Raw genomic sequence first — 65,515 nt, forward strand, 5'->3', positions numbered from 1 at the left:
AGGAGGCCACGCTGACCTGGCCCCTGCCCGGCAGATAAAGAGGGGATTACGGCTCACGGCTTGTAATCTGGCTTAAGACCTGACACCGTCACCACGGTCAATTTGGGCTAAAAGAAGCATTTAATAAGCCCTGAGACATACCAGGAAAAGAAAAAAATCCTAATAAAGAACCAAAAACCCACCAAGCACCAGCGAGTGAAGTGCATGGAGCGAGGCAGCGCTCGCACGGTTCGGTGCAGGCAGGTCCCAGCACACGCTGCCCTCATGGTTCAGAACAGGACCATCACACGCTTGTTATCCTGCTCCGTTGGGGTTTAATCGTGGGAGGCAGAAAGGGAATTAATGCCCGTGTCTGTTTGTTTGGGGCTCCCAACAGGCCGGCAGCAAACGCTCCCTCCCGGCGCTCGGGGAGCTGCCTCGCCTGGGGACACCGAGAGCGGAGCCGCGGCGCTCGGCTGGCTGCTCGCGAGGGGAAGGCAGTCACGGACAAAGCAGACTCAAGTGGCAGGGCCGACTTGGCTTCCCTGGAAGGGTTTATTTAAAAACAATTATTATTAGAAATAGCCTGCTCAGGCACGAGTGACAAGGCAGTGACGCCGTTTGGCTTGAGACTTCAAGGGGAGGCGGCGAGACGCGGGGAAGTTTCTCTGTCACTTGCCACGGGGAAAGCGTGTGGCCGAGGCTCCTGCCACACGCACACCTCCCTCACCTGCCCGGGGCGATTCCCTCTGGCTGGAAGGAGCAGGAATCAGCACAGGAATTGCTGCCAGGCTGCGGAGGTGCGGGGCCAGCCCACAGCCTCGGCTGTTTTGAGTCACTTCAGGACCGCAGAGTGCGCTGTTACTGGAGAGCCTCGAGTGTCACCATCTGGGCTCACCCCCAGACCGGCCACCAGCCCCCCGGCACAAGCTCTGCACCCCCAGGTCCTGCCCAGGACCCGCTGGGGTCACCCCAGGATGGTACCGGGCAGACCAGTGCCGCGTTCCCATCCCTGCTGCTTTAGTGACCGATCAGCTGCAGCATCTCCTGAGGATCCACTATCTTCTCCCGGGGTTTGCCAGCAGCTTTTCCTCTCGCCACTTCAGCAGCGTCTATCTTCTCCCAGTCCGAGAAGGAAACAGGACGGACCCCTGGGGTGACGGCGAGAGAGAGGAGGGAGAAGTCAACCCAGCGCACAGGAGCACAGCCTCACCTCCCCGCTAGCAGGGAGCTGACATGCAAGCAGACCCTGCCCCTTTCCGACACGGCGTCAGACTTCGGCAGCGCACAGGAATAATAATTCCTAGCACCATGAGGAGAGAGATTGCGGGTTCCAGTCAAATCTGATTAGTCAGACCTTTGCAAGCCGTAACAGCGGCGAGCGCAGCACCACCTTAGGGGACAAAACACTTGCAGCTCCCTGTTCCAACTCAGACAGTGAAGAGGTAAACACACACTTTAATTGAATGCTTTTAAACACAAGCAGCAGCAAATGACTCTCTTGGGCATTTTAATCTTTTCCCCAATTTGCCTGGAAGGATTGCTAGGAAAACCATTCCAGAGCAATAGCTCGCTGTCTGTGCCACTGACAGTGACGTTTTACCCAGGTCCGTGCTGCTTTTAATGGCCCTTTCCCAGAAAGCGGTCATTAACCTTAGCAATGACACTGATTTTGAGAAAATTCAGGTCCTGCTCTCCCTGCATTTCGGAGCAGTGGAACAGCAGCACAACACATTTCCTTGGTTTGCTCCCAAAAGCAGCCCGTGGGACTCAGTGCCCCAGGACACGTTGCATCACACGTTGGGCCAGCTGCTACAGATGCCCACGCACATCCTCACTCACCTCGGCTGCTCAGGATGCTCCCCACAGCCCCAAAGCCTTCTCTGGAGACGGACACATCCAGCACGCCTCCCCGGAGATCCTCCAGCACAGACTGGGCAGTGTCAAAGCTGTCATTCATGGTGGTGATGATCACGCCTGTGGGGCCTCTCTTCACCCAGCCGCTGCAGTACAGACCTGCGTGGGCACACAGCAGCCAGGCTCAGTCCTGCACGTGGCCACAGACCCTCCTGGATGTAGGATCTCGCCCTGTCCCAGCTTTGGAGGTCACAGCAAGCTGCAGGCAGTGGAAGAATCTGCCCCTGCTTCAGGGACAGAGCCCTTTGATGGTGCTGTCAGGAATTTGCGTGCCTCCAGACCAGCACCGAGCAGCCAAATGGGCTGTGTCGCTTCAGTAACAAGGCTCCAAGGCCCAATAAAACAAACACGTCCTTCAGCGCTGTCTGCTGAAAACTTGATGTCCCTAATGCTAGCCGAGATTGGGACAGGTCTTAAAATCTGACAGAGGCAGCTGATTTCCCCAGTTCCCAGCAGTGGAGGAGCGTGACTGCCTTGTGTCAGTGCCCCCAGCGAGCAGAGTTTCCCCCCCCAAAGCCCCCAAAGCCCAACGCACACCCCAGAGGTGTCCCTGCAGATACAGACCCGGGGCACCTTCCACTCTGCCCATGCTGTTGGGGATAATGCCTCGCTGGCTGTCGAAGGGCACTGCTGGGTCCAGGGGCAGGCTCCGGTAGCCGATGCTGCTGAGCACCAGCCCACACTCCAGCTCCTCCACGTCTCCAGTGGGGACGGCTTTGGCAGACTCACCCCAGCCCTGAGAGAGAGAAGAAGAGGCTGCTAATTTCTATCCTTAATCCTCCGGGTACTAAAAGCCCTCCTGCAGCAGCAGCGTGGCCAGAGCTCCCTTTAGAAAGGGAAAGGCTCTTGGTGGCGGGCCTGGCAGGCTCTCGGGGAAGCTCTCGGCCTCTCCACGATGTCAGAGGACACAAAGCCACCTTATAGATAACTGCCAGCGGCCGCAGGGGATGCGACAGTGTCCTGCCCCAGCCCCAGCCCTGCTAGGGTCGTACCTCCAGGCGGGTCAGGGCCATGCGGACGCCCCTCGCCCGCGTCCCATCGGCGGTGGGCAGCACCTCCTGGGGGCTGCGCTGGAACTTCAGGCCCCACTGCCGGGGGGCTGCTGCCTGCGCTGCCATCTCCCCAGGCTTCTGCAGGGCTGTTTTGATCATCAGCTCCGTCAGGCGCTTCCTGGGCCTGGGGATGTCTAGGAAGAGAGAGAGCGTCAGGGCAGGACCGTCAGCGAAAGCCCCTCGGGGTATGGTGTGACATGGAGGCGGTTTTCGGTGCTACGTGAGTGTCTGCTTGGAGCCTGGCATGCAAAAGGGAGTCCAGCGCCTTTGAGATGACAAATGGAGTGACCAGGAGAGCTCCTGAGGTTTGAGGCCAGTGGGACACAGGAATCAAAGCCTGCAATTTAGCTGTCCTGCTGGCGCTCGGAGGCAGCAGCCTGTGGAGGACAGCCAGTCTCTGGACACCCCTGAACTCGGTGTTTTCCTTCTAGCTCTGCAGGAAGCTTTTAAATCAGCAGCCTTGGGATCTCTCCTGCAAGGCTCTCTCAGCCGTCCCAAACCTCCTGCCTCATCATTCAGACAGCAGTTACATCCCCAAGCAGCAGTGCGGCTGCACAGACAGAAACAGGCTGCTGCCTCCTCTCTGTGGCCTCCTGTCACCCTGAGGACAAGCCGCACCGCGGCCACCTGGCTTTGACACGCCAGGCACTAAGCACAGGGTTTCTCTGATGTGCCTTCTGAGCACCTGCAGAGCACTCCTGGGTGCTTGTCTGTCAAGGCGAGGCCCTGTCCAGAGGGGCACAACGCTTTCCTCACCTTTAACAGCATTTTCAAGGCCTGTGAAGTCGGCGGGGTTGAGGACAGGCTGGGTGCCAGGCAGGTTTATCATCTCCCGCAGCTCCTGGGAATTGCAGGCAGGAAGATGCAGGGAGACGTCACCTCCAGCACGGAGCTGCCACCCAACAGCCCCAGGCTGCCTTCCCCAAGCACGTTTGGACCAGGAGCAAACGGCTGCAGGAGCTAGGACAGCTAGGTTCACACAGCCGTGGACAGAGCGCCTCTCCCCGCAGGGCAAGGGCAGCCTGGGGTCTGGTGCTGGGAAAAACATCGCCCTCCAGCCTCACCTTGATGGTGAAAGCAACTTGGAGAGGTCCCCTTCTCCCAGCCAGCCACACGCGCTTCACCTTGCTGCAGGCAAGAGCTGCCAAGGAGCACTCAGTGATGTCTGTCTTCTGCAAGACACAGACACGCGACAGGAGTGGGATGAGGGCAGATCTGGAGGGACTGGGGGAAGGCACAGCCTCTGAAGGTGAAAAACAGCCGCAGAAAAGCAGGCTGCACATGCAGAGAGCCTGGGCAAGGGCAGAAAACACATCATCTGCCTTTGCACGGAGCTATTTGCACAGCTAGTCCCTCATCACTGGAAGTCCTATCTGAGGCCATACCGTGCTAGAGGTAAGGAGCCAACACCTCGTGAGATGGGTCCAGGCCATCTGCCCCAGGCAGGTCAGTCGTGGGGCAGACAGGGCAAAGCCTTCCAGTGCTCTTTATTTTGAGGTTGCCTGCAGATGTTTGGTCCTTTCCCTTCTCAGGATATAGAGGCACTTGGGTGGAACCCACTAGAAACCCACAGCTCAAGTCTCTGCCTGCTTGCCCCAAGCATGGCCACAAGTATTACTGCTGGTTGCCAGAGCCTCCAATTTTTATTTATTTTTTTTTTTTTTCATGTAGACGTTAATATCAGAAGTTGTCACACAGCTGTAACCAACCTCATGGCAGCTCTCCAGGAGGGAGAGCCCATGCTGCTGACATTTGGGGCAGCAGCTGCATGGAGCAGCTGGAGCACACCAGTCCCCAGCTGCCTACAGGGGACTAGGACAGCGGGAGGGGAGATCCACCAGCTTCTACCAACACAGAGCAACCAGAGTGCCCAGTGCTACCAGCAGGAGCCAGCCTGCTGTCCTCAGCTACAACAGGAAAAAAAAAATTAAATGGAGAAGCTTCTAGTCTGGAAAAGAGAGAGCAGCTCCTCCTTTGCCTCCCATAGGAGATGAAGGGATAAAGCTAAATTTTTTAGGTACCGGAATAGCCTCGTGGTTTTGTTCGTACCCTACAGACTGTGGGGCTTTCCCTGGTGAAGGAGCCCACAGACCAAGAGGGCCCAGAAAGCATACTCTCAGCAGAGGCAGATCTCCCTCCTCTCAGACTTTGCTGAGACCCGTGGAAGCCACCACCCACCCAGCAGGGAGCAATTCTGGGCTGCCCTCTGCCTTCACAGCACGGAGCCCTGACCCAGGACTCACCCTGAGGAGATCCAGCGGGGAAAGGAGGATGCGGGCGATGTCCAGCGCCACGTTGCCATGGCCCAGGATCAGTGCTGTCTCACAGCTCAGGTCGGGCTTCAGCTACAGGGAGAGAAAGGCCCATCCGTGAGCAAATTCACCCAGCACACAGATTCCACCCCCTTGGACCTGCACCTACCACCTCAACCCCCTTCTGCCTCTCTTTCTGCTGACAGAGGTGATGCAGACGGGGTAACTCCACACCAGCCTCCCCCCTGAGTGGACAAAACCACTTCGAGGTGCTGCAGTCAATGCCTGTCCCCCCTCTCCCAAGCACCATCCTTGTGAGCGGGGCAAATTTTGGCAGGTCAGCCAAAAATACTCCCCAGGCCCCCATCTGGCCCGGCCAAAATGTGCTGCCAACCCACGGAGCCAGCTAATCCGCTCTCACTGATGTGCAAATTGCTCACATTTCTACCATCTAAGAAGGATTTAACGTGGTCCCTGCTAATCTTTTCCAATTGCAGGCGTTTCAGGACTTAATCTGGAGCTGGATGTCAGCACTGGGAGGCAGGACGGGAAGGAAGGTCAGGGAAACGAAGGGTTGTACTCACGTCCTGGTTCTCCGGCAGCCCGTTGTACCAGCCCACGAAGGCTCGGGCTGAGTAAACCCCGGGGAGGTTCTCCCCTGGGATCCCCAGAGTCCGGTTGTCTTCAGCACCATAACTCTAGGAACAAGCAGACATAGTCAGAGAGGCTGTCACAGGCAGGGTCTGATGCTAAAAAACACAAATCTACGCAGCAGCCCACCCTTCCTAAGGGCTTGGATACTCAGTGGAGGGGTTGAACATGGCCCTGGAGCTTCCTCCTCCAGGTACCGAGCCCAGAACCAAACCTGACCTCCTCAGGCCTACGCAGGACATTACAAGCTGAGGCCACAGACGGGGACAGATCCATGCCAGGCTGAACCAGGCACGGCAGATGCTGGCTGTCACAGGAAAGGGGTTCCCCAAGAGCTGCCCGAGAGGCCCACCCCCGATGCCATGCCCCAGCACATGCTTTCTGCAAGCCTTTGGACAACTCTCGGAGCATTTGATGGCTACCAAGCCATCCTAAGGCTGAGCAGACCTTGGAAATAACACCCAGAAACACCTCACCGAGGCAAAGACCCTTCCCAAGATCCCGGGGGGAAGAACCGAGCATCCCTTCCCCACGGTGTATGGAACCAGCCCCCACAGCCGGGCGCCCCCACGCACCAGCACCACGGCGTGGTAGGCCTGCTGCAGCTCCGCCACCGTCACGTCCCTGCCCACGGTGACGTTCCCGTAGTATTTGCAGCGCTCGGAGCGCGCCGTCTGCCCGAACGTCTTGGTCACGTTCTGCGGGGAACAAACAGGCAGCGCCGCGCTCACGCCACCGCCGGGGCCAAGGCCCACCACTGACCCTGTTCCTGTTCCCCCCCTATCCCCCTCTCCAGCCTTGAAATGTTTCTCCCCCTCTCCGGCTCGGTTATTCTGGGAATTTTATCTATCAGCAGCTGCAGATAATTCCCCGTGAGATGAGCACAGACTTGGCACGGTTTCCACAGCCCCTGGTGGAAAGGAAGACCCGTGTTTTGCACCCACCTGGTGGGAGGTATTAAAAAAAACACCTTAAAATTTAAAAAAATAATAAAAAATTAACAATGCTGGGAGCATTTTAATACCTTCACCTCTCTGAGTAAAGGCTGCTGGAGGAAAAAACTCCATCCCCGAGGTGCAGCTCAGAAGGGAGCCCTGCCAAACAGCCCCCTCCATGCGGGGTGCTGGCTGCCAGACCCCCTCTGCCAGCCTCGCAGTTCAAGCTGTCCTGAAACCCACTGCACCAAGCGAGGACACGAGGTAGGACAGCACCTGAAGCCTTTTCTCCTGAGAAACTGCAGCTTTTATGCAGCACACCCCCTGATCTCCCTGCAGGTACAGCCAGACCCAGTCTGATAACAGGATGCACACACCATAATGGGAAAGCTGCCCCTAACCCATCTACACCTACTCCTTTCAGACCAAAGGGAGGCAGGCATTTTGGTCTATCACCAGGTGATCTCCAGGGATTAAACGGGGAAACCACCCCAAGATATTGCTGCCTGCATCTCCTGTACTCCCCCCCTGCAACCATCTCCGCCCCAGCCCAGGCACAGCAGCCAGCTCTGCGTACAGCTCCCACCCGCTGCGAGGCAAAGGCAAAGGGCTGATTTAAAAGAGCTCTTTTCTTTTTTTTTAAACTTCTCCCTGCTCAGGTGTGCACCTACAGCTGAACTCCACCGCCCCACCAGCAGATCCTTCTTCCCAATCTCCCTTAATGGGTACAGGCCGAGCACAGACAAACCAGAGCGTGAGAGGAACAGGCTGTGCTGGTGCTGCAGCAGCCGCAGGAGAGCATAAAGCGTCCTGGAAGCAAATTATCGGAGCTTTGTTCTTGTTTGGGCCAGCCTGAACAGCGCAGGGAGTCTGTCCTGGAGCACTGGACGCTGTCTTTCTGACCCAGCGTTCAGAGCCCTGAAGCCAGAGGTTCCCTAGCACGGCGCGGCCTCGCTGGGCCTCAGCAAGGACAAGGAGATGGTAACATCGAGGGATCCCGCCCAAAGCATGCTGTGAAGGACACCGACTGCCTGGCCTGCACCCACCGTCATCATCATCATCACCAAAAGTAGCAGCAAGGGGAGGAAAACAGCACCGACCTTCACTTCAGGGTGGTCCGGAGCCACACCAAACCGCACGAGCCCGAAGGGAACAGGCAGCTTCTCGTAGATGTCCACTTGTACCAGGTCGTGGTGCTGCAGGGGAGCAAAACCGCCGTGAAGGAACGGGGACAGAGAGGCCCCGTGAGCCCAGCACCTCGGGAGGGACACGCACCGCATCCCACGAGGCCCCGTCACATATGGGGCCGCGCTGTACCTGCTCCTGCCAGCCCAAACCCTATGGGTGCAGTGCAGGATACGGCCCCAGCCATCACCACCCACCTCTTGTGGAGGCTCTGTCCCGTCTCCCACCCCACAGCCCCCCTACCACGCTGACCGGGGGGCTAAGCAGGGTCCTGGGGGGGGAAATCCCTGTGCTGGGCAGGAGGCACCGAGCTCAGCACCCTCACCCACCGCGCTGGGTGACCCCAGGGTGGGGCCGGAGCTTCAGACAGATGTTTTGCTGCAAGGGCTTTGTTATCTTTTAACTGGAGCCTGCCTCTGCCCGGAGATTAGGCAGCCCTGAAATTCGTCCCTGAGGCTCAGCAAGGGCCATTTTCCAGCAGGGAGCAGAGACGTCGCCGTGTGCTTTACAGCAGGGTTAAGCTGCCTCTGCTCAGACCTCGTTCCTCGTTCAGTCTCGTTTCCTATCAGAAATCAGCCGCAGCACCAACACCTGCGGTGAGGAGCCCCCCCCAAACCATTCCCCAGACCCCTGGAAGCACCGAGAGAGGCCTCGCTCAGGGGGGCAGACCCCAGCCCAGCAGCACCCCGAGCCCCATCCCGCGCCCCGGTACCTTGAGGAGGTGCTGAGCCGTGTAGAACCCCGCGGGGCCGCTGCCCACCACGCACACCCGGGGGGCCGGGGCTCGCGAGGACAGCCACCGGCGGGCACCTGGAGGGGAGAAGGACCCCGGAGACGTGATGGCGTGATCCCGTGCGAGCTGCCAGTCCCACTGATCCCCCCCCCAAACCCCCCCACCAGCTCACCCCGGGCCCTCCAGCACTCCCCAAGACCCTCACCAGCACCCCTGAGCCCCATCGGGCCCCCCAGCACCCCCATGAGCCCCCTCAGCACCCCTCTGAGGCCCCCCAGCACCCCATCAAGCCACCCTAGCACCCTTCTGAGCCCCCCTCAGCACCCCCCTGAGCCCCCCAGCACCCCATTGAGCCCCTCAGCATCCCATCACGCCACCCTAGCACCCCATTGAGCCCCCCCAGCACCCTGCTGAGGCCCCCCAGCAACCCTCTGAGCCCACCCAGCACCCTCCACCAACCCCTCCAAGCTCCCCAGCACCCCATTGAGCCCCCCAGCACCCCTCTGAGCCCCCCCAGCACCCGACTGCACCCCTCAGCACCCCTCTGAGGCCCCCCAGCACCCATCTGAGGCCCCCTAGCACCTCATCAAGCCACCCTAGCACCCCATTGAGGCCCCCAGCACCCTGCTGAGGCCCCTCAGCACTCTCCTGAGCCCCCCAGCACCCTCCACCAACCCCTCCGAGCCCCCCAGCATCCCTCTGAGACCCCCCCAGCACCCCCCTGAGCCCCCCAGCACCCCATGGAGCCCCTCAGCACCCCATCAAGCCCCCCCAGCACCCCATTGCGCCCCTCAGCCCCCACCTGAGGCGCCCCAGCACCTCATCAAGCCACCCTAGCACCCTGCTGAGGCCCCTCAGCACTCTCCGGAGCCCCCCAGCACCCCTCTGAGCCCCCTCAGCACCCCTCTGAGCACCCCCAGCACCCTCCACCAACCCCTCCGAGCCCCCCAGCACCCCTCTGAGCCCTCCCAGCACCCCATCAAGCCACCCTAGCACCCCATTGAGCCCCCCAGCACCCCTCTGCGACCCCCTGAGCACTCCCCTGAGCACCCCAGCACCCCACTGAACCCCCCCAGCACCCCATGGAGCCCTCAGACCCCCACAAGCCCCCCCAGCACCCCTCTGAGCCCCTCCATCACCCACCCACCAACCCCTCCGAGCCCCCCCAGCCCCCCATGGAGCCCCCCAGCACCCACCGAGCCGTGCAGCTCCCCCCACCCCAGCCATGGCCTCCCCGGGGGGCTGCAGGACGCCTCGGGGCGCTCCCCCCAGTTATACCGGGCCCCCCCCGGCCCCCACCCCCCGGTGGCAGCGGGCGGAGCTCCGGCACGGAGCCGCCCAGCACCGAGCACAGCACCGGGACCCCCGGACACGGGGCGGGCAGGGGGGGGACGGGGACCCGCTGTGAGACCCCGGGGGTGCTCAGCACCGGGACCGGGGACGGGAACCGGGATCGGGACTGGGATCAGGACCAGGATCGGGACTGGGGTCGGGATCGGGGACCAGGACGGGGATAGGGATCGCGGACCGGGACCGGGATCAGGGATCAGGATCGGGATTGGGACCGGGATCGCGGATCGGGACTGGGGACGGGGATTGGGATTAGGACCGGGATCAAGGACCGGGACCGGGATCGGGGACGGGGATTGGAGACCGGTATTGGGGATCAGGATCGGGGTTGGGGACCGGGATCGGGATCAGGACCGGGATCGGGACCGGGACCGGGGACCCCGACCGGAATCGAGACCAGTATCGGGATCGGGATCTGGGACTGGGACCTGGATCAGGGATCGCGGATCGGGATTGGGGACCGGGATTGGGATTAGGACCTGGATCAAGGACCTGGGACCGGGGACCAGTATCGGGATCGGGGACCGGGACCGGGATCGGGATCGGGGATTGGGGACCGGGATCGGGACTGGGACCGGGACTGCGCATCGGGGACCGGGATTAGGATTAGGACCGGGATCAAGGACCGGGATCGAGACCAGTATCGGGATCTGGGACCGGGAACCGGGATCGTAGACCGGGTCCTGGACCAGGACCGGGATCGGGGACCGGAATCGGATCGGGGAACCGGGACCGGGACCGGGAGCACCACCCCCCCCCCGCCCCCTGCCCCCCCCCCCCCTCACCGGCCCCGCCGCCCCTCCAGCACGCGCCTCCCGGCCCCATCCCGGCCGCCGCCACCGCCCCTCCTCCCCGCTGCCCAATCAGGAGGCAGAACAGCCCCTTGATTTGCATAACCCCGCCCCCGCGGCCACCCGGAGCAGGAAGCGGGCAGGAGACCATAGAGAGGCGGGGAGGGAGGGGCCGTGCGGGGGCCGCTCTGGCCAGCGCTCTCTATGGGCCAGTCCTCCACGGTACCCGGTGGGGGGGGTGAGCCCGTCAGTGCCTGGGCTTTAATTGCGCTGGGTTAATTAATGCCCAGAGCGGTTTATTGCAAAGGGCTCCTGGGGGAAGAGAGCCCAAAGAAGGGTCCTTAAACTATCCCCCTGCGCTTCAGCAACCCGCAGGGGGGACGAAGGGCTGGTGCTGGATGCTCCCAGCTCCATCCTCCCGGGTGGTCCCCGCTTTGTCCCTATTTTAATTGTTTTTAGGTCCCTTTTATTGCATTTCATCCCCCATCACTGCATGTCAGGGCCCTCACAGGGCAGGGCAACGGGCTTCAGGGGCTGGGCAGAGGCAGGAGGGGCACCAAGGGGGCTGCAGCCCCAACCTGGCTTTAGTAAAGGTGATAAACCCCCCCCGTGTCTTCTCTCACAGCCTTCAGACTCTGTGCCTGCAGCAAGGAGCGGCGTTTCCAGCAGCTTTAAGGCCCGTGCTTGCACTCCAGTGCCCCAAAATTAGCGGGACACGGCCCCCAGTGCACTGCCAGAGGGGCAAGGCCGGTGGTGTAATCCCACTGTCAGCATTATAAAATGTTATAATCTTATGTTAAAGATGTTAAAACCCAGAGCAAGGGGAGTCACTCCAGGCAGAAAGCCAGGGGGCTCTGAGCACAGCTCCCCAGAAACCTCCCTTTTAGGCAGAAGCAATGAGTTTGTTTCGTCAACCTCTACCCAAGCTGCCACCGCTGACAGTGAATACAGGCATATTGAGAGGTGTATTTCCCAAACCAGGCACCTCCTGCTGCATGAAGGCCCGCAGAGTTTGCCATTAGATGGCACTGCATCAAAACAGATCCCCCAAACCCGCTTAAAAACCTTTTAGTACACCCCTCCTTGCATCAGGGGAGGAGAACAAGCATTTTCTGCCCACCCTGCTCCCTGCCAAGGGGGCTGAAAAGCTCAGAGGCCCACTTGATGCCAAAATGACCCAATCTGAACCAAAACCACCACTCAGGGAGCACTCACTCACCCCATTATTTTGGCACACGCAGCAAAACCTGGCTCTGCCACCCCCAGAGCCTCCCCCCCGCAGACCTCACAAAATGCACACTCCGGGATTTTTGCCCTTTGGCTGTTTCACAATGTTCTGGATCGATAAAACCGCACAGGAGAGGACACGGTGACCCCAGCACCAGCAGAGGGGCTGCTCCAGGGTGCCAGCATCCCCCGGGAAATCCTATTTCTGCCCCACAGAACTGGATCCAGGGACAGCTTGGCACAGCCCAGGGTTGGTGCCACCTCTTGTGCTGGTCCCAGTTTGACCAGTTGCCTTCTCTGCTTCACTCACCCCCACTGGGCTGAACTTTGTTATTGGGCTTGCAGGGTCGAGATAACAAAACCAAGGGGAAAGGCAGTGCCAGCATCCTCCCCCCTGGCAGTGGCCCAGCAGGATGAGTCCAGCCCCGGCTGAACAGGGAACGGCTCCCAGGCCCATGCAGGCTGGAAATCTGCCTGCCAGCCTCCCGCTGAGCCCTGAAAAAGGCCTGGCAGGAGCCACAGCTGCCGCTGGGGTCCCCCAGAGCACCCCCATACGGACACCCCCTGGGCGAGGCAGCACCCCCACAGGATTTGCTCCAGAAAAAAAAAAAAAAAAAAAAAAAAGTGAAAATGAAACAAAGAAGATCCATGGCAAGACACCGAGGCTGATTTGTCAAATCCTTGTTCCTAGAGGGACTGCTCGCCCCCCAGCTCAGGTAAAGCACAGCAGCAGTGACAGCCCCTCGGGGGGGTCAGCAGAGCCCCCACCACGTCCCCAGCATCTTGCACAGCCCCCGGGTGTAGGAAGGGTGCCTGGGGGACACGGCCCTGCCCGGAGCACCCAGCCAGTGGTGGGGCTTGACTTTGCTTTCCCCAGGCGTGAAGGCAGAGCGGGTGAAGCTAAACCCTGGTTGTGAGCAGCTCTGGGATCCCAGGCCCCCCTCCAGGACCCCAGCATTGGCATGGTTTGTCCCTTTTCCTGGTGCAGCTACCCAAAAGCAAGCCCTCGGGGAGAGGCATCCCCCAGGGGACCCCCTCTGGCAGCCCCCTGCCTCACTGGATGCCCACCAGCTCCGTTATGGGGGGTGCGTGGACCATCAGCTCCTCGTACTGCCGCAGGAAGAGCCGCAGCCTGGCGCCATAGGTGTCCTCGTTGTAGGGCAGCTGCTTCTCCCTCAGGTACCGGGACACGACGGGTTTGATCTGTAGGAGCACAGTCACCCCGGGCAGTGGTGCTGGTGCTTGCAGGTTTCCAGCCCAGCTCCCTGCCCATAAGACCCTGCACGTCCCCAAACAGGGCTGGAGAGGCAGAAGCCACGACCCTGCTGTGAAAATTAAAAGGAAGACAGCATCCAGCTGCAGAAATGAGGGGAGTTCCCCTGGCCAAATGCCTCTGTAGGGTTAGGACAGACATCCTAAAGAGGTTTTTAATGAGGGCTGGCCCCACATGCTCCCCACATGCTCCCACGGTTATCAGCACACAGTGGGGTTGGCCCTACCCACCCCATCAGCACAACCCTTGTGCCAGTGCTCCCTCCTCACGATTACTCCATTTTTTATCCATAATTAAGGTCAAAAAAGGTGTTTCAATGGATGGAGATCCCTGCTGGGGCAGCGCTCACACCCCAGTTTTAAAACACATCCCGTGCCTTGGGGCAACAGGGACAGGACCAAAAGGATCAGAGCCTGGCGTGGACTCTTGGTGAGGCTGATGACAACCCAGGCAGCACCCAAAACACATCCCAAACGAAGAGGCAGGAGCACCGGGAGGGTGCTGGAGGCCAGAGGAGGCTCGTGGCCAGCTCACCTTGAGGCACATGTTGTCGGACAGGCCGGGGAAGAGGTGGTGCTCCACGTGGCAGCTGATGAGCGAGTGGCCGAAGGTCCAGTCGAGCAGTGCGTTGCGGGGCAGGTTGAGCACGCCCTGGCTCATCAGGTGGATGCGCTTGGGCTTCCGATCGGCCGCAAACATGGGGAGGCCGATGTGCTGCAAGAGAGCTGGGGTGGGTCCCACAGCCTCCCCCTCCCAGGGAATGCGGCAGCTCTGGCCACACCAAGCCGAGGGGCAGCTCCCGACCCAAGTGCTGGGTCTGTCCCTGGGGTCACTGCATCCTGTGCTCTTCTCTCCAAGAGTAAAAACCACACACGGAGCCAACGAGGAGTCCCCCAAGGTGTAGCCCCCCTGAACACCAACCCTTAAAGCCAGCCATCTGGAGGGACTGCACCACCCAGGCTGCATTCCCAAATGCAATCGCACCAACCCCCCAAACCCGTAGGTCACCGTGGAGGACATCACACAGCCCTTCCTTCCCTTCCTCCCCGACTCTCTCCCAGCCACATCCCTCTTACAACATCAGCATGAGGGAGCTTGCAGCCCAGGCTGCTCGCCTTTAGCTGACCACAAGAGGCGAGGCCGGGGCCGGGAGGGGGCTCCGGCACCCTTGGGACATCTCAGGGCTTGGGGTTTGTACCTGGAATATGTTGACGTGGATGTAGGGGTGGGCCAGGAGGGAGCGGGTGAGCAGCATGCAGAGCAGGGCCGACCACGGCGACTGGAAGCCCGAGGCGTGGAGCAGCAGCCAGTAGTGGCAGTAGAGACCCAGGAACATGCAGCACACGGTGCGTGCAGCCACCTTCAGCTCCACGTTCCTCAACAAACCTGCGCCGGGAAGAAGAGGCAGCACGAGGTCATAGCCCATCCACTCTCCATTTCCCCTTCCTCTCCAAAATCCCCACAGAACTGCTCATTTTTGGGGTCTGGGATGCCCCCAGGGCAGGACCCCAGCAGTGGGGCAGGGGCTGGGTCATCACAGGGGGAGGTTGGATGCACCCTCATTTCCTATAACCTACCAAGTCACTGTCTGCATGTTTGCCGTTGCCTTGAGCCATGTGTTCAGCCCGAGGGCTGTGCTCCCAAAGCCTGCCAACATTTTCCTGGGCTCTTCTCCCTCAGCCATCCTTCAGCACTACCACTTCTGCCTCACCTGCCCAAACTCATCGCATCCCAACCCCGTACGCAGGCAGCAACACCGAGCTGCCAGACTGAACCTTTTAGAACCAAATATCTGAATTAAAGTAGAACAAATCCAGGCACTTCAGCCTTTTGTAAGAGGTCTCAATGCTCGACCCAACAAAGAGGGCCTGGAGCATTTCTGAGCACCAGCAGCAAGGTGAGAGCCAGCTCACCCCGAGCAGGACCGGTGCCAGGGTGGCTGGGCACGTACCGAGGGCCACCAGGGGCGTTATGATGGGCACGGCGAGAGGTGCCACGAACATGTAGATGTAGCGGTTGAGGAAAGGGAGCTTCCAGGTGCTGGAATCCCCCAGGCCGATGACGTTGGTGTAGCCGTGGTGGAGCTTCACGTGGTTGTAGGTGGCTTGCTCAGCCGTGAAAGCTGAGCAGAGCTGGGGGAGAGGAGAAAGGAGAGGCGATGTCAGCAGACACAGACAAGGATCGGGCACCGTGGGTGATGCTTTTCACCCCACAGGCTCCAAACCAGGCTGAAATGAACTTTTAGAGCTGAGCACTGGGAACCACCCCCACCGTTCACCCTACTGCCTCCAGCAAAGCCCCGCAATCGGTGCTGGTGCTCAGTGGTACAGTGCCGATGGGGCTTTTGGGATCTGCCTCCCGCACCCCGCTCACCTCGATGAAGAAGACAGCCCACACTTTGCCCCATGACTTGGACTCGGTGAGGGCATTGTGGCTGGCCAGGTGGCTGCCCTTCACAGACAGGGTGTGATGCACCACACCGAGGGTGAGGATCCCGGCCAGGAACGGGACAGCCCGGGCTGAGCGCAGGCACAGGAACCCTGCAGAGAAACCCCCGGGGACCAGGGCTCAGCCACCAGCACATGCCGCAGCACTCCTCGCCTTCCTCCTCCCGTTGCTACTCCAAAATGTGCTGACGGCTGCACTGAGCCTGTTTTTCAGACGTAATTACAGGTATTTAAACTGCCCGAGCCAGTAGGGCTGACTCCACGCCGCCCTTGGCGGCCAGGCTGCAGGTTCGGCCACTTCCAGCCCCAATGGCACTGGGTGCGCGCACCCCGCCCAGTCCCATCCCAGTAAGGTCCAGCCAGGAACCTGCAGCACCCAGACCCAGCTTTGGGCATGAGCCAGCCAAACCCCAGGACAGGCACGAGAGGGAAAACAAACTCCCCCCGAGAGCCATGGGTCTCTGCATCTCGTGGGTCAGACCTGCTGGCGATTTTATCCCGATATAATTTCCCAGACTCAGCCAGCAGAGGAAGGACAGGGTATTTCTGGGGGACAACACGGTTCTGCTGTATTTTCTGTAACCCCAGGTATTCAAAAACTAAATAGGCACCAGCCTCAGCTTCCTTCTGCTCTAGTAGAGCATTTTACGTGCTCGCATCCCCCTGGCACTGTCAGGTCCCAGTGGGGAACAGGGAGAACTCAGCCCCCACCCTGTGGCCACTCTGCTCCGTTCCTCCTCATGCCTGCTGCTGCCTGGGGGACGATGGAGAGGGCCCCCTCTGAAGGCCACCAGCACCCACAGGTAACACTGAGCACTCCCCTGCACCCACCACCACCCTCAGGGCACCCTCACCCCAGCCCCATGGGTTTCCCTGCCCGGCTGCTGGGCACTGCCAGGCACCCACGACCCCACATCCCACCCCGTCACACCACATGGGGTAAAGGGTTGATCGCAGCTTTGTTACAGCTTAACAGCTGCTAATAGGCTTTCAGCAAAGTCCCCTGCCCTACACACCTCCGACATATCAGCAGTGAGGAGGCAGCGGGACCCCCACACCCCCAGGACCCCCAGGCTCGGGGGGGGCTCCTACCTGCTGGGAGCGCGAGGAGGCTGCAGGCGAGGATGGAGGCGTCCACACCGTGCCGCTCCCACCAGCTGCTGCTCTTCACCACCTTCTGCACCCGCTCCGAGAGCTCGGCCATGAGGGACTCCTCGCCCCCCAACACCCCAAACTGCTCCGGCTCCATCCCTGCCGGCTGCAGCCCCCCTCCAGCATCTTCTCCCCTTCCGGCGGCCACGTCCCCATCACCCAGGGCTGGTCCCAGCTGGGGTTCCTCTGCTGTCACCTCCATCCCGCTGCCACCCGGAGCTGTCCCATCCTCGTGGGGCTCCCCCCGTGTCCCCCCGAGGCCGGTGGCACCGCTGTTGTGCTGTCCCCTCCGCCTCGCCACCTCCCCGTCCTCCAGCGGCATCGCCCTGCCAAGTACAGGCAACGCACACCCTGACAGCACCCGAGGCGAGGAATTAACACCCGGGAGGGGGCAGGAAAGCACCTGGAGCCCAGCCCGAAGCCTTCAGAGCCTCGACGGTGGCCTCGTCCCCTCCGCGTCACCCCCCCAACCCCCAGCCTCCAGCGCCGAGGCCGGGCTCCGCAGCCCCGGCTGAAGGACACGGGAAGGGCGGGAGGGGGGGGGGGGGGAAAGCAGAAAGCCACGATAATAATACAAATAAGTAAAAGTAAGAAAAGCAAAAAGCCCCTCGGGGGAGCGGAGGCGCAGCCCCGTACTCACGGCTCCCCCCGGCGCTGCGCCCCGGTGCCGGGCGGCGGCGGCGGCGGCTCGGGGAAGGGAGGAGCGGAGGAGAGCGGGGAGGAGGCTGGATGCAGATGAGCAGCCGCAGAAATCCGCCCCCGATCCCCTATTCGGGAGCACCAAGGGCACCGGGAGAGGGAGGAGGGAACGGGACGGGAGGGGAAGGATGGGGAGGCGGCGGGGAGGCTGGAGGGAGGGGAGCCGGGAGGCAGGACCAGCCCCGAGGAGGCCAGGAGGAGGGTGTGGGGTAGGGGTTGTAGGGCTGGGATAGGGGTTGGGGGGTTGGGATAGGGGTTGTAGGGCTGGGATAGGGGTTTCTTTCCTCCGAGAGCAGGAGCCGTGCAGCCCAACCCGCCTGGGACAGCTCCAAGGGCAGGCTGTGGGATGGAGAAAGAGGGAGCGCACCCGTGGGGCTGAGCCCTGGCCCCACTTTGCGCCTCCTCTCCTACGCTGTTGTGAGTTTTGCAAGATTTTTTTTGTAAGAATTCCCTCTCGTTACCATCTCTGCCTCCTGGTTAATCGAGCAGAAACAGCGCAGGACCAAGAGCTTTCGGGTCCTGTGCACAGCCCCTGCCTTTACAGCAGAAGGCTCTAAAAGCAACACTTCCCCACCGGGCACCGGATTTCTCCTTTTTTTTTTTTTGGTTACTTTTCCTAACCCAAACCTGAATCAGCTCAACCAAAAGGCACTGATTCACCTGATTCACCAAACCTCAGCTAACACCGACCCCCAGCAACTCCACACGCCAGGCTGGTTTGCTGCATCCCATGCTGGGGTTCCCCAGACCCGCATCGGGATGGGCTCAGCACCTCCTGGAGCAGCAAATCCCCGCAGCGACTGGGAGGCAAACCTCACCCCAGCACCGTGCCAGTCCCTGAACCCCAGGGGACTCTCATCGCACCCTGGAAAAGCGATAAATAAATAAAAAAAATAAATAAAATCGCACCTGCTGCCAAGGGCAGAGTGAGGGGGTGTTACACAGCTGCAGGGTCTTCTCTTCCGTTCCAGCAGCTCATGTTATGAAGGATCAGTTCCAGAGCCACGGGCACTAATAAAGAGAAATACCTGGAGCCGCAGCAAGCTGAAGGCCTGGCTGCAGCAGCCAAGTTCAGCAATTGGTTCCAACACACAGCTCGTTTGTCATCGCCAGCTCGTTAAGGAGGGAAGCCCAGGGCAAAGGAGAGCACCCACGGGTGGTGCTGAGCCAGGGGCGAGCACACGAAGGTGGTGCTGGACGCGGTGATGGGCTGGGGGACACCGCGGGGTCTGCTCATTATGGGATGCCTTCATTAACAGAGGGAGCAGAGAGCGGGACCCCTGCAGGGACACCACCAGGGGTGGTGGCAGTGAGGTGACGAGCCACAATCTGAGCTTGTCCTGCTGCTGCTTTTGGTGATTGCACAAGCTCGGGACGGGGCAGAACGGGTTCTGTGGCAATGGGGCAGGAGGAGACGGGGGAGGAGGAGGCAGCAGAGCGGCTCAGCCTCGTGTCCAAGCCCCAAATGAGTCAAGAGGATCCCACTGCAGCCAGGGGGAGCGTGCCCGTGTGCGTGGTCCTGGGACCAGGGGCCACATCTGCGTGGGAGAACAAGCAGTGGGTTGGGAAAGATGCAGGAAAGGCAAAGTTTAGCCCCTGGGGGACGGTTTCCTTCTGCTTTTGCTTGAAGCTGCAGCCAAGGTGGGAGTTGTGGCCAGGGTGATGCTCGCAGGGTGATGCAGCAAGGAGAGCCTGTGGGAGAGGACAACCAGAGAGACAACTTCCCAATGTCAGTGTGGGGCACACAAAAAGAGCAGGTTGGAAAACCCTTCCCTATGCTCCTGAGCCTCCCACAGGAGGAGCAGGAGGCCTGTAGCACTCATGGGGCAGCTTTTGGGTCCCCAAATAGCCAGGGGAGGGAGACAACCCAGGGCAGAGATGTCCCTGGTGCACCATCCCCAGCCGAGCTTCCCCAGGAGCAGAAAGGGGAACAGTAGGAGACAGAAACACCCAAAATGAGGCTTCTGGTCACTGCCGGATATGTGCCTGTATAAACCACGGCACGGAGCAGGCTGGAGCCCTGTGAACCCAAGGGGAAGCAGAGCACCAAGCGGGGCTCAGCCCTGTGCCAAGGATGCTCAGCTGAGGCTGGGCTGGTTGTTACTCGGATTGGGTGGGCACCAGCACCCCGTGGGTACCCCAAAAAGCTCATAAATAACCCGAGAGATGCACAGGAGGAGGGAAATGAGCAGCTCCCAAAAGGCACAGACCCCTGGCAGCCTCCCTTTCCTCCTTCCCAGGAAGCCAGGAGGTGGCCTGCCCCCAGTAAGGGCAGGGATTTTCAGCTAAGCACCAGCAGATTTGGGGTCACAGCCCTAAATCTGCTTTTTTGCAAAGCTCTATTTTCCAAAGGAACGTAAACCTCCCACTTACCTCCAATTTTCCACCACTTGCAGGCCAAACCACGCAACCCTGCTGCCCCTAGCAAAACCACAGGGATGAAAGCAAAAGCTGATGCCCTCCCCCCCTCCAACCCCGTGGAAACAAACACCTCCAATTTTGTAGGAAAATCACATCAAAGACTCACAAATCCCCCAGCACACAGCAGGGATCAGCACAATCCCCAGCCGTGGAGGAGCGAGCTGCTTGCTGCCACCAGCCCCTCACAGCACAGGGGCCAGTGTGGGGTCCCATGAGCACGGGGGGCAAAGCCTTTAGCCCCCAAAAAGTCCATTTCCAGCCCCAAACCCATGAGCTGGTCAAAAACCTGCAGCATTTACACCTCAGGGAGGGAGGGGAGCAAACTCTACTTGGCGGTATCTTCATCCCTACAACCACCCACCCCGCAGACCCTCCTCCTCCTCCTCCAAGGGATGAAGGAGCAGGGCAGCAGCACCACGGTGCCCCCCTCGCAGACCACCACAGCCCCCATCACCCCCAGCTTGGCCTTCCCTGGGGACATCCCCTATTTAACACCTGGGTTTGGATGGGGTTTCCCCTCTTACTCCCAGGCTGCACCCATCTGGGTAATTGGTTTAATGAGGGATTAATTTCTGCCATCCTCTTCCCAGCAGGCAGAGGTTAAGCTCATCCCCTCCTCCTTTTGGGGTCTAAGAGGTGCTCAAGGAGGAGAAGCAGGCGGGTTCAGCACCTCACCCCAAACCTCACCCCGAGCCCCAACCCAAGCGAGGAGCTCCATCTGCAGGCAACGCCCAGCTTTGCCTCGGGGACCCCCAAAAGCTGCTCGGTGCCCCCGATATTTGGGGGATATTTGGGGGATATTTGGGGAGCGGGGCTGCAGCGCATCCTCGGGGCACCCCAAATCCTCCAGCCCCCGGGCTGCGGGGTGAGGAAATCATCAAGCAGTGGGTTGAAAAGCCTCAGGGCAGGCACCAGAGGGAGTCACAGCTCCACCGTACACCTGCCCCGATGGGCATTTCACCAAAATATTGATGCAAGAAGCTCCAAAAGGGCAAATATCCGAGCATTCCCGTGGCCGATCCCCGGCTCCCTTTGTCCCAGGGGATCCTCGTGTCCTTCGGTGCTGCGGGGCTGGGGAGATGCAGGATCTGTCCGTGGCCATTTGGTCACCCCACGTGCTCCCAGCCCTGCCGGGACGTGGCGAGGCCGTGCTTTTAACTCAAACAACTTTCCTCCCTGCTGCTGTACCCGGCTGTTTGCAGCCAGCACTGAGGCAGCAGGACGATGGCAAGCACGAGACGCTGGCAGAGCAAGGACAAACCCGGCTGTAAACCACCAGAACCCATCCCTGCCCACACGCACCCCAAATCCCTCCTGGGGACTTGGCACGTGCTCACCACCGGCCCTTCCAGCCACCGCCGGAATGTCCCGATACCGTCCCGGGACCGTGTTTTCATTTTTTTTTATATCAGCTGTGAATAAAGCAGCTGTCATCCACCCCCTGCTCCATCCCGGCTTAATTTCAAAAGCCTGGCTGGAGGTGTCAACTAATCACAGACTTCCTCCACTTAGCAGCTCAGGGCGCAGGTAATCATTAGGTTGTGTGCCTCCGCTCTTGCCCCGACCGAAACTGCTTGCCCCCACCCCTCGGTCCCTGGCGTCACCGCCTGGCAAGGTGTTACCCAACGCGGGGCTCGCTGCAGGATCCGTCCCGCTCCACGCAGCCGAGCCTCCCACCCCGCAGCTCTGCACGGGCACCGCTCTTTGCATCCTCTCCTGCACCCAAAAAGAGGGAAATTTGGGTCCCGGCAGGTGAGGAGGGCACCAAGCATGGCTCCAGCCCGTTTGGTGGCCGAATATTGGGGGTGATGCAGCGGGGAGGTGGCTGCTCGCTGCCAGCACCAGGCTTTTTATTCACAGCACCACGACGCGCATCGGAGAGATGCGCTATGGTCCCCGGGAATTAAATGCAGTTTTCATACACACAGCACTGCCCAGCCCCGGCCCCCTGCTCTGCCATGCCCTCCCGGCCCCCAGCCACCAGCAGGGCCACACACGTGTCCCCATGGCCAGGCGCTGAGCCCCACGGGCAGGTCCCCGGCACCAGCCGCCCACATGAAACTTTTACCACTTCGCACGGGCAGACACTCTCCGGGCTGCGTCCTCGGCCCTCTCTAGGAACAAGGGACGCTCCCAGCCTGCTGGCACCATGGCACGGGGAGGGACACAGAGGCAGGATGGACCCTGTGGGGGTCCTGAGCCCACTGTGAAGCTTTCTGAGCCCAGCACGGCTCAGCACAGCCACACCAATGGCGGTGCCGCTCACCGAGTTTATTTTTCAAAGCCAGGCTTCCTGGGCAGCTCCACTGACGAGGAGGGACACGGGTGAGGAAAGCAGGGCACAGCCTGGCACCAAAATCCCGTTGCCTTTTCCTCCAGGAGTATCGGGACATGTCTGGCTGTGTTGTTGTGTTTGCCTGGGCTTAGGAAAACAGAGATAAGCCCTGACGAGAACCTCTGCTCCGACTCGGTCACTGCTCATGAGACACCAAACAGGATCCTTACGGAAACCAGAAACACCTGTGAGATAAAAAGCTTTGTGCTCATTAAAAATACACCCCAAAATCTGCCTCCTGATTGCAAAGCAGCCCTCACACAGCACCTACCCACCGGATAAAGGGCCGCACGATGCCGTCCCCACACCCGGGATGGGCACTGCCCTGTGCCGGGCGCAGCGGGGCTCGGTGCCTCGGTGCCACGCGGGGAGCACGAGGCCACCCGGGGCCAGGCGGGCAGAGGGGAAGGCAGGGCACGCGTGGCCGTGATGTAACCTGCCCCCGGGGCCCTCCCTGGAAGGGCGCGAGCCGCCCGGCCGGGGTGGGAAGCCGAGGCGCTGCGTCACTGCTGCGGGCTGCGGGCTTGGGTGGGAGCCAAAAGGCTGCCCGAACCGCGCCGGCCTCCAGGAACACGGCCAGCGTTGGCAGGTCTCGCGTGCTAGCAGCCTATTTCCCTGCTTCCAGACGCTGCAGGAAGGCGATGGTCAAGGCAGTGGGGCTGGGGAGAGGGTTTGCTGTCAGGTCCCTGCTCCCCCCGGCTGGGAACGGGCTCTGGCCACGTCCTCCCGTGTCCCCAGTAGCCCTGGAGACACCTCCAGACAATACCCAGCGCGTCCTCCCTGCCTGTTCCCATCTCTTGCAAGAGGGAAAAGGGGCTGAGCTGCCCAAAACCCAGCACCCCGGGGAACAGCCCCCCATCTTTTGGGGCAGGGGCGGCCCCCCGGAGCCGGCTGCGGGTGCCAGCGCACCGAGGGCAGGCTGTGTGTAACGCCGGCGCTCGGATGCACCTCGCCAGCCACAGGGATAACTCACGCACCACCTGGCAGCTATTTCATCAGCACGGCCAGACCCATAAAACCAGTTAGCTTGGAAAAACAGGGACTCTGCTTAATGACAGCTTTGGAGCCGCGGTGCTCCGGGTCCCAGTCCACTGCGGGAACATCTGGCAGAGCCCACGGGAGGTGCGGAGCAGCCCCAGCCAGGAGCAGGGGGCGAAGCAGGCGTCCCCCAGGCACAGCAAACTGGCATTTTGCAGGCTCCTAGGAAGATGCAAACACCACAAAAGCTGCTAAATTCTGCAAGGGGGGGTTGCAGAGCTACAAAGTCTCCCCAGCCCCGCTTCTCTGGCTTTCCCCCGTCCCTTAGGGCTGATCCGGGCATGTGCAAGGTGCTGCTCAGTGATCACAGTCCGAGGATTGGGAGCCACCCTGACCCAGGCACCATTTTATTTCTGATGTTATTTCTGATTTTATTTCTGATTTTGTTTCTGATTTTGTTTCTGGCTTCGGCCAGGCCTGGCTGGGATCAGGGTCAGCTGCAGCCGCCGTGCCCCAGTGCCTGCCTGCGGGAGGGCAAAGTGGGGCAAAGTGAGAGAGGGAGGAGGCCATGGAAAAAAAAAAATAATAATAATATATAGGGGTTAGAATAGAAACCAGGTTATGGCTAAACTGTGGGTGGCGGGAGCTGTCGTGGCAGGTAGAGGTGGCTGCTGTGCCAGCCCGGGGGACCGGGACCTCATGGCCCAGGGGACCGCTGTCCTCACGGCACAGCTGGAACCTGCCTGTGCTGAAGCCCTTAAATTTTGAGGGTCCTTGGGCTGGAGGGTACAGGGGGAGAGGGGTCTCAGGGACATGGCTAGGTGTGAAATGGCCAGAAGCTCAGCCCTAAATCGAGCCCTTCAGCCGGCGGGGTGCAGGACCGCCGTGCCCAAGAGCTGCTGCTGGCACAGGGGCAGCTGGATGGAGCCTCGGCGGAAACGGAGAATCAAATAGCAGCTCTGCGGGGGCAAAAGGAAAAATAAAATAAATAAAAAGCAGATTTACTTTTTCCTCCTTTCTTCCTGAATGGGAAAAAAAGAACAATCAACAATGAGCCAAGCCCGGCACGACGCAGATAAGCCCGACCTCCCACGGCGTGGCGGTGGGACCGGCATCAGCGGGCGGCTGGCACAGCAGGAGGCTGCCCCAGCGCAGGCAGCGGGCTCACGAGGAGCCACCAGCAGCGCCAGCCCCAAGGAGCCCACGGGTGGCCGGAGCTGCCCCACATCCCCGCTGGGCTGCAGCCAGCTGGAGCCAGGCACGGCCACGGCAAGGAGCTGATAGTGGGATTTCCAGATAACGGGGTTCTGGGAATGGCCACGGTGCCCGGCACAAGCCCTGTTCCTGAGAAGGACGTCGCCTTCCCGCACGGTGAAGGTGATGCCCTTGGGAAGGGGGGTGGCTTGTCGGGAGAGCAGTGAGTAAGGCTCGGGCTCTGTTGGGAAAAGGGGAGAAACCGGTGCCCGGGGAGATGATGGGAAGTCTTTGAGAACCCAGCATTCAGCCTGCGCATGGACCCACGGCTTCCTGAGCCCACAGACCGCGCTGGGGAAAACAAGTGTCACCCAGGATTTGTTATCTGACAGCTCCAGGCTGGGAGAAAACTGCCTGCAAAAAGAAAACCGAAGGTTGTATTTTGTGCATCACATCAAAAAACATCCCCGGGACCAGAAAACGTGTCCACAGCAACCTCGTGAGTGGTTTTAGACGTCCATCCACGGGGCATGGTAGGGTCAGACCCATCTCCAGCCATCCCTTGGGAATGCTCTGCCCAGGGCAGGGCCGGACAGGGCTGGTGGGAGCCACAAAGTGCTGCTGGCTTCCCCCTCTTCTTTCCATGCTGCTTCTTTCCTGATAATTTAGGGAAAAAAAAAAAAAAACAGCATAAAAAGATGCTTTTGTTCGGCCACCAGCCCCGGTGCTGCCGTGCCCAGATGCTGCTGCCAGGGCACCCCCTGCCTTTGGGGTGACAGGACCTGGGGTGCTCAGCACCTCCCGTGTCACCTCCTCCAGCCCTCGGTGCCCTTGTGGTGCCTGGGACAGGCAGGGGAGTCTGGTCCCCCCTGAGGGGCTGCGTGCAGGCAGGATCCCCCAAAAACTTCTAGCAGCCCCAAGCCCCCCAGGAGGCACCCGCAGCTCCCAGCCCCTCCGCTCCACGTCACCCATGGGTGAAACCAGCCCGAGCTCGGGGACACGGGGACACGGGACCGGTGCTGCCCGGGGAGAGGCGGTTTGAGCGCTGCACATTCCTGCCCCTGGAGCCCAGCGCAGCCCCGGGCGTGAGTAATGCCCCGGGCTGGCTGCCTCGAATACCTGGGGCTGATCTATCGCCCGCGTGCCACTGGGTGAGGAGGTGCTGAGCACGGCAGCTCACCCCGGCACGTCGCCGTGCGGCCGCCCCGTGCAGGTGTCCGGCCGGGAGCTTCCCACTGACACCGCCAACGGGACTGAGCCGCTCGGCACCACGTCCCAGCACCGTGCCCTGCTCTGCTGTGCCAGCTCCCACCTGCTCGCCCGAGGCAGAGCCCGCTGCCCCAGCCACGGCACGTGGACACCAGCACTTCCCCAACCCTCTCCAAACCAGCTTTTGCCTCTCTGTGCGTGCTGCAGTGCTTCTTTTTGCACCCTTGGAGAGCCCGTGTATCCCTCTGGGTCCCACTCCGGGGTGCCAACGAACCCCAGGGCTTCCCCAGGGGATGCCCAGCATGAGGAGGGGGCCGGGCTGCTGCCCCCCTTCCCACAGGTCCCTCCCGGAGCAGGAGCAGGGCTCTGGCAGCAAACGAGCCGGCGGTGCTGCCGGCAGCCTGCCCGCATGGGCTTGTGTAACCTCTTACGTCAGGCAGCACCGGCCGGCTCCTGCCTCCTGCCTGTGCTGGCACCGCAGCTTTTCCCAGGGCCCCAAGCTCGGGTTCCTGCACCCTGGGGATGCCCGAGCCCCCTGGGTGCCCCTGCGGACACCCAGACCCTGCTGGGACAGGGGGGTGCTCGTCCTTCCCCCAGGGAACGGCTCTGCCTCGCACACAGCAGCTGTCCCCATCGCCTTCTCCTGGAAGGCAGCAAGCAAATAAACAACCGGATGATGTCTTTATGCTTTCAGTATTTAATTTCTAATTTATTTCTTAATTTGAGAAACATCGGTGTGTGGGTGGTGAGCTGGGACAGGCTCATGGGGAGCCTGGACCTGGCACCACAGGGCAGAAGCCGGGGGGGGCACCAAGCTCTGCCCTCTTTGCTTTGCCCCAGTGGCACAAAGCAGCCAGAGCCCAGCGCACCCCGGCCTCAAACCCTCCTCTTCTTCCTCCTCAGAGACCAGCGTCTTCCTCACCCCCACGGCTCAGCCTCCCCAGCTGCCCAGCAGCACTGCAGGAGCACAGCGGTGCAGGGCGATGCCAAGGGGCTCTGTGGGGGTTTTAATGGGAACGGCACCCCCCCAGGGCACGGCCACCCCATGGACAGGCACCACAGAGGGGCAGGATGCGGCCGGGGCTGCTCCCCAGCTGGCAGCACAGACAAGCCCAGCACAGCCCAGCGGGTGCCCAGAGAGCCTCCAACACCCCAGCAGCCCCTGGCGCGCTTCCCAAACCCGCCCAGCTGGGTTTCGGGGTGCTGGAGGCGGGCTGGGGCACCAGGGCAGCAGGGCGAAGGCATTCCCCAGGGCTGGAGAGGGCAGGATGCCGTGCCAAGAACAGCACACGTCCGTCCGCTCGCCTCCCCTTCCCAGCTGCAAGAAGCAGGGAAAGAGCCCAGGGAGGTTGCACCCGGAGGTGCAACCAGCAGCCAGCTCGCAGCATCCTCAAGGGATGCAAGAAATGGGCAGTCAGGGCCCGTGCACGTGTTGGCACGAGTGGCCAGGCTCGTGCATCGCTGCTGGGCGCCCACTGATGCCCCGCGGGGCTCGCAGGTACCGTTGACGGGTTGCAAAGCGCTGCAGGGTTTGCTCGAGCACCCGGCTGCCTTATGTAAGAGAGCGGGAGCGCGGCGGGGATCAGCCCTGGTTTGTAGGTCAGAAAATGGAGGTGCGGGGCAGCTGAAGGCTTGGGCTGGGTCAGCCGGTGAGTCAGTGCCAAAGGAGGGACCGGCGCGGCGGAGGCTTTATTAGCAGGTGAGGGGTGGAGCGAGGCTTCGGCAGGCGAAGGCAACGCTGAAGCTCAGCATCAGCCGAGCGGGGTCTCACCATCCCGCCCGCTGTCCCCAGCTCCCCCAGCCCCCGACCTGCCAGACATGGGGTCCCGCTGCCCCTCGCACCGCTGACGGCGCCCGAGCCCCCCGCGCCCCGCCGCTGCCCCGCACCTCGACACCCGGCCGCGGCGGTGCCAGGACGCCGGTGATGGAGCAAGGTCAGTGAAACAGGTTTCTCCTCCTCGGTGCCTCCACCACGGCGCTGTGATTCGCCCTTCCCCGCGCAGGCTGGGGAGCTGCGGACTCGTTGACAGCGGCTCTCGTTAGCTCGGTTATTGAGCCGGGATGGGGCCGCCGGTTCTGAAGGCAGCAGCTCGAGCGGCCACCTGGTGCATCTCTCCCCTTCTGTCCCCGTGCGGGTGGCTTTGCTGCAGCTCTTCCCCCAAACTCGCAAGGAATTTTTGCGCTTGGAGACTCCCCCCGTGCCGGGGAGGCGTGCTGCGAAACACAAAACCCGTGGGACACGGGGCTGTGGTGGGTGAAATGTGGGGTGCTCACGGGGCTGACAGTGAGCACCGTGAGAGCGCCGAGAGTTCATGGACTCTTGGAGGTTTGGGGAGCTCAGCCCAGGCTGACCCCTCTGCTGTGGTCTATGGCTGCCCCAGGTGCCAGCCCGTGGCCACGCTCACCCAAGGGGTTGGTGCTGAGCCCAGGGGTCACTTGTGGCTGTGAGAAGGGCCAGGGGTTGTCACATAAGGGGTGAAAGCAGTACCTGGGTCAGGATCCTTCCTCTACTCCTTTCAGGCTTTTTGCCAACTCTTTGTAGTGCCTGCACGCTCCTCTACATTTCTTACCCTCGTGTGTGCCACCGCCGTGCACCTGGGATGGGGACACACAGAGCCTGGCAGTCCCATCGGTGGGCTTGTCCCCAAAATGCAGCCAGAGCCACCCAGGGCTGCATCCCCAGGACTTGCAGAAATGCAGCCAAGCAAGACAATGGTGGGGAAATGAAGGGATGCTGCGCCCAGCCAGACCCACCCCTACTCCTCCTGAGAGCGGGGCCAGCCTCGGGTGAGACCAGCCCCATGCTCAGCCCTGCACCGCAGCCTGGGGTCCAGGAGAGCTGGGGGCAACCCGCAGGAAATCTCAGCAGCACCAGGGCTTGAATGCTCGTGCAGGACTTACTGCATGGGTGTGGGTGGATTTGGGTTCCTTTTGCAGCCCTGTGCTTGCTGATCCAGCCCGGTGCAGTCCCACGGTGGGGTCGGGTGGCCCTGCTGTCACCCCCTGGCACAGCAGGTGTCCCCTGCTCCTGGCCCCGCAGGGACCTGCTCTGGCATCAGGCAATGCTCGCAAGCTGGAGCTCGGTGTCTGCAGTGGGGAAAAGATGTTGTCAGAGGTTAAAGTGGTCCCATAGCCCACCCTGTGCCTGTGCCCTGGGCGCCCTCCCTGTCCTGCTGCTGCCAGGGCTGTTGAGGAGTGGGTGTCAGCATGGTCCCAGCACCTCTGGGTGCTTCGTGTGGGACACGCGGCATCACTGGGGGCTCGCAGGATGCTCGGTGCCCTCCCCCTGGGGCTGCACAGCAGTAAAAGGGGCTGGGGACCTGCCCCTGGCATGTGCTGCAAACTGAAGTGCATTTATCCCCAGCAGCACCACGGTGCTCAGCGGGAGGGATCCAGGCCAATGCACAGGCTGGGTTCCCCACGCTGTCCCCTGCAAGGCAGCAAACTCAGGCTGGTCTGTGCCCAAGTGGCACTTTCAGTCCCACCAGCCCTGGCACAGTGCAAGGAGAGGTGTTGGGATGCAGAGCTGTGCCCAGCCCCCATGCCCCCGGGATGCTTGGTGCCATCCCCCAGTTCCCCCAGACCCCAGCTGGGAGCAAGCTGGGGCCATCAGTAGTGGGGAGCTCGCTTTAGACCCAGGAAGCTCTGAGGCAGAATCCACAGCATCCCCTGTCATTTGCTAATGCTTCTAAATCACGTGTGGCAGACCTAGAAAGTAATTTGCCCTGCTCGTGCTCAAAGCCAGCACTAAAAGCGAACATCACTCATCTCCTCTTGTTTTGGCCACCACTCAGAGGCTCCCTCTGCCCTCGGCGCTGAGCGATGCCCACCTCCCCACCTCTGTAGGCAGTTTGGATTTGGGACCCAGCCACGGAGGGTCCCAAAGCCATGACGAGCCCAGCATCACACCGTACCCAACCCTGGCTATATCAGTGCCATATCAGACCCCCCCATGGTGCTGCCTCCGTCCTGCCTGCGGCACAGGTCGTTACTCAGCCGCCCGGCCAGGAAGTGAATCCCTGCCGGGATGGGCAGGAAATTGTTCAGCAAGTGGCGCACACACACGCTGGCCCGGCAGGTCCCGGACCCCGGCGTCACCCCTCCGACTGGCACTGCCGGTGGTCACCGCGCCGGGCACGGCAAGGAGCAGCGGGCAGAGATGCTGCTGCCCAAGGGAGGCTCCTCCACCTCCGTGCTGTCACCTCCGGCCATAGCACCTACCTGGTGTCCCGTGGGCGATGGTCTTTTTGGTGCCCACCATCAGCACTGCTCAGCTTCAGTCGTCCCCGGAACCCTCGGCTGCCTCCTTCCTCTCCCAGATCGTGGCCTGGGGGCCCAGCACCTAGGGACGAGGAGAGAAAAGAGGCACCGAGTGACAGCGTGTGCTGGCACATCGCCCTCGTGGGGGCCGTGCTGCAGCTGGGGCATCGGCCTCACTCCTGGGAGCAATGCTGTTTCGGTCGAGGAGCTGGGGCCAGCCCGACAGGCAGCTCGGGGTCGGGGTGTCCGTGCTGGCTCTGCTCCTGGGCAGCATTTCCTGCACCATCGTGGATGGGGGAACGTGGCCAAGCTAAACCCTGGGCACTGGTGTTGATGGGAAGCCTGATTTAACGCAGGGAGCAGCACGGGAAGGTTTGGGGCATTAAGGGACACAGGCCCATGGGTTCCCTGCGGGGTCCGGCCACCCAGGCGGGCGCGATACCAGTGTTTGCTTGCTGGAAGCACAGGGCCAGGGAAACCTGCTGCCTGGCTGGGTTTCTGTTTGGTAGGGTATTTAAGGGTGTTCTCCAGGGTGTGCCAGCCCTGGCCTCCACCCTGCTTTCACAAGCACCCACTCCAAAAGGAGCTTGTTGATCTTGGCTGCAGAGGAGATGCAATTAGCACCGGCGAGATTCACCCGGCACGGCTGGGCTGTGCCAGGGGACAGGGACAGGGGACAGGGGACGGCCACATCCCCTCCCCGTGTCCTAGGGATGAGCAGAGCCCGGCTCCACCACAAGAGCTGCGGGATGCAGGGGACGTGTCCCAGGATGGGGGCACGGAGCATCCTGCCCCACAAGGGTTGCGTCCACGTGTGTCGTGGGAGATGGTCTGAAAAGAAGCTGAGGAGCCACGGCCAAGCAATGTGCCCGAGCTCACAGAGCGTTGGTGCCACGGCTCGATTTCAGCCTGTGGTGATGGAGGTGACCACGTTATTCTCAGGGCCAGCAAGCTTTGTAACATTTCTGGGCTTGTTTGAAGCCTTGTGGGGTCCTGTCCCACGGCACTCAGGTACCGCCGCACCCCTTTCAGCCCAACCTTTTCACCAGCTCTCCGGAGGAAGGACGAGTTGGGAAAGGGGACCTTTGTCCCCCTATCAACACCAGAGTGACTTCAGCAGCTGCTCGGGTGGTCCTGAACAGAAAGGGAGAGTCAGTGAGCGTGAAACCCCAGACACCCCCGGGGTGCCCACCTCCATCTCACCTGCACACCAGCCTGGGGTTATGGTGCTGCACCCAGTGGGTCCCGGTGGCCGTCCTGGTTCTACTCCATGTCCCCACTGCCCCACAGCCGGGGCTGGCAGCGGGCCCCATCCTGCTCTCCCGGGCAGGGTCCCGGCAGAGGGAGCTGTGACATTTGTGAGCTGGGCGCTGCTGTGCCTGCAGCCTGGGCTTCAGAGGGGGATGGAGGAAAGCCTCAGCCTGCGCAGGCTTGCTGAGAGCGCAGCACTTGTGAGTGCTCACCCTTCTGCCTGCAAGTCATGCCAAGCATTATGTAGGACTGCTTACTTAAATCCTAAAAGCTTTTTTAGCTGTTAAAAAAAATACTTTAAAAAATCAAAGGGCCGCTCTGGCCCGAGGTGCCTTTGCAAAGCTGCCTGATTACAGCTCCAGCCTGTGCTGCCGCCCATTACACAAGGAAAGAGAAAGCACAGCCAAAAAGGGATGAGCGTGGCCAGATCCCAGAGCTGGGGTGAGCACGTGGTGCCTGCTAGCAGTGCTCAGGTTATTCCTTCACCGTGCATCCTTGAGACAAGGCTGCATAAACCCAGCTGCACCTGAACCCATTCCTCCAGCTCCGTGTGTGCTGAGCAAGCAGCCCTCTGCTTAGGGGCAGGATTTAAGCCCACACACACTGCCGTGCCCTGCTGGAGCAGGCAGCGTTTCTTGCAAGGGCTGGGCCTGGCTTTTCTCCCTGGAAGGACCAGCAGGAGCCCAAGTCCTGCTCTGCAGCAGTGGGTGCACCCTCAGGAAGCTGCTGCTGTAACAAGGGGCAGGATGTGACCAACAGCAGTGGGCTGCCCCAGCCTGGGTCTCAAAGATCCAGGAGACCTTCAAGTGCTTGGAGGACAAGCAGAGGGTTGGAAGGGATCATCAGGGCCATAGTTTCATTCCTGCTGTGATCCAGGTTGCAGCTGCCTGCAGCGGAGCAGTGCTGTGCCTCTGCAAATAACCTGTGAGCTACCTGGTGGTGCTCCATGCGTTGTGGTTTTGCAATCTCACCTGAAGCTGTTCCAGCACCAATGCTCTGGGCGGCATTTCTCTGATCCAGAGGTTTGCATTGCAGCCTGGACCAGCACATTGCCAGCGCCCTGCTCAGGGTCTGGTGTGCACGGGGCTGCTGATGCTCCCCTTGGGCTGTGTCACTGCCCAGGTGCGGGCTGGGGGGTGCTGCAGGTCCCCAGCCTGCTGCTGCAGCCCAGAAATGCTCCTTTCACCAGGAGCCATCTCTGGGGCTTGTACATAAAATGCTGCAGTAGGGGCTGGGAGCTAAAAGCTCAGAAATTGAACGTAATGGTCAGTGAGACACCCAGTGCTGTGGGGCAGAGCTGGGCTACGCACTGAGCACGGACACATCGGGGCATTTGGACCAGGCTGCACCCGCCTGTGGGATCCAGCGGTGCTGCACCCAGGTGCAAATCCAGGCCCTCCTCACACCCTGCTTGTGCCACCGAGAGCCCCAAAGATGGACAGAAACACTGGCTCCGTGGGACAGCCATCCAGCAAGCACTTTGAAGGGAAACTACCAAGACATTCGGAACAGCATCTTCATTTCAGATCGGTGCTCTCTAGGCAGCATGGACCAGACTCACAGGAGTGCTGAGCACCCCCTGGCAGAAGTCAGGGCTGGCAAATATCAAGCTGAACAGCCTCAAACCAAGGTAAGCAAAAACTCCCTTCTGAAAACAGAGCATCAAACAACACACCAAAGCAACGACCATGAGAGCCGCCACCCAGCACCCCAAATCAACCACTTTCTCAAGGAAGAACGTGTGTAATTATTTATTTTGGGTCCCCTTGGAAGTACCATCGCATGGCTCCTTCAGTTCATGGCTTCGCGTGGTCTCTCGGCCCATGGCCGTGCAGTGCTCCAGCCACGTGCGGCACGCTTGTTCCTGCAGGGAGCTGGTGACCACCATCCCTTCAGGTGGGCAGGTGGAAGCTGCCTGGTCCCATCTCAGCAGCCGTCCTCCACGCCACGAACCGCCCCAGAGCATCCCTCAGGTGGGGAGCGGGATGAGGGAGCAGGAGGGATGGATGGGGATGGCTGTGGCTTTCAGCTGCCCCGGGAAGAGAGTCTCTGGCTTGTGTTTTCTGGCAACTTAGAACTGGGTTTGTTTCATTTAAAAAAAAAAAAAAATGTAATAAAATGCTGCTGTTGCTATCTGCAAAAGGAAAGAGAAAAGTCTGTCAGTGCCCTGGGAATCCAAAACTGAGCTGTGCTGGAAGGCAGCAGAACCAGCAAGAAACACACAGGTATTTGAAGGCTGGGAAGCCCAAATGACACAGTGGTTTGAGGTGTCAGCGGATGTGACAGCGGGGAGACCCCAGTGATGCCTCCCATTCACCTCAATGGCAGGCCTGTGGTCCTCAGACCAAGCCAACCAAACCCTGGGAGCACCGCAGAAGAGCAACAAGGCCAGCCCAGATAACGCAGTCCCAAATGCTTGAGCAAGATCTGAAGCACCTGGGGGAGGACTGTCAATGCCACTGGGCACTGCCCTCAGCCTGCTCCCACTGGGCAACCATGGCTGATTTCTTCATGCCTTCGGAAGGTGAAGAGTCAAGGCAAGCATGAGCGTGGTTGAAAATCCCAGCTACAGGGACTCAGAAGAATCAGACCACAGAGCAGTCTGCATTCATATAGGTTATGAAACCAAACAAGGACTTCACGTCCTGCCAAGCCACACGAGGGCTGTTGAGTAACGAACACTATTGCCACCTCTCCGAACTCTCATCGTTTCCACACAAGCAGGAATTTGCCCACCCACAGAAGCACTGAGATTACCTGGGCTCCTGCTTTTCCAAGTGGGTTGAAAACAAGACCTTCTGCTATCCAAATCTCTACCTGCTGAAAGGTTTAATCACTCAATGGTCCCATCTCCTACTTACAGTTCAGTGTCTACAATGACATCTGGCCTCTCCAGAGTCTGCCGTCTCCTCTGGATGGCATCCACAATCTTTTTCCTGGGGCCCAGTGGGATGTTGATGCTCTTCAGATCATTGTCTGAACACAGCATGAGGGCCTCCAAGTCGATCTTTTCCTTCTTCAAGATGGAGATAAACTCAAACATGTGCAGGGAAGCCAGAAAAGTCTCCAAGGGGCTGGTGTCGGGTTCATCGTCGTCATCTAAGCCCAGCTCCACCTCGTCCCAGGGCAGGTCCTCTGCGTTCCTCTCCTGCAGGCTGTTGGCACTGCCAATGCTGTCGTTGAGACTTGGCGAGCGCTGCAGGCGGCTCCGCAGTTTGACACCCAGCCCATCCGTGTCGCCTTCGCCTGGCATGCCGGCGTCCTCCCGGCCGATGCCGAAGAGCCCGCTGCTGACGTAGTTGCGCCTGAACACCATGGTGCCCAGCCCGGGGCGGTTGAACAAGGAGTCGTGGCCGGAGTCGGTGCTGACTTCGGAGTGGGCCGAGTCCATGTGCAAACCCGGGTCGCTTATGGCACGGGAGACGGTGTCTTCATCCGTGAGGAACATGTCTCTGATATTACGGCGGGTCCACTCCTTGGGGCTGGCGTATGTGCCCTGCTTCACGAACATCACGTCGTTCCCCAGCTGCAGGCCGGACAGAGAGCGCACGCTTTTCCTCCCGTCCTCGTAGATCTTGAAGGTCCCATCCACCTGCTTCTTCTTCTCTAGCTTCTTCTGTATTTTCGTCTTTCCCTTGGCTGTGCCGTGGATGGTGGCTTGTGAGTATGGCAGGGACGTCACCATAGACATGTGTTGGAACTTCTTGCTTAAGGTGCTACTCGAGTAGCTGGAGAAGCTCATGGTGTCTGAGTTATCCGACATCTCCTTCCTGTACCGTTTCTCCATCCTCTCGTGGTGTTTCTTCTGCAGCTTCACGCAGTCCTTGATCCTCCGCTCGGCGTCGCGGAAGGCCTTGTCCTTCAGCTTGCTCACCAGCTTGGGGTTGAGGCTGCTCTGCTTGGCAGCGATAGAGTCCAGGTAGCGCACGCACTCCATGTGCCCCTTCATGGCTGCCATGTCCAGCGGGGTGTGGTAGTCGTTGTCCAGGCACCAGATGTTGGCCCCAAAAGAGATGAGGAAGGAAAGACAGTTCAGGTGGCCGTTGGCTGCCGCCAGGTGGAGGGGGGTGTTCCCCCAGATGTCACATTTGTCTGGATCCCCCCTAGACAAGGAAAAGAACCGGTTAGCATACAGCCTTGGCTGACAGACCACTGAGATGTGTCCCAAAGAACAGGCTATTGCAGTTGTGCGGGGCAAATCAGTACAATGAACTTTTTTCTCCTCTTCTACAACCTAATTTTAAGTTTTGAAGTGGCATGTACAATGGCACGGATTCACGTGCCTGACAGACAAGTCTGTAGTATTTCCCACAACATGAATTCAGCTCTCAGGAGACACGTGTTCCTGCACCAAACCAGTTTCTGGAGGAAGACAGGCCGGATTCTGATTAGCCCAGAGCTGAGATACGAGGCTGATTCCAGCTCAGGTCTTAACGTTTCAAACCTCAAACATCCCATTAAATACTACTCAGATCCCATCTCCGAATCTTGGCTTCGCTCAGGCTCCACCAAAACACCGCTCCGTCCACCACGCCCTGGGTGGGACACCACGGCATCCCACCAGGATGGCAGCACCACCACAAAATGCCACCCACCCACTGCTGCACCTCCCCACCTTCCTCTTCGCTCCTGCCTGGGGGACCCCAGGGCCCCGAGGTTATGACTTGGGAGGGGAACAAGAGCAAGGTTGCTGGCTTGGGCCTGGAGGTTGGGGTTCTGTGGGGGTTTTTGCCGCACCACGCTTGGTTTCGATTGCATGGCTCGAAGCACAGTGGTATTAGCACATCCTGAGAATCCAGTTTCAGAGAAAGTGGAGATTAGGTTTCTGCACTCCTCAAGAGCCGGACACTCGACTAATGCAATTAGCATCTCTCCTCACATCGGGCCGGCCCCTACCCCAGCGTTGCTGATGGGGCACAGCCTCCTGCCCACATCTCCTGCCTCTGTTACGGGACAGACACAAACCTAGGAGCGAAGGGAGCTCCATCCTCCTGGCATTCCTCTGTATTTATGACCTGCTGAAACAAGAGATAGTTCACACCCCTGCTGGCACCAGCTTTCGCTCGAGCGAGTGCGCTAATGCTATGCAGCCGGCAGCAGTATCAGTCAACACGGCGCTCTCCTTCGTGCACATGGCCAAGACAAAGCCTTTATTAAGGCTCCGCAGCTCCACCACCCTCTGGAGCAGCTCCCCTCGGGGGATCAGGGCTCTGCAGAGCCATGACTCAGCTCCTGCAGTTTCCTCACCACCCTTCCCGATGAGCTCCAGAGGAGCTGAGCGCTGCTCTCCCACCGCGAGGTGCCCAGCACCAGGCCCAGGCCTGCAGAGAAGCATCTGGAAGAGGGTTCGGCCAGCTCAGGCGTTGGGTTGCTTTCTGCAGGCCCTCAAGGGAAAGAGCAAATCCCTCAGTGGAACCAGAAGTCCAGAAGGTGAATGCACCCTTGAGACCCTCAGCCTCTGTTACTTCACACCCAGCTGCCTCCTGTATTGAAGAGATCTGCTGGGATGTGCAGAGCCCAGAACCCTCCCAAACCCCACGTGTGCTGCAGCCCCGCTCACTGGAGAGAGGACAAGAGGTACTTTGGAGAAACACAGCAGCAATCACAAGAGCTGAGCTGCTTCGCATCTCCAGCTCAAGGCTGGATGCCCGTGGTGGAAACATCTGCAGCTGCTCTCCAACACACACCTACTTTCACAAAACTTGTAGAAAATTAGTAAGTCTACAACTTGAGCTTGCTGGCAAATCCAGCAACAGTTGCTCAAAAGATTCAACGCTGTGGAAGGGAACCAAGCCAGAAAGGTCGCCAAGCCCTGCGAGCACAGCCCCCAGAACCTACAACTTCTCCTACAGAAGCAGAGAAAGGCTTCAAAGATGAGGCCTGGAAGAACACCAGGAAGGAGAAGGGACAGTAGGTTACAGGGACTGAGGAGCCGTGCAGCCAGCAGGGGAGGAGAGCAGCCGGTCCTGCGGCACCGCCACGCTCCCGGGGCAGCAACTCCTTAGCCCGCCCGTCTACCCTCGTAGTGACATGTCCAGGCTGGGAAATTCACGGGGGGATAAATATTTGATGATTTGCAAGAGAGGAGTAAATTATTGATGGGGCTGGATTAAAGAGCCAGCGAAACTGGAACTGCCGGAGCCGGCAGTGGGACTCCGGCGCGTGAAGGGTCCTTGGCTCATTTCCGTGTGCTCTGGGTGGGCGCACGGAGCTGTGCCAGCTCCCACGGGCACAGCCAGGGGGGACAGGGCACCAGGAGGCTCCCCACAGGTACAGGGACCAGTGGTTTGGACAGGGACTTAAGCAATCTTGCTCCCCATAGCAAGCATACAGATGCTTCATCCATAACGCACGTCTCAGGGCCTGGTTTGGCTGGCAAAGAGCAAAGCCAGAGAGGTCCCAGGGGATGCATATTTGAAGGTTTGCTTTGCTTTGCTTTTCATTGCTTCAGAGAAAAAGTGAGAGGAAGGAGCATCAAAACCAGTTTTCCCTGGACATTTCCATTGCCTAGGAACAAAAGTATTAGAGCAAAATTAGATCTCTAGGTCCCTTTGTCCTATAAATGTCTGCCGGAGGCACTAAAAAACAGGAAAGAAGAATGGTGACTTGCAAAGTAGACCTGTGTGATCCAGCGCCGATAATAAGCACGAGGCCCTCCCTCTGGCGGGTGTCAGCCTGGGCAAAACTTCACCTCGAGGGCGCTGCACACCAGCAGATGCTGACTGCAGGGTCCACTAAGTGGGAACGCATTTTAATAACAGGTGTGAAGCGCAGCGCTTCTCAGCTTCAAAGCGTTGTCAGGTGCTGAGTCAACTCCCGTAATAATCATTATTAAAAAGGCTGTTAATTGAGCCCCTCGGGTGGACGTGTGCATCTCCTGAGTCACTGCCTCCTCACCGTGACGCGCACGCTCACTCCCTTCCTGCCGGCTTTTCCCCTCCGCTTCCCCCGTGGGATCCCAATTACCCTGGGAATCCACCGGCACTCACGCTCGTCCTTCCCCTGCCGCACGTGCGGAGTTCCTCCGATGGCAATGGGCTGGCTCAGCCCCCGGCAGGCACACTCGTGGAGGTGCACAAAGGATCAGGGCCTCTGATCCACAAGGAGCCAGCCAGCTCCTGCAAAACACGCAGCGGTGTTTTTCATGGGAAGAGGAGAAAATCATTTATGGCTTGAGGAAAACCCAGACAGCTTCGGCACGGCAATGGCTTCAGCAGTCAGGGCATTGGTGCAAGCAGAGACTGGCACAGAGAGGAAAAGATGAATTTGGGATCCCGTAGGTCCTGCATCCCAAGCTCTGCCCAGCTGGTGCTAAGCACAGGATCCAGCTTTCCTCCAACAGGCTCAGATCCCTACAAATCTAGCACCAGCTTCTTTAGGTTAGGCTGATGGTCGCAGGACATCCCCAGGGGAAGCTCCCCAAAAGCACAACCGTGCTGCTCAGGGTGGTCACCAGCCCCATGGCAGGGATGTGCAGCCCTGGCTTCCAGCCTGTCTGGTGGAAAGCCACATCCTCAGCTCCCTGTGGGCCACTCCAAGGCTAGGAGCCCTGCTGCTCCCAGCAGGGGCCCCTGGAGACCTGGAGATGGACAGACGCCCGTCACCGGCACAGCGGTGCTAATGAACCGCGCTGAGGAATTACTGCCTCCGAAAATCCGCAACACTAAATGCCAGCGAGCCTCTCTTTTCCCAGCCGTCACGCTAATTGGGTTTGTTTCCCTTGCTGGAGCTCAGCCAGGAGGAAGAAAAAGGCTTTTTGTGCTGCTAACAAGAAGGATGAGGCAGTGCTAATGCCTCCATCCCATCCCTTCTCTCCATCCCCTTGAAAAAGAGGCAGCGAGGCACAGACATGTCACCGGCTGTTACTCTCCTGCTCCAGCCTGGATGGAGCAACAAGCCCACTTTGTCACCCCTTCTCTGCAGGCCAAGATGACAAACCTTCCCTAAGGACCCACCAACAGATTTGCTGGATTTTATTTCCCTGTCCCCACCTCAGCCCCATGCCACTACCTGCTGAACGCACAGGCACACGAGCACAGCTCCTTCGCTGGAGATGGAGCCGAGCTGACCCTAAATGCCAGGGGGGCAGGAGCAGTGATTTTTGCCCCCACAGCCTCGCTGGGGCATTTGGGAACAGCCTGGCCACAGAGCTCAATCCACCAGCTGCTCTGGGTGCCAACAGCACTGCGCAGTGCTGGCGAGGAGGACTGGGCATTTCCAGGTGCCCCCGCGGCCCCCCATCTCCCCTCAGTCCCAGAGCCTGCAAGGTTTCCCCCCCGGTACCCCTGCCTGGGAGCTTTTCCATTTCTCATGCATCCAGCATTGGCTGCAAGGATGTTTCACCAGTTTCTGCATGGTGCTGGGCAAGGAGATGAGCGCACGGCTGTAAACGTGCCCTGCAGCCCCACAGACAAATGCTTCGCTGCCCCATCCATCACCTAAAGGGCACCGAGCCTCTGCCGTGCTATTTTCCCTGTCAGGAGCAAATGTATGTTAGGCTGTTAATTAAACAGCGGCCAAGCTGCACGCAGACACATCCACGAGGACCTTTTGATCCAACGTGAATTTATGAAAGGGGCCCCTCTGCGGTGAAGCAGCCCTTGGGATGGTGGAGAGGCAGGAGCTGCTGGCATGGATGTGTGGGGCAGCACAGGGCGGGCTGTGGGCAAACGCCCCTCCAGAAAGGCTCTTGGCCATCAGAGCATCTCTGGAACCATTTCCACTGTCAGGGTCCCATCCCCGGAGCTCCTGCCCTCATCCCTCCGGGTGGCAATTTCCCAGAGCTCGGAGGAGATTTCTGCTTCTGTCTCGCACATTTCCTGACAGTGCTGGGCACAATCGCTGCCAAGCTGCACCCACCGAGTCCCACAGCCCCCTCTTTGTCCCCCGGTGGCTGTGACACCACGTGCCACAAGTCAGGCGATGGGTGCACCCAGGAGAGCAGCTCCTAATGCAGCTGCATGGCCCTGGGGCATCACCTCCCACGGTGCCTGCCCTGAGAACATCCTTTCCTGAGCATTCCCCTAACGCACCAGGCACTCAAGGACTTCCCAAACCAACTGTACACAGCCCAGATCTGAAGAGAAAACCCTTTACCACGGAAGGGCAGCAACGTGTGACAGAGCTCTGCCTGTAAACGCAGCGGGCCAGGCTGAAGGTTTTACACCAGCCGACCGGAGCATCAGGAGGTGCTGAGCCCAGGAACAGGCAGAGCAGAGACACAGCCGACCTCGTACAGAGGAGAGCTGCAAACACAGCCCAGGCAGGGAAATCTCAGCGTGGGAGCTGACGGCCCCGCTGAGCCCTGACCCAGGAGGAGCACCGAGCCCATGCCAGGAGGCGCAGTGTACGCCCCGAACCCAGCACTATTCCTCCATATCAGAAGGAAAAAAAAAAAAAAAAAAAAAAAAGGGCTGGAAGAAATCTGCTCTTGGGGGATCTGCTCCTAAATTTTTCCAGGATCCACATCCAGAACAGGCTGCTGGTGGGGCACACACTCAGATCTAGCTTTGGGTAGAGCAGAGGAGCATCACCTGCTGCCAGCTGGCACGGCACACGTCCCTCTGTGCGAGCGTTTTGTGGGACAGAAGGAGCTCTTATTGTCGCTGTCCCCTCATTTAGAAGGGCTAAGGGCTGCCTTTGTGGCAGTGACCTGATGTGCTGGCATCTCAGCTCTGCCTGTCCTTACGGGACCTGACCCAGGACTGCAAAGCACTTGCAGGGGGGACCCAGCCCTACCTGGGGAGCTGCAGGAGGGGTTTGGGGCAGGAGCAGGGCCATGGGCAGTTATAGGGGCAGAGAACCAGGAAAAACACAGGGTGGTCACCAGGAGCACAGGATCAGACTTAAAGCACCACAAGGAGCAAAATATAATGAGTTGGGGACAGGAGGGGAGGCACTACGGTCAGAAACCACCGGTTTGTGGAGCATTTGCACCCACGCTGACCTGTGAGTAAGAAAAAGGGGGGAAGATGGGGTCTGAGCGACCCCATCCCCAGGGAGCGGCACCGAGCACCCACCAGCACTCACCCTCTGCTGACGATGAGGCGCAGGGCGTCCAGGTTGCCGTGGTAGGCAGCCCAGAGGGTCGGGGTCATGCCATCCTCGTCTGGCGAGTTGAGGTCCTTCTTGGTGGCTTCCTTCAGGAGGTCCAGGTAGCCGTCCCGGGCTGCTCGGTGGTACTGGTCGTTCATGGTGCCGAGCGGTCCCTGGGCGAGCGCATGGGTGCGCGGGGGGCTCACGGGGTGGGCATGGGGACGGGGAGCTGCCAGGAGGGCCCGGCTCGCCCCGCACAGCTCCGGCGTGCCAGGACACCTGAGAAGTCGTGGCGGGGAGGCAGCAGCTCCTTCCAGCCACGCTCTGCGGTGCTTCCCCTGGGTCCTAAACGTCCTCCGGTGCTGGCGGCTCCTCACGGGGAACCTGTCACGCGCCAGCTCCGCAGCACATTAAAAGCTCCAATTAAGCAGCATCGCCGTGCCAGGCTCAGCAGAACACTGTGGGTTTGGGGTCACTCGGTAAGTGCTTGTAAGGATGAAATATCCCCCTAAGCGGAGCTGCACAAAGGTCTCACGGGCTGTATCCTGCCTGATATCTGCTCCTGAGCCCCCCTCGCAGTCAGTGGGGCAGTGGGAGTGGGCTGATGGAGCAGGAGCCCCCTGCCTGTACCCACAGCCCCATCGGAGCTCCCCAGGGAGCAGCAGGGAGCTGTAGGAGCCCCAGACTGCTCCTGTCCATGCCTCACTTCTACTACAATGTGTTAGAGGGGCCGTGGCCACCCTCCAGCACCCTTTATACCAACACTAAATTTCTGCAGGGAGATAAGTGTCCCAAGCGATGCCTCCACCCCAGGGGCAGCTCCCACAGGATTCCCAGGCCCGGGGCACCCTCTGCCGTCGGGAGACACCGAGCTGAGCCCGGGCACTGGCTGAGGCACGGGGCTGTCGCAGGACGTTGTGCCACAAGGAGCATTGCAACCCCTGGGCCACGCTGCCAGGGAGGAGCAATTCCCTGCAGGACCCCGGTGCTTTGTGGCCAAGTGCCCTGGCTCTGGGGATGGGGGGCTGTGGAGATGGGGGGCTCCGGGGATGATCCCACATCTGCCACTGAGGTCCTAGGATGGCACAGAGCCACTGAGGGCAGTGAGAAAGGGAGGACAGAGGAAAGGAGAAAGACTGAAAGAGCAGGCTGAAAGGTAACGAAGAGAGAGACATGAGAAAGAGCAAAACCAAAGAGAAATGCAGCTTATCCTTCTAAGCAAGAAAATGCCCAAACAGAGCAGCGTGGCCCCAAAGCAGCCCCCGGGTGCACCTGCACGAGCTGCAGTGATTAACCCCGGGGTGAGCGGCACTGAGTCACGGTGCCGGCTGCCTGGGGACAGCTGTAAGCACCCTGCAGGGCTCGCTCACACCGACAGCTTTGTACTCACCCGCTCGGCCTCCCCGGGCGAGTCCTGACGGATGCAGCCGACACAGAGGTATTATTTGCCGCTGGGATTCTTCAGGTGAAAAGCAGCGTAGTAACGTCTGCAATTCATTACCGAGGTTATTTAATGATTCTCGTACTATTACTAATTAAGCTTGTTATTACTGCCATGCTGTATGGTGGCTCCCACGGGGGATAGGGAGCATTGCCCAAGGCAGCAAACACTCTTTCCTCTGTTGCTGGCTGTTAAGGACAAATGAGGGCGAGTAAATCAGTGCACATAGCCTGGGGGGTCTGCGTGCCTCTGGCTTCTGCAGACTCTTTTTAAAGATCTCTGCCAAACGTAACCATTACCAGCTCCTGGTCGCTGCACAGAGGGTCTGGGTTTTCCCTGGGAAAGGCAACAGACTGACAACAGCTCAACTGCTCACCCCCAAAAACCCCAGCCCGTGTGGATGAGTGTAGCCAGCAGTGTGGGTGGCAGCCAGCTGGTGGCAGCACGGGCAAGACGCACGGAGGTGGCCCCGGGCCAGGCACTGGGGACATCGCTCGTCCCCGCAGTGCCAGGAGGCTGGGATGGGGCTGGACCTGGTCGCAGGATCCCTGTCGGGCTGCAGGGACTGAGGGGCATGGAGGGGCCCGTGCCTGAACTCATAAACGATGAGGAAAAGCTCCGCGAGAGGCTGCCTCATAAAGGAATAAAACTTGTCCCTAAAACTGCACTGGGTCTCACCACCTCGCCTGCTGGGATATCTCTCCTCCAAGAGCTGGAGGAAAAAGTTTCTCCTTGCCTCCAATCCAGCAAATGCTTAAATCCCACCTGCTCCATGTTTTGCACCATGGCTTGTTTCTCCTCGGAGCAGAGGTTAAGCTCCCAAGGGCCAGAGAGAGGTGATCCCACCCCGACAAGCGAAGGGCAGCGTGCCAGCAAAGGGGAACACGGATCCCGGTCTCCAAATCCTGCTCTGTCCTCGTGATAACCTTTCCTCCTTGTTGGCACTGTGCAAAAGGATTGAGCTGCCCTCGGCAGTGAATAGATAAATGCAAATTTCTTCTTTTTCCTCAAAAACTTTCCTGTGTGGGGCAGGCTCGGAGCCCTGATGGGGATTGTACGGGGTGAGGCACAGTATTTACTGTGTTCAGTTGACCAGAAAGCCAAGCCCAAAATCGTCAGCAAAAAAAGGTTAATCACCTAAAGCATCTTCTTTCAAGGGAGGAAATCTCGTCCCTGCAGGGCGATCCACTTGGTGGGGTGGCTTTGCTCTGTCTATGGCAACTGTGACCTTGTGCCCGAGCGGTCCGTGCCATTCTCAGCAGCGTGCTCAGTTCGTGCCCTCCCCAGGTAAATAACCCTTATCTCTCTCCCTCTTTCCCCAAATCAGCTATTGCCTAAAATGGATCACATGAGTTTCCCTGAGAAGCCCGTGAAGCGCTGCTGCCAGCTCCAGACATGGTGTAAATCACAGAGCCATCCCAACGGGTATAAATTCTCCGGCTGACCGAAGTGCGGCACCAGGGGAACTTCTCAGCCTGGCGAGAGCAGAGATTTGGATTCCAGGCAGCAAAGCAGGTTGGTGGAATGGCTCAGTCTGAGCAGTTACTTTGGTTTGATTCAGGCTTCTTGTAGAGAACCAATGGAGTCCCAAGCCTGGCATAGAGAAGGGGCTTTAGAGGGAACGAGAGTAGACACAGCTCGTAGCACTCTTGCAGGAACTGCTATAAAACACGGTGTGAGGTTCCAAAGACACCCAGGGCTTCCTTACCTTTCAGCAGCCTGCTTCTGAGCCAGGAAGTATGACGTTCTCACTGAACGTGTAGTGGTTGACATTTAGAAACCAAACCACGTTGGATATTTGCCTCAGGGTATTTGAGCTTGGGAGTGCTTCTCTGGTGCTTTTCCAATATCTTACATCAACAAACACCAATAAATATGTGGTGTGGCAAACTGGGCATGCTTTGTCAAATTGTCCTGGGATCTCCCCAGGCAAAAGCATCATAAGAAAGAATAAAGTCTTCAGGGAACCGGGAAGAAAAGGCATGAAAATGAGCCCGTCCTTCTTTTTGCTCTTCCTGTCTCAGCCTTTCCCATTCCCCCGATACATTCTGTCCCCTCCTCACACCACGTCTCACTTTGGTCCAGCCCTGGACTATTCAAAATTAAGTGACCTTTCTTATTCACGGCCTCTCCTCCCAGCAGCACCAGCCCTCAGCTACGGCATTAGCTGAACCATGACTGAAGAGCCTGCGCGGAAGGACAGCGAGATCCAACGCTCCAACTCCAGCATGGGCTGCGGACACAAGGACGACAAAGCCAGCCTGGCTTCGAGCCAGATAGCACCTTATAGCCACCAGCCCTCCGCTCCAGCCTCCAAGGAAGTATGGAAAAAGGGCGGCCGCATGTTCTCCATCCTGCTGGCCGTGCACTTAGCCCTGCTGGCCTGCACGCTGGTGAGCAGCGGGGCTTTTGAGAAAATTGCCGTGCACGATTACGACGTCTTCTTCCTGCTGACTGTCATGATGCTGATAGTCATCATCTGGATCATCTTCTACCTCGTCAGCACCGCCCGCTGCCCAGATGCCATCCTCTGCAGAGACTCCCACGCTGGACCCGTCTGGCTGAGAGGTAGGAGCTCCTGGGGGGCAAATGCTGGAGGCAAGAGGCAGGCTGAGCAGTTCACGTGGGCATTAATTATTACAAGAAGGAATGACCACCTGGGGCACAGGCTCCCTCTCCCATGCTGGGGTGTAGCATCATGCCCTGCTTCAGGTCTGCTCCTAGTCCCTCCCCTGGCTTCACTGCCAGGTCTCCCTTTACCTGCGAGGGCTCTCAGCTCTTTACAACACCAGGCTCCTTCCCAGCCTTGCCATTTTCCATTGCAAGACCTGTTAGTCCCAGTCAGACTGGAGTGTTTATCCAGATGACTTTCCGAAATCCTTTCTAGCCAAAATTACTCCATGATTTGGGTGGTAGGAGAGGAAAAACTGAGGTAGAAGCAAAGCCTCTCTACAGCAATAGTTCCTCCTCTTCCTTTCCCCCCATCTGCATTATCCCACGTGCATACATCTCTCCAACCACAAATACTCTGTCTCTTCAACAGGAGGCCTGATCCTGTTTGCCATTTTCAGCCTTGTCATGGATGTGTTCAAAATAGGATATTACTCCAGCTTCTACAGCTGCCTGTCTGCGATCAAAATCATCTACCCCATTGTGCAAGCAATATTCGTGGTTGTCCAGGTGAGGCGGCTGCGCTGTGCCCTGGGGAGCTGTAGAGGGACGGAGCCACCAGGGGAAGGAGCTCCAGCCTCACGGACATAGGGCAGCTCCCTCTGCGGCAAATGCAGGCGGCTCAGCTCAGCCCAGCCTCAGCAAACATCATCTCCAGCAAACCACAGCTGTGGCAACTCGCTTTGAGGCATTGATTCCAAGCAGCCCCAGCCTGTGACAGTTGGATTTGTGCCAGGATGCCTTGCCACGGGCTCTAAGCAGCATCCAGCCAGGTCTTTCCCGTGAAGAGGAGAGAGGGAGGAGGACGGGCAGGGCAGCGACTGCCTTGTAGTTTGCAGTCCCTGCACAGAGGGCCACCTGCTCTGGGTCAATACCAATGAGGAAAGAAGTTGGATAGGGACAATTTAGGTAGGAATAGAGTTTGGGCACGGGCCGAGCAGGGGCAGTGGGACTGGGCAGGAGGAGCAAAGAACGGACTGCAGACAGCAAACAAAATGGCCAGGCTTATGGGCTCACAGCCTGTGCCCGGCTGGACCAAAGCTAAAGAGAGATCCCTGCTTCAGAACGATGGCATTCTTGCAACAAAGCTTTCTTTTTCTTCTTGTGTCCTTGCCAGACATACTTCCTGTGGATCTCTGCCAAAGACTGCGTCCATGTCCACCTGAACGTTACCAGGTGAGCACTGCTGCTTTTCTTTATCCCTCTGGTCCAGAAAAACAGGGCCACTGCAAATCTGCTGCACTCTCTCACTCAGCTGAGATGCCACAAGGGGACAAACCCAACTCCCTTAATGCTAACCAAAATTAAAACTGCTGAGTTTCCAGCTAGCCTAAGATCCCAGCTCAAACCATTGAGGTTTATAACCTATGGATTGAGCAGGGCTGGAATACAAGCATCACTCAAGCAGATTAATATTAAATAAATGATTAGCATTATATAAAATGCTTCATAGCTGACTTCTGCTTCCCTATGGAAAGCAAAGATGCAGTGGGCAAGCCTCTTCAGGCTGAAAAATAAAATAAAATAAAATAAAATAAAATAAAATAAAATAAAATAAAATAAAATAAAATAAAATAAAATAAAATAAAATAAAATAAAATAAAATAAAATAAAATAAAATAAAATAAAATAAAATAAAATAAAATAAAATAAAATGAAAAAGAAACAAGATCTTGTCCACTTTTGCAACACTGGAGACCAACCCAGACCTTTAATCTATTCCCTGTTGAGAAGCTCCTCCAAAACCAACAGGAGGATTCAGGCTTTACTAATTCTCATGAGCATGGACAAGAAGTAGGAAGAGAGTGAGAACAGCGACGCAAAGGGTTAGGACTTCTAGCCCTGTCTACTACAGAGTCCTCAAACCACCTCAGGCAGCTCCCACAGTCCTTCTGGCCACACATACAAGTCTATAACATGGATGGGAGCAACATGGCCTAGGGCCATTGCCTTAATCTGGGGATCCTCCTCCTTCTTCTGCAGGTGCGGCTTGATGCTAACTCTGACTACAAACTTAGCAGTGTGGATGTCTGCAGTGACAGACGAGTCCGTTCACAAAGCACACTCAAAGTTGAAGAAAAATGTGACAGATGACCTCCTCAGATGGCTCCTGAAAGGTAATTTGCCCATTTGTGAAGCCATCTGGTACAGGAATTGAACACTTGGGGTAGAAATAGCTCTTCATGTCAGGTTTTATCAGGGCATTTTCAGAAAGCCCATCTAGAGCTGAAGGTTCCTTTAACAGAGCCGGTATGTTAAAAGCCAGCTCTTAATGTTCATTTCTTCAGTGTGTACCACAGAGGAGAGTGGAAGGTGGAAGGGTCTGGACAAATGGGATGAGAAGGAAGAAGGGAGGGAAAAAGAGATTTAACCTGCCACCTGTCTAACTTCTTTAGAAAAAGCACAAACACCAAAAAGCTGAGGTTGATGCGTCCTTGTTTTCAAAGGTCATGTATTCTTCTGTCCTTGGTCTTGTTTTCCACTGATCCTAACCACCCAGTTCTTCATGGCTGCTAATAAGTGCTGGCCTCTATCTGTAATACATCTGTTTTTTTTATCTTCTTTCAGTGGGAATGAGAAGCAGCTCCACTGATGTTTGCAATTGCAACAGCCAAATCTGCCAGATTTTCAAGAATGGCTACTTCTGGCTGTACCCCTTTAACATCGAGTACAGCCTGTTTGCCTCTGCCATGGTTTATGTCATGTGGAAGAACGTCGGCCGCTTTATAGAACACCACTCCCACCACATCCATCGCCTGAAATTTAGGCTCTTCCGAAGGACCTTCTTTGTAGGCATCATGTTGGGCCTCATCATTCTGGTGAGCGGCCTGGGTGTTCTTATTGTTTACGAGGTGCAGGTAAACTCCAGCACCGAATCCACCAAGAAGAGCCAAGCACTCACCATGTATTACATCTTCAACATCGTGTGTCTGGGCCTGATGTCTCTCGTCTGCATTGGAGGCTCCGTCATTTACCGCTTCGACAAGAGAGACATGGACCGGCACAAGAACCCGACCAGGACCCTGGACGTGGCCCTGCTGATGGGCGCAGCCCTGGGGCAGTACGCTATTTCTTACTACTCCATCGTGGCCATCGTGGCCAGCACACCAAGGGACGCCATCAGCGCACTCAACCTGACCTACGCCCTCCTGATGATTGCCCAGCACACCTTCCAGAACATCTTCATCATCGAAGGCCTTCATCGGCAGCCCCCCAAGGAGGACCACAAGCACGGTTCTCGCCAGAAGGACCTCTGTGGTCTCACCTTTGTTAACATCAGCGCCGTGTCCCTCCGCGTGCCCGATGGCGGCAGCACCTTGGCGCCTAGCACTGCCCCTGGCGCTGAGGCCAGCCTTCCTTCCGACCTCGTGCGGTCCCTCACAGCCCCCAAGAAGATGAACTGGAGGAGGAAGTGCTTAAGGGAGATCTCCATGTTCCTCCTGCTGAGCAACATCATAGTGAGTACATGCAGGGAGAAGAGTTTCTCAGGGTGGGGGGAGAGGAGAGTGAGCACAAATGTCTGAAAGATGGTTGGAAAGGATGGGGCCCATACAAAAACCACCCTTTCTGTGCTTCCACTACACGAGGAGTGGACTTATTTACATTTTTAAGTGCAGCCAGCTCTAATTCCCTTGTCATTTATAAGAGCAACTGTCCTGGAGTTAAGATATTTTAGGCTTTGCTGAGAGAGGACATCAGTTATCAACAGAATATCAGACAAAATCAGCGGGTACAAAAGAATCAGTTTCAGTAGTTTCATTGAGTATTAGTAGATAGTAAAGTAGCTTACTAAAAGCAATAAAATAGATTAAATTATTCTCTTACTCACCCAAAGAAAGAATGTTGGGTGGATTCAAAGAAGGATGACAGCTGTACCTTTGAAAGTGCCAAGCTACACATTACATCTCAAGAGAGCCTCCAAATTCCCAGCTGGTTAATGCATCACATCCTCTAACTCACTTCACGCATCAGCTGATAAAGAACATTCTGGCGACTCCCACCCAACCATACACACACCGGCTGAGCTTCTGAGCTCAACTTATGCACACTGAGCCTGAGCAGCCCAAACTGCTGCCAGATCAACCCTACCCATGCTTGCTCCTCCCAGAGCCTGAGCAGGCCAGGTCCACACTGACACACGACATGCTTGCCTTCTTCCAGGTCCATCTTCTGAGCATGAGTTGAAGCTGTTCTTTTGGTACAACACCAGCTCACACTTGGTCTTGATTGTGAACAGGGGTTCCTTGCATTGGTCTCACACTCAGGAGGTTGTTCTTTCACCATCTCTCTCGGGAGCTGTCATTACAGGTGCTTGCTCTGCCATTCCCCTCTCTCACCACAGCATTATTCTCCCATTTCCTCAAACAGCTCTGGATCATGCCAGCATTTGGTGCCCGGCCCCACTTCGACAACGATACAGAACTGAACTTCTATGGCGATTCCATGTGGCCGGCTATTGTGGACATTTGCCTGCCCTTTGGGATCTTCTACCGAATGCATGCAGTGGCCAGTTTGCTGGAGGTCTACATCATGTCCTAAAGACTCCCTTGCAAGGAAGATGAGATCCTCCTCGAGCAATTCACCTTCTTCCCACCCCAGGGCTGGGAGACTGCCCAGGGGTCCCGAGGGATTCCCAGCACTGCCTGAATCATGTCCCCTCGCAGTGTTGGAGCATTTCTGAACTGTCAGTGAAGATCATCCAAACATAGTCCAGATTTTATTTTTGCTACTTGTGTGTGGATGGATGTGCATATGTGTGCCTGAAGTTCTTAGAGCTTAAAAGAAAAAAGGGATCCAGCATAGGATCACGGTAATTACTCTTGATTCATGCAAAGACACATACCTGCCTTCTTAAGAGCCTGTTCACTTCACGCCACTGACTTACTGTCCCGTGGGGTGGGTGCTCAGCCCCGTTGGACAGTCAGTGTCTGCCTGCAAATGCACCCAATCCTGCCTGCACGCAGAGACCAGTGGGCACGAGGGGCTAACCCATGTGCAGAAGGCAAAGAAAGGGAAACCACTCACCTTCTGGTACGGCCAGTCAGAAACCACTGCCCTGCAGAGATGTGAAAAACAAGTGATCAAAAAAGGCTTTCAGAAATGCTGGATCCTTCCTCTTTGTATTGCCCATTTCAACTGGCCCTCTTGCACCTTCTCTGTGTCAGCCCCTGCTGTTTCTCTTCCTCCTGGAGGAAGCTTTCTGCGCCAGGAGGGAGTGCTGTGCGTGGTCCTGGGCTGGCCCTGACAAGGTTGAAGCACACTTTTCCCGCATTTTTTCCTGAATCAGGGCTCAAGAGCCATAAAGATCCTATGGGCAATACAGAACGATGAAGAGATTTGTTTTTCTTTTCTTTCTTTTTTTTTTTTTAATAGATGATGATTTTTTTTTTTTAATATAAAAAAATTTTTGTACACAAGATTATTTATTGATTTTCACTGTAACTCTGACCTCCTACAGGGACCTTCTGCACCCTACAACGCAGCAATCAGTCCAATGCTACAGCTCTCCCTTGCTCTCCCATGCCCTCAAGGTATGATTGCACTGCATCCGCCAGCCTGTGCTGGCATTGAGGCTGTGAGCACAGCCCCGACACAAGTTTCTGGGTGCCTGCAGCCCTCCGTGAACCATGGTATGGTTGAGGAGGCTTTCAGAGCAGGACACCTGGGCTGCAGGAGTTAGAAATGGGCTATCCACCTTGTCCAGAGGCCAAGCAGAGCTGCGGGAAGCCCATGCCGCCTGGTGTCACTCGGGGGGGGAAGACGTGTGCCAAAATGGCACAGCTGAGCTTTGTCTGTACCCTGAGACATCCAAGGTTATTGTTCAAATAAATAATAGCGCACAGGCGGCAGAAATCTTTCAGACTTTTTTTTTTTTTTCCTACAGACGTGTGCATCTGCCAAAGGAAAAAATAAAAATAAAAGGAAATCATGATATTTGAAACCGAGTGATGTGATTTTCTGTCTAACAGCCCAGACTGTATGTGCTGTGCTTGCACTGCCAGCTCAGGCATCTGAAACCACCTTCCCCCTCCAGAAACAGACCCAGACCCCCAAAACAGAAGGCAGCGGTGTCCCTAGGCAGTCTGACACCAGCATCACCACTCCACGTTCTCTCTGGGGCTGGCATTGGGCATCGTGAGCCCATTTTCCCTGTCCCCAGGAGACTGCAGTGCCCCAGTACCCCTGGATGGGTCCCTCTTTCCCTCCACGAGCCTGAGAGCAGCCTGCCTGCCTCTCCTGCCCCATCAACCTGGCAGAGACTTAACTCTTTTTTGGCATTGATCTGGTAAAGATAAAATCTCTGTCCAGAAACTGGCTTTTGTTTTAGAAAAGGTTTGTTAATTTTAACTGTGGGAGTCACAGGTTATGTCAAGAAAGAGACGCAAATGGTGTGCAGACGTCAGTCCTACGTATGCCCTCATGCTTTGTTTTACCCCAAGATGCTGAGCTCTGACACGCAGACAACACCTTCAATCACCACCTCTGTTCCTTAGGGACATGCAGGGTTTTCTTCCTGCACACCCATTGCCTGGTCCCAGGTTCCCAAGTCTGGGTGCACCAAGCCAAGCAAGGCAGCGTGAGAAGTGCTCAGAGACCAGTAACTGCAGAAGCATTTCTGGGAATGAGTAAACTTAAAATAGACGCAGGGAGAACCCCACGACAACCCAAGCAGCACTGATACTGAATCCCAGACCAATCACTCCAAGGTGACAGATCAGCAGGAAACAACATCCAGCCACAAGCCATCACACCCTGATAAAGCACAATTCTGGGAATGCCACAAAGCCTGTGATGCCCACTTGCTAACCTGAGGTATCTCCATGCTGCAAGTGCGGGCACGGCTGTGGTTTATAGCCAAGGGCTGCATTCTTCTTCCAGCCACATACTTGCATGTTGGGGGAGGCAGCGGGTAGGGTTCACAAATAGCTATTTCCCTATTATCTATATATGCAATAAAGGAGAGAAAGAGAATTAACAAGCCCAAAAAGAAAAGAAAAAAAAATACAACACCACCCCCCCAAAAAAAACAAACACCACCCCTCAAACAAACTAAAAAAAAAAAACCCAAACCTTAAGAAAACCCCTCTGTGAGCACAGGCCCTGCTGTATGCTCAAGGACTGCTTACCCAAAAGGTATCTATTGTCAGCTAGTGTGCAAAGGGATTATCTCCGAGGCGGGTGGCAACCTGCCAAGCGTCCCAGGCTTGGGGACGAAAGCCAGGTGTGCCATGGGGCTGGCACTGCCACAGCCGAGCCCTGCAAGGCGACGTGCCCGACCTGAGCCTTGTGCCCTCCTCGCAGCCCCAGTGCTCAGAGCAACTCCTGTTCTTACTGGGGAGTTGGAAGGAGGGGAGAGCAGCCCGAATGCAGCCTACCTGGGAGAGATGAAGGGGTCCCATTAGCTGAGAGCTGCTCCATCCTTGTGAGAGGGGCAAAGCACTGCCACCAGCTCCATATTCCACACCTGCAGGCCGGGAAACTGAGGCACGGGGCTTGGGCACTGTGTCAGAGCAGAGAATGAGGCTGAGCCAGCAGCATCCTACCGAGGGGGCTGCCATCGGTTACAGAGCAGAGATCAGGCCCGCATTTGGAAGGGGGGCATCAATGTGCTTCACGGTGACTGCCAAGCGGCAGACATTGCACATGAAGAGCTACAAAAGAGCTGCCCTGGGGCTCTCAGGCCTTGCAGGAGCTTCCAGGAGGTTCACTTGGGTACAGAAACACCTCGGAGTGCCAGGAGCTGAGCTGCAGGGCCTTGGTGGGAGCGCTGAACCCCACCGGTACAGTCACTCCTCGAGGGAGCCCAGGGGTAAGGTGCCACAGCCAAGGCTTTGCAGTGAGAGAAGCAAGAAGGGGGAGAGCTGAAGAGCAGGAAACCAGAAAGCGCTGCTCAGAACCGAGCGGGGAAGGTCACGGGCATGGCCTGACCTGAGTCACCATCCCAGCACTACCAAGGCTTTCCCACCCCCTCTGCTTCTTAATCATCTGTTATTTGAGGGCGAGTTTTGTTCTATTATCAAGGGGGGGAAAAAAAAGTCTTTTATCAGAGTGATTTGCCCTGAGGTACGTCAGTGACAGGGGAGCAATCTACATTAATCATTACTGTCAGTGGGCAGCAGATGCGTCGAGAAGGTCACAGTGCAGGGGGCAAGTGGTGGCACAAGGCAGGATCGGCTCTGGGGGCTCGCTTGGAGCCAGGCCAGGAGCTGGTGATGGAGGAACACTTTGCAGAGACCAAGGTACTGGGCTGGCCAGCAAGGGGCACCCCAATGCCCACTGGAGGCCCAAGCAGCCTCTGCTGAGGGCCAGCAAGGAGGACGCAGAGCTGAGCATGGCAGGGACAGAGCCGGGTGCCAGGGCTGGGCTCACCCTGCCCACACGGGGCAAAGCTGCTCCCGTGCTGACCCCCAAAGGGTGCTCGCTCCCTGGCCCCGCAGGAGACGTCACCGGCCCGGTTATCAGTGGAGGGGAAAGAAGGAAGGGTGTGGGCTGGCTGGGGAGGCGCGAGGCGCTCAGCATTCCTCAGAAAGCCTTTGGGCAAACACGGTGGCAAGGCTCGGACCTCCTTCCTCCTTAGCTCCTGTTTACAGATCCGCTTGGCCCAGCCTGGGTGCTGTTACTGCTAGGCGCACTGATAACGCCATTAACAAGCACCCTGCTGATAGCAGAGGGGCATTCAGCAGCTTTTCCTTGGCCTCCAAGTAAAGGCAGCTTCTGCAGGGCAGCCATGTGAACCACCTGGGTTTGTGTGCTTGATCCCATCAGCGCAACTCGCCCACTTTTGGCCCTTCTCCTGCACACTTGCATGTTTAACATCTCTCGGTTAAACTTGTGTCAATACATTTAAGCATTTTAACTATTAACAGCTGCCATTCTTCAACACAAAGGCCAAATCTAGAGGATTAACTAGCCTCCCAGGGATTTATACCTCTGATTTTAATCTCAGCTCCACAGCCAGTGAGGGCTACGAAGGATGCTTCATCTCTGCAGCCCAGATGCACAGTCCTGTTGGCAAAACCACTGGGCAAGGCCAGCCCCAGCATTTTACTTCAGGCACATCTTTAAAGGAGAGTCCTGTGATTTCACCTAAGTTTCCTTACCCAAGGGTATATTCAGACTCCCACCCTCCATTTCCCAGCTCTGCATGGTCACACCAATTTACGGTCAAGCGTACTAAAAAAGCAGCCAGGTTTGTTAACGCCTCACATGAAAATTGTTGGCTTTGTTCAATAAAGAGACCACCAAGTAGGTCTTGGGAGATCCCAAGTTCCCTGCAAAGCTCTGGAATGGGGTAGAGCCAGGCACCCAAAGGTAGCCTGGTGGCACTCAGGGAACCCCAGAGCAACAAGGCAAGGAGCAAGGAAATGGTTCTGCACGCAGGCTGGAGAAGCTGATGCTTTGTGGGAAGGCAGACCAAATCCAGCCATGGGTAGTCATAAAAACCTGCCCAGATCAAAGCATCCTGGCTCCACCACATCCAGACGTTAAACATGACCCTTTTACCGGCAGACAGGAGATGCAACAGCTGCTCTGGCGCAGGCTGGGCGTTCTCACCTGGGAGCAATAGGCCCCCTTCCCTCTTGTTTTCCGTCCATTCGTCACATCCCGACGGATGATAACCTGCGCTCCCCCACCCACTCCACCCCCTATCGGTTTCTTGTAAGCATTTCCTGGCTTTCAGCGCCAAGCTCACGTGTTTGCCAGCTGCAAGAACCCCACAGCTTCTGGGAGTTCATCCTGGGACATGCAAACAGCTCCTCTCCTTGCAGCACTCACAGGCTCATCCAGAAATGCCAACTCCCCATTTCAAACCACAAAAACAGAGGGATCAGCTCACCACAAAATCCCAAAATAGAATTAATTTGTCGTGCAACAGGAGAGGGAACAGACATAGCAAAGCTTGGGCCTAAAACATCCCCAACATCACAAGGCTGAGCCCGTGGGGCCTGCACACGAGAGTCTGGCTCTGCAGCCAGTATCTACAGGTTGCAGCTGTCAGCCCTGAAAGCAGCCACCTTTCTGCCAAAAGAACCTCAAAATTCAAGTACTCCCTGCACCTAGGCTGGACTGAGTTTTGCCTTTTGGGTATCTGTGCCATGGATAAAAGACACACAGTAGTAGCACGCTTAAGGAAAACCTTAGGAATTACCTGAAAACAAGCAACTGGGGAACTGATTTTAGCCAAAGCCAAGCACTCCCATCTCTGCACCCCAGAGCAAGCCCATGCCAGGAGATTAAGCCCCAGAGTTGCTCGAGCCACGGCACAAATTAGTCACCGCGGCTTGTGGTTTTACCAGTTGGCACATCCTGTGCCAAGGCTGCTCACATGGGGCAACCCAGCAGGTGTATAAAGGAGCTGCTCCCCATTGGCTGCCCCTGGCAGAGCCAAGAGCTTCTTGCTGAGTAATTAAAGTAATGACAATAATAAACCCAAAGTAAACAAGGTGGAAAAAAAAATAAAAAAAATCAATAGGCTCAGAGCAGAGGCCACACTCGGCGAGGCGCAGTCCTGCCGGCTTCTGCCTGCACCTCGGTCCGGCAGGGACAGAGACATCCCGAGGGCACCTGAGCGGGTACTGGCGACGTTGGCTCTAACTGGGGCTGCAGGAGGCTGCACGGAGGTAAGGGCTGGCATTTGGCTGCTCTCGGTGGTGCACAGGTCCAGGGTCAAGGGGTTGGGTCCGCAGCAAGCGGCTGCCACGCACAGCCTCGTCTGGACGCTGGGTGCCTCCTGCCACAGCCTGGAGGTGTTTTTGTCTGGTTCTTGTGATGCCGTGGCCTCTCTGCTTCCTACTGTGCCCACAAAGCTGGGTAGCTATGGCTCTAGGAGAGGGGAGGGCAGTTGACCCTGTGCTAGGAGAGTTTGGGAGGCAAATGGGGAAGAGTTTGGGATTAATCTCCACCAAGTGCACTGAATCCCCGTCGGCCAAAGGGAGACAGCATCTCAGTGCACACACAGAGGGAAGCACTGAAATATCAAACCCTTCTCAGATGATTTATCTCCCCAAAATCCAAGATGAATGCATAAAGCATCTCAGGGGCTGCTTTCACCCCGGCCACCCCGCTCTGCAGGCACAGACACTGCTCCCTGGGTGACGGCACATCCCCACGGACTGCATCCACGGGCAGCCTGGTCCTGCCTGACCACAGCGCGTGAACCAAGGAGATCACACTGCCGAGGGCAATATGCTTCTCCTGAGATCTTTCCAAAAGCTGGACAGAAAAGCTCCCAGGGTCCAGCCATTTATCTGGGCCAATCCCTCAAAATCCTCCAGGTCAGCGTGCTCAGGGCTCTGTGTTTTTTCCTCTGTGCTACAAGTAGAAAAAGAAAGAAAAAAGGGTGTTAACTCTGCCCCATTCTCAGCCCTCTGGGGTAGGAGGCTGGGTCTTTTCCCAGCAGCTTAGATCAAAATTTACAGACCCCCCCTTTTTGTTTTTTCCCCTCCTTTCCAGCTCTGTCACAATTTATGCACCCATACAAAGAGCGTAGTATAAATCTGAGAGCCCCAAAACATAAAAGAGAGGTTGGACCCATCAACCAAGATCAAACGGCTCTGAATGCCAGAGCAGGTCTGAGCTTGTTCTGCATTCCCACCTAATCCCTACTGCAACAAAGGGAAAGGAGGAAACCTGAACCCAGGGCTGCACACAGAGGTGTGAAAGGTGAGGATGAAAATGATTTGGGCTCTTCTGGTCCCAATAACTTCAAGTGCCATTGGGGCAGGACAGAGACACCAAATGCCCATTGTAATGCCAGCGTCTCTGGACAGTTGCTGGCAGAAGGACGTTTTCCTTGTGCCCTTCAATTATTCTGGAAATGTTTAATGCTAGCCTGGCCTAAGCAAAAATCTATTTATCCCTCTCATCCAGCTTCTGGAGAGGGAAAGGGAAGCTGCAAAGCAAGTAAGGGAGGTCCCCGCACAAGCTGCTTTGACACCAGCGCACAGCACCTCCCAACTCCACACATCCCCTGCTGCTCCCACACTTTTTAACCCCTCTGTTCACCGTGGCAGGCAACCTGCAGGCAGAGGAACCATGTCAGGCGACAAAGTCTCGAGGCAAAAGCCCTGCCACCACTGCAAGAGGAGGTCGATCTCAGCCCCAGCAGGCACTGCCATGATCCACTACGAGAAGTCCTGGCTGTACCGCCACTGCTCGTCTCTGCAGCAGCGCGACAGGCAAGCTCAGAAAGCTGGGCAGCTCTTCTCGGGGCTGCTGGCCATGAACGTGGTGTTTCTGGGCAGCGCCTTCATCAGCAGCATGATTTTCAACCACGTGGCCATCACGCTGGCCGACGTCTGGATCCTGCTCTCCATCCTCAAGGTCGTGTGCCTGTGCTGGATCATCTACTACCTGCTGGGCACCAGTCGGCAGCCCCACGCCGTGCTCTACCGGGATTCTCACGCGGGACCAGTCTGGATTAGGGGTAAATTCTGCTTTTATTTACCAGCTCATGCCTTCCCCCTTCTTCCTGAAAGATACAGAATTCCCTGCTATTAAAAGATCTAGAAGCCACAGGAGATGTAGGTAGGGCAATGTGAGTCTCCCAGTGCCCTGCCAGCTCGTGGTGCAAAGCCAGGGAATGACAGGGGCACAGGGGATGCCACAGGGAGGAAGCAGAGCAGCCAGGGGAGCCTTGAATTTGATTTTCCTTCAGCCTCCAGTGCAACCTCGTACCATGGTCCCTTTCCACCCACAGCCCAGCAATAAGCGTGGTGCAGCCCCGGGCTTCCCTCGCCCTTGTTTAACATCACAGCGCTCCCGTTTCCAGGGGAAGATTCCTGCCCAGTGAGTCACAGCCCAGTGACACCTGGCTTTCCTGGGAGATTTTCCATCAGTAGCTGTCCCACTTTCTGAAATGACATTTCTCTAAGCAGCCCTGCCTCTAGCCTATCAGGGAGTTTATAATTAGTGCGCGGTCTTGATAATTGAGCAGGGAGAATTGAAGGGAAGAAAGCTGCAAGCTACCTGAGGCTGCAGAGAGGCGTCAAAGGAGAAAGGGAAAACAGCAGGAAGGGTCCCAACTTCTGCAGGTTGCTGCTGCCAAAAGCCTCAGCGAGGTCTGTCTTTATCTTGGGGTTTCTTCACAAGGCAGAAACCATCACCCATCATTACCTTACTTCTGTCACTCCAGATTGCACAGAAAAGGCAAAAACAACAACAACAACAACAACAACACCTTGTATCCAAGCACAAGAAAACACCTTGCGTCATCTCAACACCTTAAACCAGCCAAAGCACACCACCAGGTTCAGGAACCAGGCTTCCCTTTCTCCCCTTCTCTAAAATCACAGCACTTCCAAAGGGGAAGGACACCAGCTCTGCACAAATCCAGGAGTCTCCAGTCCCCAGCTGGGTTCAGATGCTCCTCAGACACATCTTTGTTTATTTACTGGTGTTTTTGTTGTTTGTCCAGGGTCACTGCTGCTGTTTGGTAGTTTCAGTGTCCTCCTGAACGTCTTCCAGATCGGCTACAGCATAATTCAAATCCACTGCAAATCCAAGGTGGAAATCGTGTTCCCCAGCATCGAAATCCTTTTTGTTTCCACCCAGGTAATGCACGTCACCCTCCTGGGAGCTTGCTTGCTTTTGCTTTCTCTGTCCCACTGCTGGGAAACAAAGGGGTGGGGGAAGTGGAGAGACTTGGGAAAGTGGGTGCATGTGAGGCAGGCGTTCTCTTGAGCACTGAAGTATCAAATGCCATTTCAAATGACACCCACCCACACTCCCGATGTGCCCGATTAAGAGACAAAGAGGTAAGATTTAGAAAGACATTGCTCTAGCGCTCGCTGACACCCTGCAGAACCCGGATGGGTTTGCTTTGCAACATCAAAGTAGGGAGAAAAGAGAGGAAACTTCACAGAAATACCTTTGCACCAGCCTCTCTATTTGCTAATACATCCCCTGTTAAAAAATAAAAATAAAAAATCCTTTGCATGCAAAGTATCTCATGCCATTTGATACCAAGCCTCTTTTTGCCCAAACCCATATTTGAAAAGTAAGCTAGCTCCCACCCCAGCAGCAAACACCTTGGTATACACAAGACAAAAAAAGGCAGATCTCCCAGCCCTCCTTTGGCATTAGGTACATGCACACACATGCTGGGGTCACCCAGGGATGCCAGCACGTGTGCCAGCACTGAAACACAAGTACACGAGTGTCCCTGTGCACAGAGGCAGGTTTCCTCCTACCCAGACACGTGCCTTCTTGCCCGCCTGGCCCTTTCCACCCCGTGTGGCATGCTGCCAGCTTCACCCTGCTCACATTATTGTTATTGATTTGCAGGCTTTTTTTCTGTGGCATCACTCGAAGGACTGCATTCAAGTCCAGCACAACCTCACCAGGTACAAAAAGGGCAGAAAAAAGCCTTCCACTCCCCTAGAGCAATTATTCCTTTCCGTGTATTATCCCCTTTGTCTCTGCCAGACCTGCCTCCCTCTGACCTGACACAGACTCTGTCTATTCTGCATCACACCACCAGACCCATGCTCCTCACCATCTCCCTTTTGTTTTCACACGTGCCTTCAACTGCTTCCTCTTGTTTCCAAATTCTTCCGCACTGGCCCCATTAATTCATGGGGGTGGTCTCCCCAGTCCCACCACTAGTTGTTGTCTCAACCTTCCCCCCCACATCTGCACCCAGAGCCAGGCCAGGTTCACCAGTGAGCCTTCCCTGCTCTTTGCAGTGGCCACATGGGGACATGCACAGCTGTATTCACACGTGCAAAGCCATGTCCCAGTGCCCACACACAGAACAGGCCCAAAAGCACAATGTTTGCATGCGTCCATGCACGCACAAGCAAAAAGCAAAGAGCAGCACTTCATGGCAGGGGGAGGAACACTCAGACTATAAACAACCTCCACAGGCAAGACTTTAAAAGTGCCTTTCTGTTCATCCAGGTGTGGGCTGATGCTGACCATAGCCACTAACCTCCTCCTCTGGCTCTTAGCAGTGACCAATGACTCCATCCACATGGAGATTGAATCTCAGCTGCGAGAGGTGGAGCAGCGATTGGCAGGTGAGGCTCCTTTATCACGCATCCCTGCTCCTGTTAGGCTGACGTAGATGACCTTTGGGGAGACAACAGTTCTGGATCCCAGCAATTCAGATGTCACAACCGGTTCCCCAAAATTCTATGACTTCCCTGTTGCTGGACGTTATCTAGAAGAGATGAGCTGCACAGGGAAGACTTTTTAACCTGTTGGGGAAGGACGCTCCATGAAGCCATGCACCCAAGGGCTAGGAGAGGAAAAGCCCACTGTAAATTAGCGTTTTTTGTTCACGTTTGCCTATCAGCTGAAAGCAAAAAAAAAAAAAATTGCCGAAGTAGAGGAGACTTATATCATTGCTTTACTTTACTTTCTGAGAATATGGTGGGGGGAAAAAGGGCCAGGTGGAGTGGGACAGGAGGGGTTGACTAATATTCCAAGAGTACAGACAGAGGGGGGCTTTGCTGTGAAGGAAGGGCTCTCTCTCATCCAGTACTTACAATGCTGTTATTCTGGAATCCTCACAGCCTCGAAGACCTAACTTCCTCCTGATTGCTGTTCCTGCACACAAGAAACTTCCAGAGGTGGCTGTGACATTCAGGCCATCTCCCTCTTAATTGTTGCCTTCCTCTTCTCACACTCCAGGCAATGAGACTAACTTGTGCACGTGCCCAAACACAACCACCTGCAAAGTCTTCCAGAAGGGCTACATCCTGCTCTACCCCTTCAACACCGAGTACTGCCTCATCTGCTGCTCCGTCCTCTACGTCATGTGGAAGAACGTGGGGCGACGCATCAGCCACCACCATGCCCCTCACATCAAGCCCAAGTTCAAGCTCCATGGCGTGGTCTTTGGGCCCCTGCTGGGCGCCGCTGCCGTAATCATCGGGATCTGCGTCTTCATGATGTACCAGATCCAGGCCACAGGCTCAGCCCCCAACCGCCAGGTCTTCGTGATGTATTATTCCTACTACATCGTGCTCCTGCCCCTGATGAGCGTGTGTGCAGTCGTCGGGACAATCATCCATGCCTTGGAAAAAAGGGAGCTGGACACGCTGAAGAACCCAACCCGCAGCCTGGACGTGATCCTACTGATGGGGGCAGCCCTCGGCCAGATCGCCATGTCCTACTTCTCCATCGTCGCCATTGTGGCCACCAACCCCAAGGACCTGTTGAACAGCCTCATCCTGTCCTATTCTGTCCTCCTCATCTTCCAGTACATCACCCAAAACATCTTCATCATCGATGGGCTCCAGCGGGAACCATTCGTAGCAGCAATTGAGGCAAGGCACGCAGGACACGCCGGGCAGCATCCAGTGGATTCAGAGCTGCCTGGTGAAGAGATGACCACACCGAGGAACACGCAGGAGCACACACAGGCCTCACCCAACAAAGAGGAAGAAGTGAGTGAAGAGCAAAACCACGAAGCACACGACCAGAGACGAGTGAGCGTGCTGGAGCTCGGACAGGAGTTCCGGAGAGTCTCTCTATCCTACATGCATTCCTACTCTCACCTGAGTTGGAAGAGGAAAGCATTAAAAGAGATCTCATTCTTTTTGGTTTTGTGCAACATCATAGTAAGTATTGCTCTCTCTGCCACATCACAGCCTCACTGGGTTGTGATGACCTGTGATACCAAGACCGATGTGCTCTCTTTGTCTTCCTTTTGGGCCACCCTTCCAGACAAGGAAGCTTTGCCCACAAGGTTTCGGTCTCCTGGTGGGGCAAGTCAAGTCCGTTCTCCCATTAATGTCCCACTCCTGTAATTTTGAGCTCCCTCTTTCCCGCTCCCATAATTTTAAGGTCCCTCTTTTACCTAAGAGTCAAACATTTCCAGAGTGCAGGAAGGAGACAGCTAATAAATCCTTAAACATCAGGATTTTAGCTCCTGTAAACATCATCAAAACCATTGTGTTTCATGAGATAGCTGGGGGAACGAGCAACCAGCAGCGAGGCTTTGTAATCAACAGTCTGCAGGACTGGAACTCACCTGATGTGCTCTGGCATCCTGAAGCAACATGAAGCTTCATTACAACCTTAAACAAGTGAACTGAATTGGTCAAGGAAACAGAAATTCTGTAGAAAGATAAAGCTGCCTGGGGCAGAGCGAGGTTATCATTAAGCTTCTGGAAATTTAACAGCATTTGACATGTAGCAAGGAGCCAGAGGCATAACTAGGGAACTTCCCTCCTCTTCCCAAGCAAGGGGACCCCTCTGACACTCCTGAAATATTCCTACAATTACTTGAGCCAGTGCTGAGATTAGAGTGCAGGTAGGAGACAGCTTGCCATCCTCTGACTTGTGCTCTTTTTTTTCCTTATGCCTCTGTAGCTGTGGATAATGCCCACATTTGGGGCTCACCCTGTGTTTGAGAACGGACTGGAGAAATCATTTTACGGCTACTCCACTTGGTTTGCCATCGTGAACTTCGGCCTCCCGCTGGGCGTCTTCTACAGAATGCACTCCGTCGGGGGACTTCTGGATGTTTATGTCTCAGCCTGAAACAAGCTCTCCTCACTCCGGAGGCTGCAGGGAAATGACGAGGCTGAACAAGATGCAGTAAGCAGTGGATACGCACGTGGAAGCTTTAAGCTTTTTCTCTTCAGCTTCTGCTTTGACTTCTTACACAACATCTCCATGAGCTTTTGAAGGAAATGATGTTGGTTTATATTGTTATTTTTTCCTCCATAGAGAGCAGAATGAAAATCCATTAACAAACTGCCTTACTGCCCTGCAGAAGCACGCTGGCACTTTGCAGTAGCCTGCCAATGGATCCTGTGTGGTAAAGTGGGACTTTACCAGGTGCTGTTGAACTCTTCCAGACAAAAGAATGCCAGAGCAGCCTGCAGCGAGAGCAAAGGCTGACCTACACTCCACAGAACTTCAAAACCCACAGCCAAGGACCTCCAGCCCCACCGCTGCTTGCCAGCCACCGCCCTGCAGCACAGAAAAGCCCTACCAGTGCCAGGCCCACTAGAAGCACACACACACTCCCAGTCGTTCAGAAATAAACCAAAACCACAATTTGTGTAATTTCCAAATGGACCATTATGCTGGGAGCTGCTGTGGTGGTCCCTAACACTTACCCTCAACTGCTGCTTTGCACATCCAAAAACATTTCCTAAGGTCCACGTGAAGGAACACAGTTCCACAGCATGGTGCCTGATCAAAGACCTGTTCATGTGTGCTCCGTAGGAGCTGCTTGCTTGGAAAATCCATGGGGGTGCACAGGGGCTTATGACTATGGGTCTTAAAAACAGACTGATGAATGGAAATAAAGAGAGATTGAATGCTCATGTGTACCTGGTGAAATCTCTGGGACTGCTCTTCACTCACCAAAGACCAGACTGAAAAAGTTATCTGGGCATTCAGAGGTTATGTGAGATTTAAGGGCAGGCCTTGGTCTACATAGAATCATAGAATCATAGAATATCCTGAGTTGGAAGGGACCCTTAAGGATCATCAAGTCCAACTCTCGACACCGCACAGGTCTACCCAAAAGTTCAGACCATGTGCCTAAGTGCACAGTCCAATCTCTTCTTAAATTCAGACAGGCTCGGTGCAGTGACCACTTCCCTGGGGAGCCTGTTCCAGTGTGCAACCACCCTCTCTGTGAAGAACCCCCTCCTGACGTCCAGCCTAAATTTCCCCTGCCTCAGCTTAACCCCGTTCCCGCGGGTCCTGTCACTAGTGTTAATGGAGAAAAGGTCTCCTGCCTCTTGACAACCCCTTACGAGGAAGTTGTAGACTGCGATGAGGTCTCCCCTCAGCCTCCTCTTCTCCAGGCTGAACAGGCCCAGTGACCTCAGCCGTTCCTCGTACGTCTTCCCCTCAAGGCCTTTCACCATCTTCGTAGCCCTCCTCTGGACACTTTCCAACAGTTTCATGTCCTTTTTATACTGTGGTGCCCAGAACTGCACACAGTACTCGAGGTGAGGCCGCACCAGCGCAGAGTAGAGCGGGACAATCACCTCCCTTGACCTACTAGCGATGCCGTGCTTGATGCACCCCAGGATACGATTGGCCCTCCTGGCTGCCAGGGCACACTGCTGGCTCATATTCAACTTGCTGTCTATCACGACCCCCAGATCCCTCTCTTCTAGGCTGAAAGGCATCATTTTTCTGTTGTCAGGAGCTTTCATAACCTTTAGCCAAGGCCAAAGTAGCATGGTACAAAATTCGCCTACATTATTGCTTTGGTTCATCTATAAATCAATCCTAGAAGCAGTGTGGATTTAGGATCAGACCATATAAATGTTTTGGGTTTTTTGTTTGTTTTGTCATGCTCTAGATAAGTACACTCCCCCAAGACAGGACCAGTGATGAGAGCTAGAAACGCTGACTACATGTATCTCATTCGCCTTCTAATTCACCATTCAGGCAATGAAAGGACCTCCCTCTGAAACTAAAAGTGAGAACGATTGCGTGAGCATGAACTTTGTCCAATGAGTGCTTTTACTCAGGCCTGTGTCAACAGAAATATGCCATGAGAAATAACAGCTGGATAAATTAGGCTCCAATAAGGTTAATTATTATTCTCACTCCATTTTGCACCAAGAGATCTATGGGAGATGCATGCTAAGGTCTGGCCCTTTCAAATTATAAAAAAAAATCTCAAAGCTGCTCCCTAGTTTTTGACAGCGTGGGGACAAGGAATGATGTACTTCATGAGCAAACCCATGACCTGGACATTTTTTGGGGGCACAATAGCTAAAACCCTGTTTTAGTTACTAAGCCTCCACTGAGTGGTGACTCTGCAGGTCTCCCTCTGAGATATAAATGCTCAGTCCCGTAGGTACTACACACAGCTGTGGACTGAAAGAGAAGTTGATGTGATTTCTTGCTGAACAGGGCAGATTACCTGAGTACATGATCAGCACGAACAGGAATCAAGCCCACTTTCTCCAGCTCTTAAAAATGAGGCCCTCTGTGTCCTTTCCTAGCACCACTCAGCTCTAACACTGCAGATAAAGGTAAGAAATCCCACAAGGAGCAACAGCAAAAGCATTCCTGTTTTATGGGTCTCAACCGCACAAAGATTTTAGTGCACAGTTCACAAACTCAGGCACCTCGCTCCTGTTTGCTCT

General features: G+C 56.9%; 5 protein-coding genes across 5 annotated transcripts; 2 read left to right on the forward strand and 3 right to left on the reverse strand.

The window, feature by feature from the left end:
• Nucleotides 1–497: 497 nt before the first annotated feature.
• Nucleotides 498–10,884, reverse strand: FDXR (ferredoxin reductase). Its single transcript, XM_032199852.1, has 12 exons — nt 10,840–10,884; nt 8,684–8,781; nt 7,887–7,982; nt 6,427–6,549; nt 5,785–5,898; nt 5,192–5,293; nt 4,013–4,120; nt 3,705–3,789; nt 2,889–3,082; nt 2,461–2,632; nt 1,822–1,995; nt 498–1,130 (listed from the first exon to the last, which is right to left on the reverse strand). Exons 1-12 carry the CDS (start codon nt 10,877–10,879, stop codon nt 1,000–1,002), a joined length of 1,437 nt encoding a protein of 478 aa, XP_032055743.1. The 5' UTR covers nt 10,880–10,884; the 3' UTR covers nt 498–999.
• A 1,847-nt stretch (nt 10,885–12,731) lies between these two features.
• Nucleotides 12,732–17,455, reverse strand: FADS6 (fatty acid desaturase 6). Its single transcript, XM_032199854.1, has 6 exons — nt 16,885–17,455; nt 15,719–15,885; nt 15,297–15,477; nt 14,544–14,731; nt 13,880–14,059; nt 12,732–13,275 (listed from the first exon to the last, which is right to left on the reverse strand). The coding sequence occupies exons 1-6, from the start codon at nt 17,264–17,266 to the stop codon at nt 13,126–13,128; spliced, it is 1,248 nt and encodes a 415-aa protein (XP_032055745.1). The 5' UTR covers nt 17,267–17,455; the 3' UTR covers nt 12,732–13,125.
• Nucleotides 17,456–34,148: 16,693 nt separating this feature from the next.
• Nucleotides 34,149–41,484, reverse strand: USH1G (USH1 protein network component sans). Its single transcript, XM_032199898.1, has 2 exons — nt 41,321–41,484; nt 34,149–35,394 (listed from the first exon to the last, which is right to left on the reverse strand). The coding sequence occupies exons 1-2, from the start codon at nt 41,482–41,484 to the stop codon at nt 34,149–34,151; spliced, it is 1,410 nt and encodes a 469-aa protein (XP_032055789.1).
• A 3,457-nt stretch (nt 41,485–44,941) lies between these two features.
• Nucleotides 44,942–49,976, forward strand: OTOP2 (otopetrin 2). Its single transcript, XM_032199880.1, has 6 exons — nt 44,942–45,335; nt 45,811–45,947; nt 46,555–46,613; nt 47,421–47,554; nt 48,006–48,895; nt 49,806–49,976. The coding sequence occupies exons 1-6, from the start codon at nt 44,942–44,944 to the stop codon at nt 49,974–49,976; spliced, it is 1,785 nt and encodes a 594-aa protein (XP_032055771.1).
• A 7,497-nt stretch (nt 49,977–57,473) lies between these two features.
• On the forward strand, nt 57,474–62,930 carry OTOP3 (otopetrin 3). The gene is made up of 6 exons (XM_032199816.1): nt 57,474–57,864; nt 58,855–58,991; nt 59,724–59,782; nt 60,339–60,457; nt 61,074–62,005; nt 62,760–62,930. Exons 1-6 carry the CDS (start codon nt 57,474–57,476, stop codon nt 62,928–62,930), a joined length of 1,809 nt encoding a protein of 602 aa, XP_032055707.1.
• The last annotated feature ends 2,585 nt before the right edge of the window (nt 62,931–65,515 follow it).

This window comes from Aythya fuligula, chromosome 18, assembly GCF_009819795.1.
Source record: "Aythya fuligula isolate bAytFul2 chromosome 18, bAytFul2.pri, whole genome shotgun sequence".
NCBI lineage: Eukaryota > Metazoa > Chordata > Aves > Anseriformes > Anatidae > Aythya > Aythya fuligula.

Bases quoted from the DNA above. Each gene is read 5' to 3' on its own strand.
- FDXR (XM_032199852.1), bottom strand. From the start codon at position 10,879: ATGGGGCCGGGAGGCGCGTGCTGGAGGGGCGGCGGGGCCG. The intron at 3,790-4,012 runs GTGAGGCTGGAG...TGCAATTCCCAG, and splicing joins AAGTTGCTTTCACCATCAAG to GAGCTGCGGGAGATGATAAA. The intron at 1,996-2,460 runs GTCTGTATCTGC...GTGCCCACGCAG, and splicing joins CAGAGTGGAAGGTGCCCCGG to GTCTGTACTGCAGCGGCTGG.
- FADS6 (XM_032199854.1), bottom strand. From the start codon at position 17,266: ATGCCGCTGGAGGACGGGGAGGTGGCGAGGCGGAGGGGACAGCACAAC. The intron at 14,732-15,296 runs GTACGTGCCCAG...TTCCCGGCGCAG, and splicing joins AACGCCCCTGGTGGCCCTCG to GTTTGTTGAGGAACGTGGAG. The intron at 14,060-14,543 runs GTACAAACCCCA...GCTCTCTTGCAG, and splicing joins TCCACGTCAACATATTCCAG to CACATCGGCCTCCCCATGTT.
- USH1G (XM_032199898.1), bottom strand. From the start codon at position 41,484: ATGAACGACCAGTACCACCGAGCAGCCCGGGACGGCTACCTGGACCTC. The intron at 35,395-41,320 runs GTGAGTGCTGGT...TTCCTTGTCTAG, and splicing joins CGCCTCATCGTCAGCAGAGG to GGGGGATCCAGACAAATGTG.
- OTOP2 (XM_032199880.1), top strand. From the start codon at position 44,942: ATGACTGAAGAGCCTGCGCGGAAGGACAGCGAGATCCAACGCTCCAAC. The intron at 45,336-45,810 runs GTAGGAGCTCCT...TCTCTTCAACAG, and splicing joins TGGACCCGTCTGGCTGAGAG to GAGGCCTGATCCTGTTTGCC. The intron at 46,614-47,420 runs GTGAGCACTGCT...CTTCTTCTGCAG, and splicing joins GTCCACCTGAACGTTACCAG to GTGCGGCTTGATGCTAACTC.
- OTOP3 (XM_032199816.1), top strand. From the start codon at position 57,474: ATGTCAGGCGACAAAGTCTCGAGGCAAAAGCCCTGCCACCACTGCAAG. The intron at 60,458-61,073 runs GTGAGGCTCCTT...CTCACACTCCAG, and splicing joins GGTGGAGCAGCGATTGGCAG to GCAATGAGACTAACTTGTGC. The intron at 62,006-62,759 runs GTAAGTATTGCT...ATGCCTCTGTAG, and splicing joins TGGTTTTGTGCAACATCATA to CTGTGGATAATGCCCACATT.